Raw genomic sequence first — 62,948 nt, forward strand, 5'->3', positions numbered from 1 at the left:
TCCATCATTTTTTTAAAATCTTTTAAAATCAATGACTTTTTGAATACCATTAGATTTCAAAAGAATTTTACGAAATCCTATTTGAATACATCTGAATTTTAATGGATTTTTATGAAATCCATTAAAATCTGAATTGAATATAATTGGATTTATATAGACTCCTTTAAAATCTAAATTGAATACTTTTAAATTTTTAAATATTTTTAAAATCTTTACCTTAAAACTCTAGATTGAATACACCCTCTTATAGTTTAAGTAGTTTTATTTAAGGGAATTTTATCATTACATATCCTTAAACTATATCATTTTTTTATCAAATTGGTCCCCTTTTTTTTTTTTTTTTTGGTTGCAAAATTTATTCTCAAACTTGCCAAAATGTTATGCTGTTACTGCTCAATTTCATTTTTGTCAGAAACATACCATTAACCTCACTTGTGATGCATGCAATATGCAATTTCAAAGGTAAAACATGTGTTTTTATGTTTCCCACTGTTAGCCCCTTAAGCATTCCGGTAGGGACCAAGCATGGCGGCCATGAGACATGCTTGGGTCCTTGGTGTGCCTAGGTGGTTGGCACACGGCGTCGTTGTGGGAAAACAGAGCTGTGTGGGTTGCACGGCATGACGTAGCAAGGAAGACATTGGGTGGAGGCCTTGGGCATGGCACGGTGGTCCATGATGGACTTTGCATCGTGGGCAAACAAGACCTAGACCATATGTACACAAGGATGGCAAGGGCTGGATGAGCAGTCAATAACATATACAAGAAGGTGCATGTGACCGAGGGCCAAAGAAGGTGTGCATGTGCGAGCATGCATACGAGTTGCACCAAAGTGAGCATGACAAGCCAAAGAGGGTTGTGTCATGGTTCGTGGGCAGCAAATGAGGTTGCAACATGCAACAGCAAGCCTGAATGGATCCAAGGCAAGCGTGCGGAGACATGAAGCTGCTGGGTGCGAAGAGCCACTAAGTTGCACACATGCGATGGACAGCATGGCTGCTTGGTTATGCACGGGTTGGGCTACTAGAGACTGCCACGCACAAAGGGACAAGAGGGCCATGATTTTCGGGGTCGCCAAGCACTAGATGCGGATAAGGTTGGTTGATTGTTGGATAAGCTTCATTTCAAAAATTGGACTAAGATAATGGATAGGCCGGATTTTGAAATGTGGCTAAGTATGGATTGGCCAAAATTCAAAAGGTGGTTGCAAGCCTTGATAAGAGGAGATGCAGGAGGGTTGAAAGTAAGTTTGAATTCAAAAGAGATGAATTTAAATTCAGATGGACTTGAGTTGAATTCAAAAGGATGAGGATATGGCTAAAGAGGACACGTGGAATGGATGGACACATGACATGTGGCAGGTGGTTATGAGGTAGATAACTACCAAAGCTAGGTGTCGCGAGGACACTGGTTCGAAGTCCTGCACAAATAGGAGAGTAAGTTGTGATCCTAACAACTAGGGATGAGGATTAGTTGTAATCCTATGCAACTAGAGATGCTAGTCGCACTCTACTTGTATATATAAGAGTAGAAATAGGAGCATGAGACATCAACCTCATAATTCAACCTAGTAGAGAAAGAGACTATGGTGATCCATGTGTGATAGGGCTTTGTAATATTTGTTTTCTTGAGTTAATGAAAAAAAAGTTGAGGCAGGGGAGTAACCTCGTAAATGCTGTGAGTCCTTTATGATTGCTTATACACTGTGTGTGTGTGAGAGTGTGTGGTGAAGCATATTTGACCCTCGGATTGTGTAGTTGTGTGAGTGTGCTTGGTGGTGGTGCACGAAACCTCGAGACGGACTTCAAATATTCAAAGGTAGGCCAAGGTTGGAGCCTCGGGCCAAGAGAGAGTGCATAGGTGGTGCATTCATTCCACTGTGACATTCTATTATTCCGTTGTGCAATGGCGTGCAAGTTGTGCACGTGGGGTTGGCTGACTAGAGTTGGTGGTGCTTTAGGTAGCACGGAGGCTAAAAAATTTTGGAAGAATTCCTCACCCCCGTGACACCCACCCACTAACATATCTCTTCTCTCTCTTTATTCTTGTATAATATTTTGTCATCATTGATAATAGATAATGTATAAAACTTACAGAGAAGAAAATTTTAAACAATATTTTTTTTTTGTGAAAAATATTTAAACAATATTCTGTTAATTATTTTGCAATAAAAGAATTATATAAAGTAAAAGTAATAATGATAAAAATAAAAAAAGAGTAAAAGTCATGAAAAATAAAATATATTTTTTTAAAATGTGTATCTAAAAAAATATTCAACAAAAAATAGAAATCCATATACAACAAAATAATAATAATAATAATAATAATAATAATAATAATAATAATATATTTGTCAAATTGAAGACATACCCGTAACCCCCACATCACAGAAACGTCAATTTTTATCCCCAAAAAAAAAAAACAAATCCAAAACGTTAAATCGTCTAATTGAAGATATACCCAGAATCTCCACCAACAACAAAACGTCAATTTTTGTGTGTATATATATATATATATATACAGTCCGTCTATGGTGCGGACAATCCTCATGCGGACCACAGTATTGGTGACGGTTTTTCATAGTATTAGTGACGATTTTTTAAAAAACCGTGGTTAATACTATGAAAAACCGTCACTAATACTGCAGTCCTCATACGGACCGTCCTCACCATAGAATTTCGATATATATATATATATATAACAAACAAATGTTAAGTTGAACATATACCTAGAACAACAAAGCACGCATCAACACCATTATCAGAACCACTCGCCTCCAAAAGGTAATCTCTATCTCTCTCTGTCTCTCTTTCCTTTTTTTTTTTTTTTGTGATTTTATTACTGATCCATTGCTATTTGATTTCTTTTAAGTGTGAATTTATTCAAAAAGAGGATTAGTTAATATTAAATAGAAGTTTGATGGATCCTTATCTAGCTCACAACTTTTTGACAAACAGAACCATCTTCTTTTGGGTGGGAGACATGGTTGTAGGCATTTCATTACAATAATCAAAATCCACTTCACAAATCATTTTCAAGAAGTCCTCCAAACCCAAATTGCGAACCATGGTCGAAACCTAACCTGTTTGGATATTGCGATCTGTTGAGATTTGGCAAAATTAGCATGTGGGATTTATTTCTCACATTGAGATGAAACAAACGCCATAAGAATCGCTGGAATCTATTGCTGGAATAAGTAGATACTGATGGATCAAAAGATGGATTGCTTGACCCGTTAGATCAAATCAGATCGACCTTTGGGGTAATTTTTCTCTTCCAAATTGTCCAAGAAAGTGATAAAACAATGTAAAAAAATGTATTTACCCTTGGAACTGTTCATCATTTGCGTGACACCTGAGCTTCAAACGAAAATATGACTTAGAGACTAACATTGTTTAATAACTCGCAATGATAATATTGTTTAGCAAGTTCTGGGATGAATTTTCCAAAAAAAAAAATATTAGGACTAGTTTGTAAATTTTGATATTGTTTAATAACTCGCAATGATAATAATTCATAATTAATTTACTCAATTTGTTTTTACAAATATATGATTGTATCAACTATTTTCAACTTATTTATTATTTATTTATTCATTTATTTTGATATTAAGGGCGGTGGAATTTGAATCATGAATAGAGGGTTATTCTTAAGCAAACCAAAATAGAATATATATATATATATGTGTGTGTGTGTGAAAAATGGTATTTGTTACCAGTGGTGATATTCACTAGTGGAAACCATGTATATATATATAAGTTATACGTAGGAATTTAATTTTTTAAAAGTTAAAATTAATTTAAATATAACCAATAACTATTTAACATGTAAGCAAAGGTTCCACTGCTGATGTTCACCGGTGGTGACAAATAGCAATGGTGACAAATAGTACTGCTCTATATATATATATATATGTGTGTGTGTGTGTGTGTGTATAAAGTTTTAATCTAGTAAACTATTTAGCTCACTTTATGATGTATGATATTAATGTGGTGCAATATTAAATAAGGATAGAAAAGAAAATACAAAAACTTTTTAATTTTCTTAAACAAACATTATTGTTAGTGATACAACATATGACAATTTAATGTACCACTATTAAGAGTTCATTTTTCCTCACTAAATTTTTAGTCTTAAAATATAAAAATAAAAATAAATGTTATAAATTAATATTGTAATATACTATTTATTGATTTTACCTCTAGTTAGTCAAAAATAAGATCACTTAGGTAACCTATTAAATTATTACTGTATATATTACTATGTATGTATACACCTATATATTAAAGGTACAATTAAATTGCATTTAAACACCAGATATATCCTTAATTTTTTTTTTCGGTAACTAAGTGAACCCTTTGTTTTTTTTTTTTATTATTATTTAATTATACATTATTAACACATTAAAATATACAGTTTTGATATTATAAAATGTTCTATGAACAACTTATAAACATTACCTTGTCGTGTTAGCTTTCATACAAGATAAAATGTTTCATTCAAATTAATCAAAGTAAAAGTCTTTGTGGGAAATGTTAGTGATAATATCCATACTCATTGGTATATTAAAAAAAAAAAAAAAAATCCATACTCCTTCATATATGGGATCTTTATTTAAAATATCCAATGATAAAAAAAAATAAAAAATAAAAACATTCAATCAACCACTAATAGCAGTTATAATATACAATATGATTTTATGTTTTCACAAATGAAGTATTTATCTTTAAAAAAAAAAAAAAATTCTCATCTGTGTAGCAGATAGGTCAATAATAAAAGCCATTGTTTTCTTAAAAAAATTATCCAAGTTTTAATTTCCATCCCAATATCAACAAATAAATAAATTTTCACATTTTTGTTTTTTTTCCATTTATATGAGAAAAAGAAAGAGAAAGAGAAAGAAATAACTTATCCATTTATATGAGAAAGAGAAACAGAACAACAAAATCAAATTGAAATGTTTTTGCCAATGGATTAATAGAAGTGGATCCTATCTTATAGGAGAGATGGGAACTGTACTTCTGAAAAGTCCACCTCTTTGTGAGAGGCGTAGTACCCTAGATTTTTTGGAATTTGTGGTCTATGACATTAGTGGTTGGCTTCCTTTTTAAAAGGAAGGATGTGAGCCCGATGAGGTGGGGTTGCCTTCTTTGACTACATTCATTGGAAATGTCCACCTTTACACATTCCATGCACATCTTGTTCCTATAGGAAGATTACAAGTGGTTTAATTTGGCCGGAATCTTTTACTTTTTCCATTAAAATCAATTTCTTTCTGTTTTTTTGGTTTGCCTGCAGTTATGGATAAAAAGCACAAAATTTACGGCAACTACATGGCCACCTCTAACAAAAATAAAGCTCCGTCGCCAGCATCCTGCAAAACTCAGATTTGAGCGATCCATTTCAAGACACCATCTTCTGTCACCATAAAATAAAAAAATTAAAAAAAAAAACAAGAAATAGGAGGAGAGAGAGAGAGAGAGAGAGAGAGAGAGAGAGAGAGAGATAGATAGAGAGAGAGAGAGAGAGAGAATGAAAACAAGATCCCATCATAGTCAAGAATCTAAAGATATGATATGAAGGTCTAATTTTTTAAATTATGCTCAAGATAGAGAATATGCAATGGTGTCGAGAATGTGCAATGGTGTCATCGTTTTATTAATTTACATTTAGTTTTGTAGGGTTTATTGATATAAATTATATTAATATTTGACTAATGAATAATAGTATATACCATTTTAACGTATCATTTTAATTAATATTTTAATAGATTTTTAGTGTTTATAATAGTACTCTAATTTTTATATTATTTGCAAACTTATTAATTGCTCAATCACCTGTCAAATCTTTGCTGCCTCTTAATTTACAATCCAACCCTAAGAACATGAAGCATCAACTCTCAATACACATAAAAATTGTTCAGGTACCACAACAAAATATATTCGAACGTAAAACCAGTAAAAATATAGCTTCAAATTTTAGGATTCAAATCTTGATATAATTATGAACTTTTCAAGACACACACAAAAATAATACTAATAATTATGAACCTTTTTTTTTCCAGTTATTAATTATGAACTTCCTTTATTAGTAAGCAAAATATGATTAGGTGACAACCACCATAACTCTCACATCAATTAATATTAAAACTAAAAATCTATTAAAGAAAGTATCAACATTTAAAATTTGCTATATTATTATTATTATTATTTTTGCTTCAGGTGCTATATTACTTTATACATTAAGGAGATAGTTCCCCAAAAATCAAATTTATATATATTTTATATATATAGTATTTTTTTTTTATTGGAGATTCTCTTATATACTATATTAATTACATTATTAAAATGAATAATATAGCATAGGTCGGTCTTAATCATAGGTCAAAGAAAAAAAAAAAGAAAAAAAAAAAGAGGGTGATGGGTCGGTCTTATTATTATTATTATTATTTTTTATTTTGACAAATTAGGTGGATTTTATTGAATATATGTAATTTCTTTTTCTTAATGTTACCATCATTATATTCATGGATTGAATTGTAAACTTTTCACAGGCTTTACCCTCAATCTGTCCACTACATTTCCAACTTTTTATGACATTTCACAAAATCAAATATTTTTTTATTTTAGCGTGGGGATAGAAACTCAAATCAAACTTTTTTTCTTTTGGGGTGAATAAAAACTCAAAATCAAACAAAGTTGAACGATGAGATTGGTGTTAAAGTCATTCTATCCAACATATGGAAACCCTTCAATTGGCATTTAAAGTCATACCCTACACCCTTTATTTAATCCTCTTGTCTTCTACAAGAACCTGCACTCTTACCATTTATAACCAAGATTTTCAAATTGTTCAACTTGTTTGATATTGTCATGCAAGGACAACCAAGTTGTAAAACCATTGTTTCCAGTAACACCCAAATTTAACACTTCCAATATAATAATAATAATAGCCAAAAATTGTTCTTTTTTTGGTGAATTAGCCAAAAAATCATTCTTTTTTTGTAAATAAATTAGCCAAAAAAAAGAGGACCTAATATTATTTTTTTTTTTTTGCATAACTAAAAAATTAGAAAAAAAAAATATTCATCTTTGGTTAATGAATTAGCCAAAAAATTATTCAAATACATTGTTTTGCTACTTTTTTATTTTATTTTTATTTATGGGACCTATTATTATTATTATTTTTATTATTATTGTTTTCTTTCAATGAGGACCTAGTTATGCAAAAAAACAGAATGAGTTCTGCTACACGTACATTGAACCACGTGTAAAGCACTATCTAGGTCAGGTATGTAGCCCAATCCTCTAGTCATGTACTTTTATATTCATAGCAAGCTCCGTACAATGACCCACAAAAGTATTCTATCAAAACGACGTCGTATCTCTCTCTGTTTACCCGCCCCAAAGGATAGGAATAGAGACAGCAAACCCAACGACTGCCATGCCAGCAGCCAGATCCAAATTTCTTTGTTCTACGGGCCTCCCTCAGAATCTCTTTTCCCAGAAGCAATCAATCAAGAGAAAAATAAAAAAAAGAGAATAATATTTTTACACAGATTTTCACTTCCTTTCTATAAAACCGATTACGAATTTTCATATTAGAAAAATCTCCGTCTGATTTTTCTTTCTAATTCAGAATCTCTGTTTCTGAGTTTTCATATATCTTTTGGCTGAGATGAACATGGCGGCCAAGTACGGTTCTTTCAGGTACAATTTCGCCGAGAAAAGAGAGAGACTGCTTTCCATAAACAAAGGGTATTCTGAGCTTGCCGGTTTCAACCCCATTGAAGGACTTGAAGAGCCCAAAAAGTCAGCTCGGTGTTGCTCTTTCCGAGCGATTTCTGATAGTATTGTTAACCGGTTCAAAACCGTTCGAGAAGTTGTTGACAAAGCTGTGCAGATGGGTAAATCCGACCCACGAAAGATAATCTTCTCTGCGAAAATGGCTCTTGCTCTGACTCTCATTTCGTTGCTTATTTTTCTGAAAGAACCGCTCGAAGAGTTGAGCCGGTACTCTGTTTGGGCTATCCTTACTGTCGTGGTGGTCTTTGAGTTCAGTATTGGTACTGTGAATTGAAATTTTCTTACTTTTTTTTTTTGGGGGTATTTTCTTGTCCTTGATTTCTGATTCAATCTTGTGGCTCATTTTTTTTTTTTTTTTTTAACTCATTCAATTATAGCTATTCTTTTAAAAATAAATTGTTACGGAAATTCCTAACCACCATCATCATTGAATTGGGAATTAAAAGAAAAACCTCTTTTTCAAAGTATCCGTATTTAATAAAAAAAGAAAAAAGTGTTCACGGGAAATTCTTGTTTAATATCAAAGATTTTATTTATTTTCTTTTAAAAACTGAAATTACTTATTGTCTTTTTATTTTATGGCTATTATTTTGATCTGCAGGAGCGACTCTTAGTAAGGGATTGAACCGTGGGATAGGGACACTTTCAGCTGGAGGGCTTGCTCTGGGTATGGCAGAGTTGTCACAGTTGGCTGGAAAGTGGGAAGAAGTTTTTCTTATTATCAGTATATTTATCATAGGTAAGGATTTGCAGTCTGGGTTGTCCTTTTTAGCTCGGAAGTTTTTTTTTTTTTTTTTTTTTTTTGATTGGCTTGTCAATGTATATGGCTAAAAGCTTGTCTTCTTTTATATTTTGTGTTGTCGATAGGATTTATTGCGACTTATGCAAAACTATACCCAACAATGAAGCCTTATGAATATGGATTTCGAGTGTTCCTGTTGACATATTGTTACATTATGGTATCTGGGAATAGAACGGGAGAGTTCATACATACAGCTGTGACACGGTTCTTACTCATTGCTCTTGGTGCTGCTGTCGGTCTGGGAGTGAATATATGCATTTTTCCTATCTGGGCTGGTGAGGATCTTCACAATTTGGTAGCAAAAAATTTCATGGGTCTTGCAACGTCTTTGGAAGGTGATTTAGGCCACGTTTTTAACTTCATCTTTCTCATTATGAAAATCATTATATTGATTTATATATATATACACACATATATATTAGCAGTTCAGCAATACTACTTTTCTCATCCTTATTTTTGTTCCTTGGCTAATTTTTTTGTGGTTTTCTGTAGGCTGTGTGAACAATTACCTTAACTGTGTCGAATATGAGAGGATCCCTTCAAAAATTCTTACATACCAAGCTTCTGATGACCCTGTCTACAGCGGCTACAGATCAGCTTTACAATCTACAAGCCAAGAAGATACTCTGGTATGTTTAGTTGCAATTTTGATGCATCTACTATTTATTGCATTACTAAAAGTATATTTATTGAACTCCTTTTTGTGTCTGAAGATGGGTTTTGCCATCTGGGAGCCACCTCATGGGCGTTATAAAATGCTTAAATATCCATGGAAGAACTATGTAACAGTAAGTGGAGCACTGAGGCATTGTGCTTTTATGGTCATGGCATTGCACGGATGCTTACTTTCAGAAATACAGGTAATCGCACTTTCTGTATTCTCATAATATAGCTGTTGCCAATATGAAAAACATCTATTCTTTTGTCCACGTGGTTTTAGGGATGGTTTTGCTGGTTTCAGAACAATGTCGTTTTGAGCCCTTAAAGAAACTGAATTAACGCTCATTTCAGAAGTAGCTCCTTTTGATTGTCATTATTATTCCTTGTGTTTTGAATATAATGATGCACATGAGCAGTAGATTATTCAGTTTTGGTTTCATAATAATAGGTAGTCATGCATTTCTATTGGTACTTAGTAAGATCTGCTATAACCATTCTGTATAAACTTTTAGTATAATGTCCTAGCTGCATATTCTGTGTGTTTGCTTTTTCATTGGTGGCAAAATTTGTATTTTGGGCCATTGAGATCTTCGTTTGATACATTTGTTGTCTGAATATGTCTCTGACATATGCCTGTTACTTTAAATAAACAGTGGCACTCTTATTGTATCCATTATTTTAGTCCTAGAAGCTATTTCAGTAAATAACTTGATGTAGCAACAGTAAAGGGATCCATGAGAAATTCATCTGTCAAATAGAAGTTGGCATCAGTGTCGTGTGCTATTTTAAAGAAAATATTTTACCTTATTTCATGACACATTTTAGTTAAATTTCCATTTTGGAAGGGAGATAAATTCCGTATGCGGAAGATATGAAAATTACATAACCAAATGTGGGTCTTATAAAAGAAAGCCCCTGAAAGTGAAGATCTACAGGCTTAAGCCTTGGCTCTAGCATTTTGCACAAGGTGGCTGCTCTCAAGGATGAAACTGGCACAAGCACGCCTCGTTCTAAACTTCCAAAATGATAAGGATACAGGATAAAAAGAGACTAGGAATTGAATTTGCTTGTAGTTGCATTTATATTTAGCATTTAATATTTACGGCGACCTGTATTTGGTGAATTGTCTCCAGAGTTGCTAGGAAGATAGGCAACAGAATTTGGATTGTTTCTAACTTCTTCTTTCTTTTCTTTTTCTTTTTTTAAGAAGAGAAGAGATGGGGGATGGGATTTAATAATGCCAATCTTTTAGAAACAAATTTTCCTTCCTGATGCATATAGCAATAGCAGTTGATAGGGCATTCAATCAGAGAGGTAGTCCACATTTTGGGGATCTGAGATCTAATACCCGAAGAGCAGCATGGGTTACTTTACTGAGATTAAAAATATTTTCTGCTGCCAAGCCATGTGAGATGATTGTTGCATAACATAGAATGATTAGCTTCCATTGCATATGATAAAATGTAGTTCCATGTATTAAAGGTGATCTTTTTTTGTTTAGGTGTTCATATTTGTCTGCGATGATATATTTATGAATGTAGTTTCTCTTGTTATATGTAGATGAACTTATGAATACATAAATACTGAATGTGTTTCAAGAGCTTGAGCTGTCTCTATTAACTTTGATTTAAAAATGATGATTTACCTCATTTGAGATAATTTTCGTGCATATGCAGGCCCCAGCTGAACGAAGACAGGTTTTCCATAGTGAGCTACAGAGAGTAGGATATGCAGGTGCCAGTGTATTACGTGAACTTGGAAACAAAGTGAAGAAGATGGAGAAAATAGGATCAGTTGACATACTCTATGAAGTGCATGAGGCTGCAGAAGAGTTGCAAAAGAAAATCGATCGGAAGTCCTACCTTCTTGTCAATTCGGAAAGCTGGGAAATTGGCAATCGGCCAATAAAGGAGCTGAGTGATCCCCAAGATTTCTTGCACTTGGATGATGAAGAAAACAAATACCATGACTACCGGTCACTTAGTGATGCTAAACTTGATCTCAGATATGTTCCGGTGCCACGAAGTTGGGATAGTAAGAACCCTGCAGGCCTGGACTCTACACCTGATGGTGTGAGGGACATGCCAAGTGTCGTAAATTCCAACCCCAGTGGCTTGAACTCCGTTCCACCATCAACTCGAAAATTGTTCAAGAAGCAGGTATCATGGTCTGCAGGTCTTAAGTTTCCTGAAGATAGAGTCCTTAAAGAAGAAGAAGAAGAAGAAGAAGAAGAATCAAAGACTTATGAAAATGCAACCCAATTGTCATTAGCAACATTTACATCACTTTTAATTGAATTTGTTGCCAGGCTTCACAATCTTGTTCATGCATTTGAAGAGTTAAGTCAGAAAGCAAATTTTAAGGATCCTGTTGAGGCACCACTAGAAGTAGTAGAGCATGATGGGTTTTGGACCAGATTGCTTAACTGTGTGAAGTTCTAGACTGGGCTGGCTAAAGAACAAGGCCACAGGGCCCTTGGCTGGGGCACACAAAAAGAATGGCTCAAAATGAAAATCTTATATCAAATATATAATATTCTATTTCTTTGTACATTTAATTGTATTCGAATTTTCTTCCTTTTTTTTTTTAACTTTACATATGAAACTTTTTTTTTTTCTTGGGTTAAAACCATCAAAAACGTTTTCTAAAGATTTTTCTTCAATATTTTACAATTGAAGATAAAACATTTGGTACTTTTTTAAGAATAATTTTGAGAAAATGTTTGCTACAATTTAGTTATTTTTATTTTTAGTGTCCTTTGAAAAGGCGTTGGAGACATTTAGTGTATTTAGTAAAAAAAAAAAAATGGATAAAAAATTTTGAAAACACATTGACATTAAAATTGTAAATCCTCTCTAATAAATCAACGAAGTGTAAATTTTTCTATGCAAGTTTCTTTTTCAAATTCTTGTTATCAACACTTTAACGTATAATTATATAGTTTATAGGATTTTAAATTTCTATTTTCAACCGGAATATAAAAATTTACTATAAAAATTGAATATTTAATTAAGAGCGTCAGAAAATTATTAAAATAATTTTAAAGTAACATATAATTATAGCTCAAACATCGCTGATGATGAATCATTAGTCTCCTTTATAAAATAGAAGTATAATGTAGTGAGAAGAAAAATAACAAAAACAACAATTTTTTTATACTATGATTTGCCTTATTTCTCCTTAAAATATGAGTATGACGAAGTTATAATGGTGTTTTCTTTTTTTCCGAATTCAAATGTTAAACCAATGAAATATTGTTAGTTATTGTTTAATTTCTCTTCTTTTTTCTTTGTTCCACCACTTGGTACCATTACTTTTATGCCTCAGAATTTCCTTTTTGAAATAACTTTTATACTTTTGACACACAAAAATAATAATAATAACAACTTTTAGACTTCAGAATTATTTTAATAATTTATACTTTTGACGGGCATATGAATTGTATACATATTTTTACAGATTATATATGTTTTTATATTAAGTTTTTAGTTTATTCCAATTGGAATTTAGAATTTTGAAAGTCTATACCTATAAGGTTATATTTCAAGAGTTGAAAAAAAGTCTCCGAGGAAAAAAAAAAAAAAAAAAAAGAAGGTTAAAATGATTTTGATACCTAAATCAATTTAAACAAATTGTCTTTTAAAATGAATTTATTATGAGTTTTGGACCAATGCATTAGGAAATTTTTTTTTTTTTTTTTTTGGGTTAATAGTTGTTGAATAGAAGATACTTTCTTGGATGATTCCTCACTAGCTGAGGCTTTATCACTGTAGATGCTGTTAGAGAAAACCAATGGAGCTGATGGTGAGGGTGCCCATGGAGGTTTCTATGAAGGAAAGGAGTTCGGAGGTGATGGGGTTAGGCTCGCTTGAAAGTCAGTGGTTCAAATCGTCGGCGAATAGGGTACTACTTTTCAAGAGTATATGGTGTATCCAAAATTCTAATTCTTTTTTAGCATTCAAGATTTCGTTTATAGATGTTGTTAAAAATATCAAAAAAATTAAATTGTAATGGTATGTAATAATTTTTATAGTCAGGATAGTTGTTGTATATTTTATGATTATTAAAATGGATACAACATATATAAGTTATTTTTTACCAAATAATACAATAATTTATAACTTAATTTATATATAGGTGTGTTATGATTTTTTTTATATTAAAATTAAATAATATATAATTAATGATTAATAGTTATATTAAATTCATTATAAAATTATATACAGAAATGTTTAAGAAACTATATAAGTAATACAAAATTGTAAATAAAAAAAAAGTCATTTATATATATATATATATATGTTAAAAGTCATTGTTATATCAATATATATATATATATATATTACATTTATTCATACATTAAAGTTGTTGATCCATATTATAATTTTTATGTGTTTTTTATTTTAAAAGTTTTAATTTGAGTATGATTATTTGATAGAATAAAAGATAAATATGATGTGGTATTATATTAATTAATTAAGGATATTTTAGCAATTTAAAATTATTTATTCTAATTATAAAAGAATAAAATTTTTAAAATTATCCTAAATTTGATTTTAAATGTCTGTTTGATATACTAGATGAAAATAAACTTTTAATCTGTAAAGTTTTGTTAAAAAATTAATAAGTTCTTGTTTGTAAATAAAAGAACTACATTAAATGCTTTTTAGCTTTCAAATAAAAATTTTTAACCAAAAAAAAAAAAAAAAACCTCTATCAAACAAATACTAAAGCTTTGCTTTTAGGAAGTCAAAAACTACTTTTGAAGTTGAAAAGTTGCTTTTTGAAAATATTTGGGTAATTTTAGAAAGTGTTTCTGATGTCTAAAAATACTTTTAATCAAAACAAATAAGAAATGACTTATTCAAATGATACTTTTGAAGAAATAGAAAACAAAAAGCAAAAGCAAAAATAGAAACTATATTAAGAGATCTTTTTGGTATAGCTGATAAGAGTAGAATTTTAACATGAAGAATTATATATAATAGATTTTTTTTGAATTTTTTTTTTCTTAAAAAGTTAATAAGTGTTTGGTTGTAAATAGTAATGTTACATTAAATGGTCATTGAGTTTTTACATAAATTAACAAAAAGAACTTTTTTAGAGAAGCATAAAATTTTAACTTTTCTAAAACAACTTAAAAAAGCTATTTTTTGATCAACAAATACTTGTTAACTTTTGGCAAACATATTTATTTTTTAACAAAAAAGCTTTTGATCTTTAAGTAGCACTTTTGGCTTAAAAAAAGCTCTACAAAACAAATACTAAACAAATGGTCCATTTGGTATAGCTGATGAAAGTAGAGTTTTATTATGTAGAATTTTGTATAATAGATCCTTTTGAGAAATAACTTTTATTACAAATCTAATAAGTATTTGGTTGTAAATAAAAAAATTACATTAAAGCTTATTAAGCTGTATTAAATGCTTATTAAATTTCTATATAATATAAAAAAAAATATAACTTTTTTAGAGAAGCTCGAAAAAAGCTCATTTTTTAATTAATAAGTATTTATTAATTTTTACTAAATATTTGTATTTTTTTATAAAAAAAATTTTGAGTTTCAAGTAGAGTTTGTAAATTAAAAAAAAAAATCCTACCAAACAGAAACAAAGTCTAAAAGCTATTTTATAATCATCAAACTTCTTAAACAATAAGCTCATTATGCTTTTATTAAACAGCTAAATCTTTGCCCAGGAAATATCAAAATTAAAAAAAAAAAAATTAATTCCAAGCGAATAATTAGTTTCATAAAAATTATTTTTCAAATATTTGAATTATATTAGAGAATATATAAGACTTACAAATATTTAATTATCTTGTATATTAAAAGTAAAGGATAATATTATTAATTAACAAAATACACAAAACTAGTTTTTAAGATGATTTTATAATAACATTTGTTTTGAAAAGTTTATTTTCTACAATATTTTTCAATAATGTAAAAATTTAGTCACCACGATCCATAATTTTTCCCCTCTCAAAATCATCCAAACATTTATTAAAAAAAAAAAAAGGAAAAAAAAATTTCCTATACAATTTCAAATTCTCACTAAAACATGGTCCAATTTTTATAAAAGATTCCCACATCCTTGCCAAACAAAAGCCTAAAATTCTCGGGGCGGCTGTAGGATTTGAAATTCCGGTTTCCATAGCGATTGGTCTAAAAAACTCAAAAGAAAAAAGAAATTAAAAAAAGAAAAAGGAAAAGATCCCAGATTCTGAGGGAAACTTAGCAGATCTCTCTGTTCCTCACGCTCTCACTTAGAAAAATCTCTTTCATTTCCGTCGCTGCCACCGTCCAGATCGACGTCTACAAACTAGACCCAAGGTGCCACAATTTTTTTTTTTTTTTCTCCTTTCTCTGTCTCTTTCTCTGCGACAAATTTTAGTTTTATTTTTATTTTTAAAATTTTTATTTCTGGGGGGTTTTTCAGCTTAATCCAATCTCTGGGTTTTCCACAAATTTCCAATTATTATTTTTTTAATGTTTAAATTTCTGCTGTGAAACCGATTTGGTTGGTTTGAATTAGCTGCGGATCTCGTAGCAAAAATCTTCTGGAAAAAAAATATTTTCTTTTCCTTTTTTCCGAAAATTTATTTTTGTTTCATTTTTTCATGAATTGATTATTTTGTGCTTTAGCGAAAAAAAGAAAAAAAGAAAAAAAGAAGAGAAATGGCTATGGTGGATGAGCCTCTATACCCAATTGCGATTTTAATTGATGAGCTCAAGAATGAAGATATTCAGCTTAGATTGAACTCGATCCGTCGACTATCAACAATTGCTCGTGCTCTTGGGGAGGAGAGGACCAGGAAGGAATTGATTCCTTTTCTTAGTGAGAATAATGATGATGATGATGAAGTTCTTCTTGCAATGGCCGAAGAATTGGGAGTTTTTATCCCCTATGTTGGAGGTGTAGAGCATGCCAATGTTCTGCTTCCACCTTTGGAAACTCTATGCACTGTGGAGGAAACTTGCGTGAGGGACAAAGCAGTGGAGTCTTTGTGTAGAATTGGGGCCCAGATGAGGGAGCAGGACTTGGTTGAGTCCTTTATTCCTTTGGTTAAGGTCAGGATCATCGAATGATTGAATTCTTTTTTGATGTTTGCTTTTGGGTTTTGCTGGGAATTTTCATGTTCTTCCGTAACATACTTGAATGAACTATAAAGAAAAAAAAAAAAAATGAAATTTTTGGTGAAACATTAGATATAAACCTTAATATGTTCAAGATTTTGTGTAGCTGGAAAAATTTTAAGCAATGTGCAAAGTGTGTGGTTTTCTGTCTCTTAGATTAACATGATTATCTTAACCGAGAAAAGAGCTAGTGATGTAGAACTTATTGCTCTTGTTTATCTATGCCAACTAGCAAATATAAGATAATTGTTCAAAAACAATAATTGAGAATCAGATTTCTATGATTGTTTTATAATTTTATATTTCCTTTTTGCATATGATTATTTTATATCTCAATGTGGTTAGAAGGATAGTATCTAATTCTTCTGTAAATTAAAATCTCCAACGTTTAGAGACTGGCTGCTGGTGAGTGGTTTACGGCTCGAGTGTCTTCATGTGGTTTGTTTCATATTGCTTACCCAAGCGCTCCGGAGACATTAAAAGCTGAACTACGAACAATATACAGTCAGCTGTGCCAAGATGACATGCCGATGGTTAGAAGGTCTGCTGCAACTAACCTGGGGAAATTTGCTGCTACTGTTGAACCCACCCATTTGAAAACTGACATCATGTCAATATTTGAGGATCTGACGCAGGATGGTGTGTAGTTTTCTGTTGAGTTTTATTCTTCTACGAGTTATATTACTGATAGATTTATATCGATTAATATCTTTAAACAGTTTCCATGTGGTTAATTATTGAGTGATTACTTCGAATGGCAACATAGCATGTTGTTTAATCCGTTTACCTAGAACAGACTTATTGAATCCTTATCTGCTATATACCCAAGCCTCCTTGGCATGGAGCAACATGTCTTTGATTCCACTAAATAGGTTGATTTTTACATATGCTTGCAACAATTTGAGCCAGAATTTTTTTTTTTTTTCACATATTGAACTGGGGTGTTTGAGTGAAAAGGTATTCATCAGAGCTGCTGAAACCAAGAAAGAATGTTTTTCTTCTCCAGTGAACAAACAAGTTTTTATCCCCAATAATATAATGGTTAGATGATGTCAAACTGTGCCAGGGCCTCATCCGGCTCATAGTCACAAGTAAAACCAAAATCAAATATTGTTATTTTGTTTCTTATTTCCTCTTAGCTACCTGTTAATTAGTTAATGCTTTCTGGTATGGAGATATATGTGAAGTTTAAAAAGATTTTGTGCGTCCTTTATTGAGTTAAGGCTTTCTACAACATTTGGATAATAATTCTATTTTATAGATACAGATCAGTCCTATTAAGTTGATGATATTTAAATTTTATTCATCTCATTATATTCAGTTATCATCTCAAATATGGTCATTTTAGAAGTAATTTTCTTTAGAATACCCTTCATTTCAGATCAGGATTCTGTCCGCTTATTAGCTGTTGAGGGTTGTGCGGCTCTTGGGAAGTTGTTGGAACCCCATGATTGTGTGGCTCACATTCTCCCTGTCATAGTTAATTTTTCACAGGTATAACATGTATTTAATATGCTGAAGTCATGCCTGTCTTTTACCGTTAAAGATGTCAATTGGCAAATATAAATGCATCTTTGCTTGGCCGATGTGCATTGTTATTTGTTAAATTGATGTGATGCAATTTAAGCTTCTGGATAGGATCATTGTGCAGTATAAAAGGTAGTTCCTTGAGGCTATAATTTTGACAAGCTGATGAGATAATGTTACTCACTTCAAAATTCTAGGGCATGTTTAATTCTCTTTTCAAAATTAACAAGAGTTTTAGAAGATGTGGATCTTAGTCTTGCCTATTTTGTTAAGAAATTACAACATTAATGCGTAAACCATTTTGACATTTTTTGGAGAAGACAGTTCCTTTTTAAAAATGATCTCGGGATCTTTCTTTCACCTTTTTCTTTGTAATTATAGTCATGGATACTTCTGGGGCATAGACTTAGAAGTTAATTCTTTTCCTTCCCCCTCAAATGTCTTCGTTGTTTTGTTTTGGTTTAGATTCTTTGACTAGTGCTTAGGGTTTCATTCATCAAGAGGGATTGGGAAATTGAGATGAATCTGCATCTATGGTTGTGCATCCCATGGAATTGAAATGGATGTTAAAATTGAGATGCTTAGAGTTGTCATTGTCCTTAGGACCTCACCTAAGTCGAGTGGTGTAAAAAGTGGTATGGTTTGTTTTCCTTTTCTTGGTTAAAAAATTTTAATTGTGTATTTCATGCACAATTTCTGTTAATGTTTGTCAATTTTTCTCATGAGTTCCTAAATATTGTGTTTCTCAATATTGAACAGCTATAACACTTGAAATATAATTTCTTCTGTGACCAGGACAAGTCATGGCGTGTTCGTTACATGGCTGCAAATCAAATATACGAGCTTTGTGAAGCTGTTGGTCCAGAGCCTACTAGGTAATCACCTTTATAGTTTGGCTTGGTCTTTTTAAATGTTGTTTTATTTGGTTGATTTTTCAACTTCTTATATATGTAGAGATTTGCTTACTTGTATATATCCTCTTGCCTAATCTTGAAAATCCTGTTGAGGAATACTGATATTGATATCTCTTACATTATTTTTATCATAGGTCAGAACTGGTGCCTGCATATGTTCGGCTGCTTCGTGATAATGAGGCTGAGGTCCGAATAGCTGCTGCTGGGAAAGTGACGAAGTTCTGCCGAATTTTGAGTCCAGAACTTTCAATTCAGCATATCCTTCCATGTGTGAAGGTATTAGTTCTTATAAAGTGCTTTGTGTAACTTTTCTTGAAAATAGTTCCTGTTTCATTCTATAGTAGACTCATTTTGGTTCTTTATAATCCTTGCCTGTATAAATTTTACTGATTTAAGTTTGGCTGCTGTAGGAATTATCAACAGATTCATCCCAATATTGTCGTTCTGCTTTGGCTTCAGTTATAATGGGCATGGCACCTGTTTTAGGAAAGGTAAGAAACTTTTCTAGGCATATGTTTTGTTTCCAAAGCCATAGAGTTCCATGGATGTTGTGAGCATAGAATTCTTTGACTTTGGCAATACGATTGTTTTAGTATTAACTCTATTATAATTTAACAGATTCAATATGATGGCATGGTGGATTATCTTTATGAGTCGTTGAACTAAAGTTGCATTGTCCTCTATTTTTCACATCAGTTATAGTGATGATTTGGTGTACATTTTCTTGTTCTTTCTCGTTGCTTGAACCCTAAATATCTATGTAATTCAATGAAGTTCTTAGCTTGTATATTGTCTTTATATGTTGATTTCATATGTTCTTATATGCATCATTGCCATCAATGCTAGTGGTGATTTTGGTTGAGTTTGTTGTAGCCATCTAATACAATGTCAACATTAAGTCTTCTCTCCATCTCTTTCTTTGGATGCGTGTAATGTGCCCTCCTTTTGGGATTGCAGGATGCAACCATAGAGCAACTACTGCCTATTTTTCTTTCTCTGCTGAAGGATGAGTTTCCTGATGTGCGGTTGAATATTATCAGCAAGCTCGATCAAGTCAACCAGGTTTTAAGAAGTTTTTAAATTTGTATTCATTTGTTTTTCCAATAGATTAATGCTTGCGATATCATCATGTCTCTCTATACTCGTCTACACTTTCCCAACATTGTGATTGGGCTACATGATTTTTGATACGTGATTCTTATTCTTGATTGGTTAACTCTAAATAAGGAAAACAAGCCCTTAATAAATTACTTAATATGGTTAGAATCATTGATTCTGTTTATTTTTATAGAATTTATGCATCACGTGCTTGTTAGGTATTTCATTTAATAACTTGATATGAGGTTGATTTTGCATTCAAGATGGTAAAAAAATTATAAATTTATGCTCATTGGAATCCCTTTAAAAAAGATTTATCTTCCATATGGACAACCTTTGATATTGCTTTGAATAAGTTTTGTTCTGCATGGTAGTCACATTGGAAGGATAAATGGGATCAAAATGTGTACCATGAGAGTTAATCCTTGACTTAGTCACTTGCGGAAGCTTTATTGGTGTTTGATCAACAGTCTATAAAATTACTCTAATCTTCTTGATTGACTGATTGCTGTTTCTACTGTAGCTGTTGTTGAAAGATTTTTTAAACTTTCGCATCACTGATATTAACTTGTGTTTGGTGTTGAACTTATTGTTCCTGTTGATGTTGCTTGATGCAGGTGATCGGAATTGACCTGCTGTCCCAGTCTCTATTACCAGCGATTGTCGAACTTGCAGAGGATAGGCACTGGAGGGTTCGGCTTGCAATTATAGAGTATATACCTCTATTGGCAAGTCAGTTGGGTGTGCGGTTTTTTGATGATAAGCTTGGTGCCCTTTGCATGCAGTGGTTAAAAGATAAGGTTTGTGAAACTGAAGATTATTAAGTTATGATATGTCAAATTGGCCACACTAGTGCTTGTTTTTATACTTTTACCATTGTTGATTAGTGGCCTCTTCTATGTTATTTCACCATCATGCTTTTGATTGGTGGAGAATAAATATATAATTGTAATGAATAACAATATTATAAAAGTCATGTTTAGCAAAATACTATGACCTACCTGATACGTAATCACTGAGATCAAGGTGAGAGAGGACTGTAATTTTGTGACGAAACAAAAGTATTTAGGTCTAATTGGTGTCCTGGGGAGTAATAAATTATCTTGACAATTGATTAGATAGGAAAAAGGGCGATGCTTCTCGGAGACTTTCTTTAATGGAACCTCTAAATTTTGATGGATGTCCAAATGTGTTTTTTTAGTATTGAGCTGGATACTCCTGATACTTTTTGTATCCATGTAATATTATGTTTAGAGCTATAAGGAAAAAAAGAAAAAAACAACTAATTCAAAGTGCATCTACTCCTTCATGGTTTAATGGGTTCCCTTTAATATCTTTTGTTTCACATAGCATTTAAACTTCACTTTTTCAGAGGCTTTAATGAAGAAGAGAGGGAAATAAAAACAGAAGAAAAGAAAGGAATCTAAAGGAGTATTGCTTGTTATCATATGCTTTCGAGAAGAGACTTTATTCATTAGTTTGTTGCTTCATGCTTGTGGTTTAGGCATGTTTTCGTGGCTTGTATTTCTTGTTTACCTCTTTGAAGTTAAATTAATTATATTGCTTGTTGGCTGTTAAAATGTTATTGGTGTTTGATTTATTTTTGACTAGTGGAACCTAGCAATAATAAGCATAATCATGCAGTAGTGAGTGTTTAACCTCTTAAATTGAATCCATATTGCTAATAACATTGGTTACAATTGTAGGTTTACTCAATACGTGATGCAGCTGCTAATAATGTGAAGCGCCTTGCAGAAGAATTTGGCCCTGAGTGGGCAATGCAGCACATAATCCCACAGGTTTGTCTGCCTAAATATTGTTAAAAATTGATTCCTTGTTACGACATGGTAACTTATGGTCTAGCGAAGAATTCTGAAACTGTTTTGGTTTTTAACATGGTTTTTGATGTGGTACCTTTAGCTAGAGTTGGTAATAGCTGGCAATTAGTGTTGTATTTGTGCCAAGTATCCCTGTTGCATAAGCATATCCATAAGGAATGTCTGATGCAGAAGCCCATAATGTACATAGAACTCAGTTAAAATGCTTAATATATTTCATATATATTGAAAGCAAGTTATTTGGTGTTTTCCTTTTAGGTTACATCGGACTTATTTATTGCCATTTTTCTTTTTGGTTGGAGTAATTGGCCATTGAAATTGCATGGTTGTATACATTTTGTTTTGTAGCTAATAGAGCAGGGAAAACTAGATTCAATTTCCCTTTACATTCTTACTGTTTTTAACCAGCATGCTTGTACTTGAAGATATGACCTTGGTTAGCTTTCACATTCCAGCATAGATTTATCTCTACTTCATACGGATATTTTGTTGTCCAAGAATTGAATTTTCCTGTCTTTAAACAATTTAATGATTTTGTTATAATAAATGCAGTAATTGAAGCCACAAGTTTTAGGAATAATTCTTCTGATAAACAATTCTGCTATGTTATACCTCGTATGAAATTCTTTGGCCATGCCTTCTTGAAGCAATCTTTTAATGTATGGAGTTCTTTGACAGGTTTTGGACATGATTAACAACCCACACTATCTGTACCGGATGACCGTTCTACATGCAGTTTCTTTACTTGCCCCTGTTATGGGGTCAGAAATAACTTGTTCCAAACTTTTGCCTGTAGTCGTTACCGCATCAAAAGATAGGTAAGAAAAATATATTTGTCAATCTTGTTTGTGCCTTTGGACTTTGGTGGAGTTTAACTTGCATGGGGCTGAATGTTGCTTTTATCAGGGTACCCAACATCAAGTTCAATGTGGCTAAAGTTTTGCAGTCACTTATTCCTATTGTTGATCAGTCCGTAAGTAACATAATTCCTTGTTTATTTAACATAAGCATATCTATTACTGCAATAATGAAGCTTGAATGGGACTATAATATTGAATTTGATACTTTGCTGTCATCTAGTCTGAAAATAAATATTTTCATTCATGATATGTGAATATGGGGTAAATGCAGAAGACAAAAATTTTAATTGCTTCATAAAATAAAATGATTTTGAAAGAATACCCTTTTGGCTGAAGTTTCTTTTTTAAAATCTTTCCCATTAAATGAAAAACCGATCATTGTTATGAAGATTATCTCTGCAACATCATGTTTGATGCATGTTAGTCACTCGAAATGACAAACATTTAACAGTTGTACCTTATGAAAAAAGAATCTTAGAGAAACTGTTGAAATTTGTGTTTTAATATGGAATTTGATTATTTTATTGAACTAGGTGGTGGAAAAGACGATCAAGCCCTGTTTGGCGGAACTTAGTGAGGATCCGGACGTCGATGTGAGGTTTTTTGCGAGCCAAGCACTGCAATCTAGTGATCAGGTTATGATGTCTAGCTAGGTAGATGCTGGTAGAATATTCAAATTTAACATCTTTTTGTTTCTTTCCAATTGGTGAAGTTTGTTGGCAATCTGATGTATGTAATATCTTACTTGAGGTGCAGATTTCTTGGCCAGTCTGTAACTGTATTTTGATGTTTTGTGAGTCTATTTCCATGTATCAGTAATTTTTTTTTGCTTCAATCTCAATCTAGATTTTATCTTTTAAAATTTTTTTCACTCCCTTTCTTTTCGCATTGAAAGACCTGTCAAGTACATAATTAGTTGAGACACGAAGATGGTCGAAGTCACACATTAAGAGCAATACGATCAAGGTTCACCTGTGATAATCAAATATTATTCCTCTACCTATATACAACAGATGTATTCAAAATAAAGAAAATTGAAGAACAGAAATATGCAAATATTAGAAAGGAGTTTTTATATAGAACAATTTAGATTCTGCTTGGTATGGTTTCTTCTTATTGCTTTTTGAGGAAGTCACTTCCAATTGGCTTTGGCGTGAATTTGTGCTTATGCAGGTTTGGAACAATCTGAAAATTAATCAAGCACTCCTAAAACTAGCTAAGTTTTTAAAATTTGCTACTGACTTTTCAGAAGCTATGCCAAATAGGATTTTAATACATTTTAGTATCTCAGAGAAAGTGTTTCTTTTCAAATCCTGGAGTGTTTATAATATTGTAGCACCCTTTATTGCATAGGTTTTTGCTTACCATTTATAATTAGATTTTGCTATTCTCATCAATAATGATCATTACTAGAGGAATTCATGACTTGTTATGACAATGACTAATTAACTCCATTTAAAATTACTACGTGGGTTTCATTTGTGATTTTATCAAGAAAAAAAAAAAAAAAGGGATTTCATTTGTGACTAAATGGTCAGAAATGTTGATAAATAACAATAATATATTTATATATTTTAATTATTACGAATGGAATGACAAACTCATATGATTATTAATTGATTTAGTTTAAAGTTTTCACTATTCTCATTTTCTTATTTTGAGGTGAGCAGTGAGGCTCATGGTAGAATATACAAAACTAATTTTCATTTATTCTTTTACTGATGCAATTATATATTTATATATAATAATATTTACACACTACAAAATAGCATGGAGTTTCAGAGACCCAGAGAAGCTCAAAAGTAAGAGTGGTTATACACAGAGAAGTAACATTTACGTCTATATGGGATTTGATGTCAAACCGAAATACCCATCCATCACTGAAAGGATGGAGGGCTTTTAAATCTTATTGGGTTCACACAATCTGACTTGGCCCATCCAATCTTCTGGTTCACATTATCATATACCACCATATGCCCACGCAGTGAAATGTCTGCAAAAATCATCATACTCATTACTGAACCACACAAGAAGAATGGAAGAAGATTGGGAAAAAACCAAATTAACCTCATGATAGAAATTTTAGAGAAGAAATATAAAGATTCTTATTGGGTGGGAACTACAAAAAACATGCAAGCTTTTAATATATTCTGCTCAGAAATGAAATGTTCCTTTAAATTCTTGCTCCCATTGGAGATTGGACCACTTCTATCTATTATGCATCAGGATCCCAATTTACGGACCTCTTGGTTAGAGAAATTAAAAAAGAGGATCAAATCATTTCTTCCAACTCTTTTTGGTTTGATAAAAATGTTGGTTGATGGTATATTTCATTATGGTTCAATATAGCATAGAAAATTTGGTCTTGGCATGTCAAGAACTCATCACGATTAGATAACCTAATGTTTCAAAAAGAAATTAAGTTTTTCTTTATTGTACTTTTGGATGCAAACATACCTCCTAGTATGATTGTGGATCCATCATGAACTTTGCTTCCATCTAGGATACCCAAGCACACATTGCCTTTGCTCTGCAGAAGATTATTCTTTATGAGATAATGACTTAGTTATATTTAAAAGAGAACCCAGATTATGGCAAGAAGAAATTCTTACACTGATGATCAAGTAGCCCTCTGGCGGAATTCTAATCTTTGGGGAAACAGTCCACCATTTGCTCGCAAACTGAAGAGTAAGAGTCTTGAACAATTGTTTAACCTCAGTAACAGATCTGCGTGCATATGCAGCTTTTTAGAATGGAGATACCCTCATGACTGAGGAAGTGAAAAACCAATGTCAAGGCGAAAAATTACTGAAGCTACTGTTTGGTTTATGTCATACATGCTTATCTTTGTTGCAAAGCAACTTTATATCATCAGCAATTGGTAAGATAATCTTGTTGCTAAATGTCTTAAGAGACGGCATCAAGAAACAGCTTTTGGACTCTTTGACCACTCAAAACACTTAAAATCGAATCCACCATGATACTTTCAATATTTAGCCATTTCTCAAAAGTATCTATGCCATTTTTTCTATTTTAGTATAATGTTTCCTGCCGAAAACAAAATATTCTAAGTATGTTTGGTTAAACAAGGCACTTATGGTAACCAATGGTCCAGTAAAAATGACTTCTGAAGATGAGAGATCACTATAAACATGTATATTTAATAACCAGACCAGCTTATGTCAATCGAGAACAAAAAATGATGAAATCATAATTGTGAAAGATAAGAGAAGACATTAAACACCATAGGTTTACTACGGAATTAATCAATTGATGCTTTATGACATCTGAGAGAGAAACAGATAGTGTTAAATATATATTCGCTGCTGTTGTGGTCAATAAATAGGGGTTTAGTATCCAATTTCCACAATATTAATTAGATACAATTTAGAACTTAGTCCAGTTTCAACAAAAACATATATATATATATATATATATTTTTTTTTTCTCTGTTTAACAAGGGTGTAATTGGCGTAAGTTATAGATTATTTTTCTCTTGGTGTTTCTTCTAAAAGGAAAAATAAATCAAAACTATGATTAAGTTATGCACATCCCTTTTAATGGGCATGTGCTACCAACAGCACAAATGAAGTTATGATTAACTGGCATGTTCCACCAACTATATGGAAAAAATTTTGAATTATAACGATGAAAGCTGATGGTATTTGGTTACAATCATATTGGTGGAATAAGCTAGGAGGGGAAAAAAAAAAAAAAAAAAAAAAGGAGGAAAAAAAGAATATAAGTTCCTTTCATTTTTCATAATCATTGCAGAGAGCGAGACTAGAACACTATCATAATAATAATAATAATAATAATAATAATAATAACAACAACAATACTCACTGCAGCTAAGACAATAGAGTTTGCATATAGTTGTCATACCTGAGTGGCACTCTAGCTCGCCAACAAATGGGCAATGTTGGATCTGATACATCTTGGACTAACACAGGCCCAGAAACTTCTTTAAGCTGCATCGATAATATAACATGATCACCGGATCAGGGATTGTATCACAAGAGATTCATAATCATTTAATATGGACATGTGTCAAGATACTTACAGATTCAACCAGGTCGGAGTATGCTTCCTTTGTGAAGTATGTATAAGAACTACCACTGTCAAATACAATCCGCCTCACTCCACTGCCCCATGCTCCTAGATTGAGTGGACTGCTTCCATAACTAATCCTTACTATCTCAGTATGATAAAAATCTCTGAACAGAAACAAGGAGGAAATCAACTGCAAAGCTAAATTAGACAGCAGAATAAGACAGACATTTTAGATAATAAAATTTGAATGAATAATTTTTTTTAAGAAAGAACAAGAGAGGGGGCTCCAAGCTGACAAAGAATCACAATTTTTCCCTTAACCCTTCCAACTCCAAAGAAGTTTGGTATGTGCAGTACCAAACTACAAAAAGAATAACTGTTGGCCGCAAATTCACAGTGGAACCAGCATCTAACTCACCAATTTGCTATCTTTCTTCTATTTCATAGAACATGAGAATTAAGCATTTCTTAACTCAGAGAAAATGATTGCTACAAGCACAGTAAAAATTATTGGGGGCTATGATTTTATTGGATTTGGAGAGAAATGTAAAATATGATTTCTGCAGCTGGTTTATGGAAAATTTTTTATTGGAGAATTAGAATTTATATTCTCTATGGATTGTGTCCTCTACAACAAACCATTAAAAAAGTGATTTCTTATCACACAAATTCCTTATGTGTATATGGTATAAGAAAAAAACTCAAGAAATATTATTACTTTGTAATAATATATATAAAAAAAGTTAAAATAAAATGCATACTCACTTGGAAGGGATATTAAGCATTGGAGCCCATGACATGCCTTTTTGAGGTACATAATCATCACCTAAGAACATATATCCACCACCATCTGCATCGGCAGTAAGGCAATGACCTATAACGTTGTTAATGATCCCCTTGCTTGCCAACTGTGAAGGTAAGCTAACTTTAGCTCTGCTTAAACCAAGGATTCCATCTGTCTTTGAGAGAGTATTCAAAAGTATGCCTTGCTGATCATATGCACACCTAATGAGAAAAAAAGTTCACAAATTAAGTACACCCATAAAAACAAAATTCTAACAGTCCAGAAATTGGGGTATGGAGAAAAATGATACCCAAAAACGATATCCATATTGGTTAACGATCCATTTGCATTCTTTAAATGAAGTTCATCTTTAGCAAGAACCCCGATGGAGGAGCTATGGTCTGCATATTGAATCTCATAGTCACACTGACATGTCTCACAATTTCCAGCCTTCTGATTTCTCTGGATCTCCGTGCATAATGAGTCTTTAGAAGGCAATATATTTCCTCTTGTTGGCTTGTATAAAGGATTCGCTCCCTAAATGAATTAAATCTATTAGAGAAAATATATTTTCTATCTTGAAGTGATAAAAGGTCCAGATTTTATCAGATTAGCGGATGGCTTATTTATATTATGGCATACTCCCTATGAGAAAGTCTATTTTACCTTTTCTAACTTCTATGTTTCTCTAGCTCTTTTACCCTGTCATTTAGGCTCCAAATATGCTAGTAAATAACTAGAGGATTACACCCATAGAGAATGGTGACTGAGCTTGCAAGGCATCTTTTTCAATTGGTAAAAATGATGAGCAATAACCAGTGCACGGTGGGGTTGGGTTTTCACTTATATATACGTTTTCTATGAACTAACATAAATCTTAATAAGTACAAGACATCTAAAGGCTCATACCTGAGTAGTTAAAAACCAACGAACACTTGTACTTTACCACATGTAATGACTGACTGAAATATGGCACACACTACTTAGAATGGTGCATCAAAAAGGGGATAGCCAAAACAACAGAGTAAGAAGCATTATCGTAAACTCATTTATTCAGATGACATAAAATAGGAGACTAGATAGGCGGAACAGCAACTCTTTTAACATGTCCAGCAATCAATTAGGCACAGAGCACGAGAAAATTTAAGGAATATGCATAAAACCATAACACAAGAGTAGTTAGTTCTAAATTCCATATCAGAGCAACAACCTTATTACAAACAAAAGAATTAAATTTGCATTACCTTGGCACAACTGGTACATGGAGCATCACACTGGATCCATGCTAAGTCACTCCCAGTATCCATGTCTAGATAATATGGTCTTCGAGGATTCCCGACAAGAATGTAAGTATAATACAAACTATAAGAAAGGAACAAATTAGTAAGCAGACGCATGGCTTGGAGCAAAAGAAACAAAAACATTTTCCGTCTATAGGTATTTTGCAGTACACTATTAACTTGGACCCTTAAATAAACAATAAATTAGCTAATATGCAGAGACATAAAGCCCTAGCTTTATGAAGGAAAGTACATAGTCTTATATAGAGGATGAGAAATACTCTAGAAGAATAGAAAACATAAAAACTTAGGCCAAACAACATCGTTTCATCCTAATTGAAGCGTAACAAGAGGTATATATATTTAAATTCCTCAGAAGTTGACGCAGAGAAGTCGAAATTTAATCCTATCCCACATAAACATTTCATTGCAACATGCACATACAAGAGAGGAAGAGGCTTTGACTTAAAAGCAGTAACACAGAAAGATGCTTCCTACAAACATATACAGACACAAAGAAAAACAAAAGGACTACTAAAAGAGGCTTTTAGATGAAAAGCAGTAAGACATTGGTATTATAAATCTAGCTTTAACTGCCATCAAAGAAAAAAACACAGCTAGCTATAACGCTGCACCAAAAGCAAAAGCCTAGTGAATTCTCATTAAATCAACCTTGAAACTGTGTTTTATCGAATCAAGCAAAAACCATATCTAGCAACTAACCATATCTGGAAAAGATCAATATTTTGATTTCTGAAGGATTACCATATTTAGATGTTGAAACATTGACAACTACCATGATGATAGTAGTTCAAAATGGAAAAAAATAATAATAAATAAATAAATAAATAAAGAAAACAGAAAGAAGAAGAAGAAAATTTGAACAGAGAAATTGCAGAATGCTTTCTTACCCATCTGGATAAACATTTCCCCTCACAGGCAAAATGGTTGACGAGTCAACGCTGTTCATTGAAGAGACCAATTTGTTGATCTTCTGGTTTCTGATCACATCACCAATCGGAGCCGCAAGATTTTCCTTATCAAAATCCACAAACCTACCAAGTTTAAGCTCCGCATCGTTTTGACCACGAATACCCAATTTGGGAAACAAAGGCAACACAAAGGATTTGATTCCTTCATCATCATTGGACCTCTCAAACTCTTCCACAGCCTTTGGAAACACAAAAGTACAAAAAGCAAGAGCAAAAAGTGAAATACCCAGAAAGAGAAAAAGCTTTCTTTGGTTACCCAGAAAAAGTTTGAACCTTGTGAATGGAAATTGAAGCTGTGGGTTAGGTGGGGATTGCAATGGAACATGATTCTGATGGTTATGGTGGGTTTGTTCTTGAGGAGGGCTTTGGTGGGGTTCTGGAGGAGAGTCAGAGATGGTGAAAGCAGTGATGGTTTTGCCCAAAGAGGGGTTGTCTGGTGGTGGAAGAGTAATTATGACAAATCCTTTAAGCTGTGGTGAGTCATCAGACTCCATTAATCTCTCCCAGAAAGCTCAAGATCCACAAAAAGTGAAAAAAAAAAAGAAGCCAATCTGGGAGAGAAACAGAGAGTTTCAGAGGAAGGAGAGATGAAACTGGGAGTTACTAATATTTTTCTCATCTAGACATGGTGGACTCCGTACCTCTGGGTCGCTGTACGCTGTTTTAGTCAAAACAAACCAACATTGTTTATCATCTTTTGCATGGAATTGAAAAAAAAAAAAAAAAAAAAAAGTGAAAATTGAAGAAGCCTCCGAGAAGTTACACCTGGACAGAGGAAGAGCCAAGTGGGCCCAGTTATGAATACCGACGGAATTTGGTCCTCCACCTCAGTATCTGATGTGGTGCTCCCAATCGATGCGGAGATACCAAGTTTTAGTATAACAACTTTTTTTAAAGTCAAATTTAACATAATAATATTGACAAATAAAAAGCATTCCATATTTTAATGCTCTGCAGATGTTGTTACTAAAAAGCTGTTCCACTGGTCCCCAAAATGGAAAATTTGTGGGTTAGATAATTTTTGTTTTGGTTTATTATTTTCTCCTTTTGCAAAATATAATTTGTTACTGAGGGTATTTACTAGGTGTGTAATTTGATTTATTTTATCTGTTGATTGTATAAATAATGTGATAATTTTATTAAGAATTTCAAAATTAATATCAACTGCAAAAATAATGCTTCTAATATGTGATTTTGTATTACTTCAGTCAAAATTGATAGAAATGACAGGGATTAAAAAAAATAAATTAAAAATCAGGATGAAAGGTACATTTTTAGATGTGAGATTTCATTTGTGTTTATGCATCATTATTGGATTTGTTTTGTTTTTTGGCCCTCTTTCTTTGTTGGTAATATCTGCTTTATTGTTGGTTTGGTAATGGATGTAAGAATATTGGAAATGTAAAATCTAAGTAGTACTTGTATGAATCATTTTAAATATGATATATAGATATGTGTTTTCATGAGTGTTCAAGCCGGTACAAAATTATTAAAAATTATTAATAATTTTTTAAAAATAATTTTGAATTTGAATTTTATTTTTTAAATATCGAGCTGTAACGTTTGATTGTCAGATTATGGAGTCCAATTCAACAAACCTAATAATACCGTGGAAAAGTAGATGACAAACATAGCTGTAATAACTCTTTTTGTCAAACAGCGGTTATATTTTTATAGATATTTTAATTATCAATTTCAATATCTATACACATCTTTTAAAATTTACCGGAAAATATATAACTATATTAAATTGACCATGTGTCAGATTTTTTTAATAGTTAATTGATAGTTGAGCATACCATTTTTTATTAGCTGGTTTATTTAATTGTTTCGTTAAATAAAGGTATTACCTATTTATAGTTTTCAAGAACCTACTAAATGATTTTTATATCTAAAAATGAAAACTATTCATTAATCTTTCCCAGAAAGCTCAAGATCACAAAAAAGCCAATCTGGGAGTTTTGGGAAAAAAATGTTTATTAGTTTCTATGTGCAATTGGAAAAAAAAAAAGAAAAAAAAAAAGAGACTTTTAGTTGAAGAAGCCTCTAGGAAATTGCGCCTGGACAGTGGAAGAGCCAGTGGGCCCAATTATGAATAGCCACAGTTTTGGTCCTCCACCTCGGTATCTGTTTTAGTGCTTCCAACCAATAAGGAGATGCCAAGTTTTAAGAGAATAATCTTTTTTTTTTAGTCAAATTTAACAAAACAATATTGACAAATAGAAAGCACTCTATATTTTAATGCAGGTCCACTGGTCTCCGAAATGGAAAATTTGTGGTTAGTTAATTTTTGTTTTGGTTTTATTGATTTGTCCTATTGCATAGTATAATTTGTTGCTAAGAGTATTATTGGATGTGTAATTTAATTTATTTATCCATTGATGGTATAAATAATGTGATAATATTATTAACAATTTCAAAATTAATATAAACTGCAAAATTAGTGCTCCTAATGTGTGATTTTGTATTATATCATCTAATAAAAGACTTGATAGAAATGTCAAAGATTAAAAAGAAAGACAAATTAAAAATCAGCAAGGCGAAATGCACATCATTAAATTGAATTTGTGTTTTATGCATTATTGTTGGTTTGGTAATGGATATTTAATTTCAACATCATCATTAGATATAAGTTCTTTTTTTTTTTTATTTTTTATTTTTTTTATTTATTTATTTTTAAATATAGGGTCTTTTTTACATGAATGTACAAGCCGTTACAAAATTTACCCAAAAAAAAAAAATGCCATTACAAAATTATTAATAATATTATTTTAAAACACATTTTCAATTTTTAAATTGAGAGTTGTTACGATTCAAAATTTACCATTTAGAATATTCACCGTGTGTAGAACTATTCATTATTCCTCTCTCTCTCTCTCTCTCTATATATATATATATATATATTTTTTTTTTTTGGGTGAAATATATATATATATATATATATATATATATATATATATATATTTTGGCTTTGATCAGATGGTGTTTTCATATTTAATTGGATATGAATTTTATCCTATTTGAAAATTAAAATATCAATAGGTATCTTCTTTTCTGACAAAAGTCCTTAATCTCTAATCAGGTAAAAATCCTTAAAATTGTAGTCTATTTATTATTCCTATTTTGATCATTATACACTGCTAACATGAGGAAATAGAGTAATCAGAATTTCAAGTAACTGGCTGGGCCACTAAAGTACATAACCATATTAAATTGATTATGTGTGTGTAAGCCCTTTTTTTTTTTTTTTTTTTTTTTTTTTTTTTGGGAATAAATTGACCATGTATTAGCTTCTCTGTTAATTTTTAATTTTTTAATTTTTATTCTTGGCAATTTCAGCTTTTTTATTTGGTAATTAGCTTCTCTTTTAGTTACTTGATAGTTACCATAATATTTTTATGTACTAGTTATTTACTGGTTTGGTTAAATAAAGATATTTACCTATTTATAGGTTTACTAGAATATGTTATGGTATGTACAAATGAAAACTATCCACTGCTGAAGAATATCTACAAGCTTACTGTCTCACCTCTCAACTGGTTATGCTAAGAACATTATATAGAATATTACTGTTTGTCCCAACATGTTCAGCTTCGAATAATAAGAAGCATGAAGATGAGAAGCTTTCACAAAGGAAAATAGCTGATGGGAGATGTCACTAGCCTTAATCGCACATGGTTGGTGAGAAACAATAGGTTTTTATTGGTGTTTATCCTTTATTAATTATGCTCTCACTTTCAATTTGAATAGACCTCCAATAAAACCTACAATTCTGCTTTTATCTTCTATCTTCGACATTAAGGTTCTTTGATCTTGAATGATGTTTAAATTTTTGCTCACATAATTACTATACATTTCTCTAATTTCTTTCAATCTAATTGGTGTGTGCCCACATAACGTCAGAGACGGTGTTGGAAAAATTCTCAACACTATTATACCATTTTCTACACCAGTGTCAACTCTAAAATAGTTTACACAAATTTGAACTGTATCTCAAAGAAGTAAGCAATTAATAAAGCTTATAATTTAGTTGGTGCATTTTGTTACCCTTCTAGTTTGAGAATAATGTAATTTAGATTCTCAATTTGAAACTTACTACATTGCGTTTTTAATTTTTATTGGAAATTAGACTACAGTTGGCTTTGACTAATGGAAATTTAATAGTCATACCATGTGAGATGCATATGGAGTATCAAATGCATTTTTTTTTACAAAATAAATTATATCTTCGAAATAACTAATCTAAAAAAAAAAAAAATTTTTTTTCAATTATTAGTTTTCAGTTTTCATATTTTAAAATGTCAAAACTTAACACATGAAGGAACTAATGTGAATTGATTTACTAATCTTAACTTTTCTATATGGTGTTTGAACAATTTTACTTTCTGCTAGTTCCATCGAGATAGGATGATGAATAACTTCCATGTTCTATTACACAATTCTCGATTATTTCACCCTGAAAGTGAAAGAAATAAATGGGAATGAACTTAAAAATTCAACATAAACATACACATGTACAACAAGACTTTTATATGTCAAACTCATGATATTATACTAAGGTTTTTAATTATAACTGTTGAATTTTTTAAGTTTGTTTAATTGAAGGAAACCTGTTTTATAAAATTAAATTTAAAAAGTCTAATTTTATAACTTTGTAAAATAAAATTATTATATTGATTTGATAAAAGACCTAATAAAAGACTCACTAATTATATACATATATAGAGTAATATGTTGTTGGATATCATCGTTAGTCAATGATTTAAAACTAAAGCTCTAAGTAGATAAGCAGCAGCTTTTAACTATTATAATGTTAATAAATGCTCAACATAAGGTGTAAATTATATTCATTATAGATTCGTGATATATGTAGTGTTTTATATTACATGTATATAATAAGATAAAGGAAAAGAAAAGTATGAATGGTGGTTTAATATCCTTCTTGAAGAAGTATTCATTGAAGGCAATGGGAAACATAGAACGGGATGTCTCTGGCGGCTTGTGATTTTTTTAAAAGATAACATCAAACTTTGTAGCATCGGATTTCTCGGCAGCCATGCATCAATCCTAATTCATTGTCCATTTCAATCTTACTTGCAATAATTAACAAACTGTGAAGTCGGATTTTCTTCTTCATTATTAAGTTTTTTTTTTTTTTTTCGTAAACAAAATAAAAAGAATACTTAACCAAGGACCCAAAAAAAAAAAAAAAAAAAACAATGGGTGAATTATTGAAACCCAAGAGTGTCATATATATAACATGATAAAAAAGGGATTAATTGCACTTTAATATCTTGTGTTTTTGACTAGATTGCACATTGAACCCTTAAATTTAAAATATTTCATATGGACTCTCAATTTATAATTTATATAATATTAATTCAATTCTCAATTTGATTTTCAAATCGACTAACATAAAATTTAAAAATTGAGAAAAAAATGACTAGTTTTCTCCATTTACAAATAAAATGAGAAAAAATGATTAAATGATTAGTAAGAAAACTAATCAATTTTCTTAATTTTAAAATTTTTTTCTTATAAATTTGAGATTAGACTAATGTGGAACAAATTGTAAATTAAGAGCCCAATATGGAATATTTTAAGTTCGAAAATCTATTGTACAATTTGGAAAAAATACATATGCTAAAATAAAATTAACAAAAAAAAAAAAAAGGTTCATTTTAGAAAGCACATAATTAACAAGTCCTTATAGTTTGGGTTATCCAATCTTGCACAGTGATTATAAAATTCAAGGGTCTGAAGTGGTATATCAGAATATTTAATAAGTTTTTTTTAAAAGCGCTTTTGCATGATCTCCAGCTCGAGGCAACATCTCTAGATGAGGTAGTCCCGTGAAAGGCTAGTCTTAGTATAATAACAAGATAAATGCTAGTTATTTGTCACCATTGTTAAAAAAAAAAAAAAAAAAATAACTTCAAAGTTTTCTTATGGTCGTGATGGAAAACTATGAAGCTCTTCCTTACCATTCTCTGATTATTGTTTCAATCACTGAAATTTAAAAATGCATTTGCAGCTTATATTAATCCGTATAAGATTCATTTTGTTCATTAAAAATTTTAGTATTTTACTAAATTTATATATATATATTTTTGAAAGCAAAACTTGATACTTCTCATTAAGAATAACAATGTTACAAGCATCTTTCTTAAGAGAAATAATCAAAACCTCAAGTTCATCCTCCATCCATGCTATATAAGAAGAAGACAGAGATAAAGAATGACATGCTTAGATATGAGCTGCCTTATTTGCTTCTCTTGGTGCAAGCGAACATATAAACTGACTATTAGAAGCTAAGACATATTTCATATCTTCTAATAGAAAACAATTAGAACCTAAAAAAGATCTTGGATCGTGAATGATATGACAACCAGTGTGGATGGATGAGGGGTATTGATAGGCTACTTGATGTCCAATTCTACATCGCCCATATGTGAAATAAATGATGGTTCAAATATAATAATAGTCACTTTTATAATGATGAAACCTTTTAAGATAAATTAATTTTAGAGTTTGAAAGAATTTCGAAGTTAAGCGCTTTCAGGTGAGGTAATCCAATAATGGATGACCTATTGGAAAACTTTAAACAAAAAAGTCCTATACCAAATGTGGTGACTCTAAATAAAAAAAACCCATACTGAGTGCCATGACCAAATTAAGGATAATATTGACGGAGAGTGATAGGTCTGCCAGTGGAGGCAAGATGTTACAAATGGTATTAGAGTCTATACCTGGCTAGAAGTGTGCTAGAAAGGATGTTGGGCTAAAGGGGGGGGGGGGGATTGTGATGACAAGTATGTGTGGATACGGGGCACTAGCAAGTTGCTTGATGTCTCATTCTACATTTTTCAAATGTGGAATAAAGGATGGTTCAAATGTAATGATAGTCACTCTCATAACACCGAGGTCTTTAATGAGCAGTTAGCTTCAGGGTTCGAAAAGACTCCAAAGTTAAGTGTCCTCATGTAAGGGTAATCCAATTATGGGTGTCATCTTGGGAAGGTCTGAACAAAAAAAACCCTATAACCAAGTATGGTGGCTAAATTGAGAACAATATCGATAAAGAGTGATAGGTTTACCAATAGAGATGAGTTGTTACAAATAAGATGCACTGCTTTCTTACAATCACTAACTATTTCTCTTTCAAAAAATCATGCTTCATTGTAAAATATTAGAGCCTTCTTAATGGCCAACAACAACTTTATAGGTAAATGAGTATACAATTGCAGAAAAGGCTTAGCAAGCACACCTAGAACTATTGCTATCACAAACCACAAAACCTATATTGCCACCCCCACCATCAACACTTATCATCAGTTGCCTCGTAATGGTCGCTTCCAATGAACATTTTCATGCTTTATCTTAACATCATCACTTAGTTGCTAAAAAATCCATATGTAGATTAGTAACATATAATTTGCAAATTATTTTATCTAATTTGACCACATTATTATGAGCAAAGGCATTTCTTTGATTCCAAAGAGCCGAAGAAAGTAACGCAAACCTTTATTGATGAAAATTTGAAAATTTTGAAACACATCACAACATAACTCAATGAAAGATGGAAACTGCAAATCAGAGTATTATGACATAAAATCAATTTCATCTCACACTTCTCTTACATTAAAGAAACTCCATAAAGCAAGTTCAACAGTTTCCTCTTCATGCTTACATAGGTCACGCACTTCAATAAATTAAACACTTCTTAGTCAATAATTTTCCATTAAGGCAAAGCCTTTGCATAAGCTCTCCAAAGATAAATCCAAACTTTATTAGGAATTTTCAATATCCAAATAGCCTTTCACTAAATTGTAAGTGTGAATCACTTGGACCACAAATATCAACTCCAACCCCCATCGATCCTGCCATTCAATAATCAGATCGAACTAAATAAATTCCTGAAGCTTAATAATGCCATCATAGATTGTCCATTTGACCATGACCATCGATTGGTATTCTTAATATAGCATCAACCTCATCTATTGTAAAACTATTATGCATTATATTCTTCGCCCAACCACTAGTAGCAAAAACTCGAATATTATCATCTAAAGCCCAAGGAGATGGTACACATGTTGAGTGTGAAATACTAATACAACGATCCCTATAAACTCAGATAGAATTTCCATTACTCCCTTAGACACACCCTCTTCGTAACCTCACATCCTCAAACGAAGCTTTGCCATAGATGAGAATTGTGAGTACCACAAATAGCTTCCATTAAAGAGCAATGATAATAATATTATCCATTTAGAACCTAAGAAGCCAAAAAAGGATTCTATATAAGTCTCCTTAAGAGAACAGAAACCTATGCCCCCCATTCTTTTTGGTGGACATAGCTTATCCTAACTTTTCCTAAAAACTCCCCTTTTATCTCCCAAATTACCCCACTAAAATTTTGCCATTAAACAATGTAAACCTTTAATTAAACAGTTTGGTAACTGAAAACAATTCATGGATTATGTTAGTACAGACTACATTTAATCAAAATTTCCTTTCCATCTCTTGAAAGCAATTTCTCTTTCCATCCCATTATTTTCACCCAAATTTTATCTTTGAAGACATGAAAATGCTTGGATTTATTTCTACTAATTAAAGTAGGCAATATAAGATATTTGTCTTGTACACACCCGATGGAATATCAAATAAATCATGAACCATACTTTTAATTGTTGAAGTAGTTTGACAAAAATCGCACATTGGCTAGATAAGAGCCATGCACATGATATATATGTGGAAGCCAATTAGAGGCTTTTGAAGAGTTAAAAAGGCCCAAGGTGGAGTGGACTTAGATCTATTTGACATAGGTTTTGGGAAGCCAGAATATAAACTGTACACAAAATATTCATTCAAAACATTGTTGCTTATAAGTATCTTAAAGCCATGTTATTGCTAGAATGTTTAATCATAGATTTGTATATTTTTGTCTTAGGGTGTGATACGTACATATTTGTTCTTTAGATGTTTAGTTTGAATACATATACGCTGTACATATATATATAAGGATTGTTTTTTTCCCTTTTCAATTTAGTATGTATATCTTTTTAAGCAGTGTGATCAAGTTTGATGGAGTGGGACCTCTAAAAGGGATAAAATATTGAATTTTTGTTAGGTTTATAATGTTCTTTTGACTTTGATACTATTGCATAGAGCTCATCAATACAAGTTTGGGGATGCGTGGCACGTTGTAAAAAAGCTACAGTTTAAAAGTTATGGCTAAAACACTATAGTGACATTTTCATTAATACAGAACTTGGGGACATGCACTTCTAACAAAAGCAAATGGAAAGTGACTTCCTTAGAAAGCACTTTTGGAGAAGTAGAAGTAGAATGTATGCTAAGTTGAAGCAGAATCTATGCTAAATAGTGTAATGACCTTTCTGAAGCAGACACCTAAATTTTGAGTTTTTGAGCGGTTTGACTGAGTGGGACCCATAAGATGGGCATGAAGTTGACATTTTGTTAGATTTAGAATTTTATTTTGACCTTGGGACCATTGCGTAGAGCTTAGTGAAGTTCATGGATATGTCGTGCATAAAAAATGAAGCTATGGTTTGAAAGTAATGGCCAAAACAATGTAGTGGTATTTTTGTAAATATGGAACTTGGACACCTCGAGGATAACTGTGGATATTTCTTTGAAACTTGAACCAACTCGAACTATTTTGGAATTTTTCAATCAATTTTGAGATTTATGTGGGAGGCCTTTGAATTTAAATAATTTTGGCTTGAAATTTAGTCACTTTTCATATGTCTTTGCATTCTCTTTCCTTTTCTACCTCCACAGTTTCACTTTCTAACTTACTATATTTAAACTTTCATATCTTAAGGTATAAACCTCCATATGCTTCACTGTTGGTATTATTGGAAGGCTTGTAAAGTGAAGAACACATTGATACCAAGATCTTACCAAATAGGGCTAGAGTTAGTTGAGATCTAGTCGAAAAGTTGCATTGGGACCCTTTTTTCGATCGCTAGAATCGGTAAGTTTTGACAAAAAAAGAAGAAGGTATTTTCCACTAGTTATCGACTTTTTAAATCCATTTTTGATATTATTTAAGCCGAAAAACCTCTCTATTGTATCAAATCTTAAGCCGAAAAGCCAAAAACTTTCTTTGATTTTTTTGGCAATCGATCGATATCTTTGGTATGAATAGAAGGTAAATTTGTGTCCTACATCTCTTGAGCTTTCTTTTGATAGATAATTTGTAGATTTTAGTTGAGTTTTAAAAGAAAACCCAATTATGGGTTAGGGTGTTTTAGTTTTGGATAATTAGTTAGCTATGGAGTGTTTTTGATAAAAATTGTTAGTTAATTTAAGCTCCTAGTGATGTATGGAAGAAAATACCATAGCTCAATTTCAAAGAATTGTTGAGATATGAAAAATGCCGAATTTGGACCCATAAGAAAAAGGTGCTTGTGTTAAATTTTGGAGGAATTAGTATTTAATGTGATGGATAATGGTTGAATGATGATGTTGGTTTTGGCTAGGTTGTGTACCATATGATACTAGTGAATATGTTGGATATTGATTGTGGCCATGATACATGTATGCAACGAATGATGTGAGGATCCTGCCACCATTCCTTTTGGATGCTAAAGGGTCATGATGATATTTTCCCCTTCTACCTCTATCCTATGAGACTAGCATTAGGTATATAGTATGCCAAACGGGTTTTATGAGATTGATGAATTATATGTTTATATGTAAAATGGATTTATCATATGTATATATATATATATATATATATATATGAGATTGATAGATTATGTGTATGTACATGAGATTCATGATTATATGTCCATATATGAGCTTGATATGATTATAGATTAGATTCTCTATGGATTTAAAGATGTTCTATGTGTTTTAAGATGTCTCCAAAAATTTTAACAATGTACCATGACATTCAAAATTTTTTATGAAATTTGATGGCTTTTGGTGAGTTTCAAAATTTTTTATATTTGGAGACATACTCAATGGGATTTGTGAAAGTATTTTCCAAAATAGGAGAATCTTTAAAAGAGAGTAAGTAAGGCTCTGAGAGAAATGGATTTTTGGATACATACATGTATATATGTATATATATATGCTTTCCTTTTTATTGATATTTACTTACTAAGCTTGTTTCACATTTTATATGTTTTCAACTGTTCTCTTAGGCTACTGCTATTGGGTACTACATCACATGTCCAAGCATTGTTATCATATCCATCTTGTATTGTCGATATATGTATTCATATTATTTTTGCAACTATGATGTACTTGTAGTTAAATATATATATTTTCCTGCCTTATATTAAATACTTGTACTTCTAGAACTTCTCTGATGGACTAACCTTGATGTGTCTAATCCCATATTACTTATCTTTTCTTTCTTCGAGGTAATCAGGTTTGAGACCCATTGCTTTTGACGTTTGGAAATACATATATATTTGGAGTTGTAATGGCCAATGAGGCTGTTGTTATCGTTGAATAGTATTAGATGTGTTTTTATCCATAAGTACAATTAGAATTATGTCTAAATTATAGAGAGGCTCTATTGGATTTTCAGTAGAAAGCCTAGTAGGATTGTCCTAAGGCAAGACCTCTAGGGATATTCAGAAAGGACCCGGAGGTCTTTTTGTCAAACAACACCTTACTCCATAAATTTGTATATATATATATATATATTTAATTAATTGTCAAAAGATAGGCCACGACAGCCTAAGGCATTGAGCTTGGGCTATTAATAGGGTACTATTATTTTATACAACTTTAAACCTTAAACGCCTTAAAAAAAGGAGGTCATAATTCAAAATTTTGGAAAAACATAGCCATTCATGGAAGGGTGCAACTTTGTGGAAGCCAATAAAATTTAAAACCATATGAAACAATGGTACCAAATTAAAAAACTTTTAAAATAAATAAGTTATTTATTTATTCCTAAATATACAAATTTTCAATTATCAAATAAAATATTAAATATAAAAATTCCATAAAAATAAAAATAAAAAAATTAGAAAATATACTTATTATTTTTTTTCAACTAGCCTAAATCCAATGCTATAGGCTAGGTGCAAGAGTCGCACACTCCTCCGCATTTTGACTGTAATTACCAAGCCAAGTTTATCTAGGGTCATTAGTTAAGCCCATGGTCACTTGCTTGGATTTCTAGTTTCTATTGTAAGAAATAATGCCATTATAATTCCTCACATATTTTGATGTATATTTCTGTTAGGATGAAAATGACTCAATAAGCTCTTTAGAGGGAGGTGACTAGTCGGCAAGTTGTTGGGCTAGACTACTAGCATAGGTGAGAACTTTTAATAGCATGCTTGTAAACCTCTCTGTTGTTCTCTCCACTAAGACCGAATAAAACAAACGCATTTTCTTCAATTGTGTTGTTGCCTTGTTTGCTTGTCCCTTTTTCTAACGATTGTTGTTATATGATTTAGTGCTTGCTTTGTGCTTGCATAATATTAATATCGTGTGGGTTATTTGCTTGAGAGGAATACTAACGGTTGGCTTACTATCCATGAGGGGCTAGTAAGCACCGCACGGCCAGTGTTGCACACTCGAAAGAGTGGGATCGTGATAGTTGGTATCAGAGCGCTATTATGAGTTGATTCACAAGGATGCTGAAATTGACGAATGAAATGCAGTTCGACACCATCGACTAGCAGCTCAGGGAGCTTATAGGGGTCATGGATACCCATATCAAAGGCCATAACTAGCAAGAGATCTTTGAAAATATGGAGGCGATTGATGATACAGCAAGTCGAGTGAGCGCACTCGAGAAGAGACAGACCTCATGGTGGGGGGTGTCGACTCTTCCAGCTTAGGTGCAGATGAGCGAGATGGAGCCATGGAAGAGGCAATATCTAGCCTGGCAGCTACTGTGAGTGACTTGGTCGATGACTTCCGAGCCACTGTGGAAGCACTGAAAATCAAGATGGGGCAAATAAATACCAAGCTCGCCCTCACCATGAGGGTAGTGGAAAATCAACTGGTTACCCCAGTGGGAATGTAATATGGGCAGATCAAAATGTCCGAGTTCCGAGCTTATGGAAGGGCACGAGATGTGAAAGAGCTCAAAAACTTTCTATTTAACATGGAACAATATTTTCGAGCGGTGAGGCCTGCCTTGGGGGAAATGAAGGTGGCAATGGCCACAATGTACCTAACCAATGATGCGAAACTATGGTGGCGGTCCAAATATGAGGATATTAAGAATAACAGACGTGTCATTGACACATGGGACTAACTACAGAAGGAACTCAAGAACCAATTCCTCCTTGAGAATGTGGACTACATTGCCCATCGACACTTAAGAGAGCTGAAATAGACAGGTAATGTAAGGGATTATGTGAGGGCATTCTCGGTACTCATGCTAGATATTCGCAATATGTCATAAAAGGACAAGCTCTTTTACTTCTTGGAATGATTGAAACCCTTAGCCAAGACAGAGCTCTAATGTCAAGATCTAGCTTCGGCACTAGGGGCAGCAAAGCACCTAATGGATTACTCAACAGAAAGCCCCAGCAATAGAAGATCCCAACTGCCTCCTTCAAATGCCAGTAGTTTTAGGTTCTTTAGGCCTACCAATTTCACAAGACCTCATGGAGGCAACAATAAGAAACCTTCGAACATGAGAGATCCTCCATTGTGGACCCCCAAAGCATTTAGGTTCAAACCCTAGCCTATGACATGTTTCATATGTAATGGTCACCATAGAGTTGCCGAATGCCCTCACAGGACCACCCTCTATTCACTACAAGCTTCCATTCATTCTCAAGCGCATGAGAAAGGGCGAGAGGAGACAGCAGAAGAAGGAGAAGACTATGCCCAAGTGGGGGCACTAAGATTCTTGAATGCTCTCAATGGATAGGTCGTTCAAGCCAAGAAGACCGATGAGAAAGGTCTTATGTTCGTGGATATGGTGATCAATGGGAAGGCCGCGAAAAGCTTGATGGTAGATATGGGTACCAACCTATAACTTTTGCTCAGAGAATGAAGTCAGAAGGTTAGGTCTTTGCTTGCATGAGGATGCGGGGCAAATGAAGGCCGTGAATTCCAAAGTCTTGCCCACGATGGGTTTGGCAAAACAAGTACCTCTCAAGTTGGGAACTTGGGAGGACCGGGTAGATTTGATCGTGGTACCAATGGATAACTTCAATGTCATCTTGGGAATGGACTTCCTAGTGAAGAAAAAGGCAATCCCTATTTCCACTACTAATGGTCTGTTGATGATGGGAGAACAAACAGGAGTAGTCCTAGTACAAAAGAAGCAACTAGGCGATTCCAAATTCCTATCGGCTCTCCAATTTAAGAAAGGGTTGAGATGTAAAGAACCTTCTTACGTAGCATTGGTGGTGGCAAAAGAGGGTGAAGATGATGAAACAACCCCTCTTATGGTATTAGATGCCCTGAAATCCTTTGACGATGTGATGCCAAATAGCCTACCAAGGAACCTACCTCCTCGACGAGACATTGACCACAAAATCAAACTAATACCTGGAGCAAAACTTCCAACAAAAGCACCTTATCGAATGGCCCTGCCCAAGTCGACAGAACTACATAAGCAATCAATGGAGCTTTTGGAGGTAGGGTTCCTAATACCATCGAAGGCACCTTATGACGCTCCAGTTCTACTCTAAAAGAAGAAAGATGTAAATTTGCATCTATGCGTAGACTATTGAGCGCTAAACAAAGTCACGATGCAGAACAAATACCCGATCCTTTTAATAACTGACTTATTCAACCAGCTAAGTAGAGCCAAATTCTTCACCAAATTGGATTTGAGATAAGGATACTACCAGGTGAGAATTGCCGAAGTGGACGAAGAGAAAACCACCTGCTCACATGATATAGGGCCTTCGAATTCCTGGTGATGCTTTTTGGGTTGACAAATGTACCCGCAACATTTTGTTCTTTCATGAACCAGGTATTTCGAGACTTCCTTGACAAGTTTGTGGGGGTGTACCTGGACGACATTGTAATCTTCAGTTCTACCTTGGAAGAACATGTTGAACATATTCGAATGGTATTCTAAATGCTTCAAGAAAATTAATTATTCGTGAAGAAGGAAAAATGTGCATTTGCTAAGAGACGAATTAAGTTTCTAGACCATATCATTGAGGAGGTGAAGATCTGTATAGACATGGAGTAGGTAAAAGCCATCCAAATGTGGAAAACTCCCACCAATATGAAAGAACTTAGATCATTTCTGGGATTGGCAAATTACTATCATCGCTTCATCAAAGAATACTTGAAGAAAGCAACTCCTTTAATGGAATTACTGAAGAAGGATGTGCCTTGGGAGTGGAGCAAGGAATGTGAGGGCGCGTTTGAGTATCTAAAGAAAGCTATGATGAGTGATCCGGTGCTAGCTCTTCTAGACGTCACAAAACCCTTTTAAACCTAAACTGATGCATCTGACTACGCTTTAGGCAGAGTTCTACTCCAACACGGTCATCCTGTTGCCTATGGAGCAGAAAGTTAATAGGGGCAGAAAGGAACTATACAGCTCAAGAGAAAGAGATGATTGCTGTAATTCATTGTTTGAGAACATGGAGGCACTACTTATTGAGGTCAAGTTTTGTAGTAAAGATTGATAACTCAGCTGTCAGTCACTTCCTCACACAACCAAAACTAACCCCAAAGCAAGCTCATTAGTAGGAATTCATTGTGGAGTTTGACCTTCATTTTAAGCACAAAGTGTGGGCCAAGGACCAAGCTGCGGATGCCTTGAGTCATAAGACGGAGCTTGCAGAATTAAAGGCCTTAGATAACATGGTTATGAGCACTATTGCCACTTCAATGTGAGAATTGATAAAGAAGCATCTAGGGGGAGACTAGTGTGCACAAAATATCCTTAAACTGTACAAGGAGGGAAAAACTTGCCAATTTTGGGAGGAGGATGGCCTACTGTGGACAAAAGGAAATAGGTTGTTTGTCTGAAGGGCTTGAGATCTAAGAAAGATGTTAATGTGGGAATTCCATAATGCTCTATGGGCTAGACATCTTGGGTGGCAAAGGACATATGCTGATGCGAATCCGTCTGTACCTGCACAACCTACAACCCGCTGGCTTTTTGACCCGATACAGATGAAGACCAGGCCGATCAATAGGGCTCAAGCTAAGACGTTTAGGGACAAATTTACTGCCTTTATCCAGGGGTAATTCATTTTCAAGAGCACTTTTCCATACCCAACGATCCAAGACCTATTTTGGGCACACAAGTGGTGGAAGCTGATATGAACTCGGGTAGCGGTTTTGGTGCATTTATGGAGTTCGAGTAGTAAGAAATGGTTCCAACTCTTTATGGATTCAATAATTATCACTAAGAGGTCATGAAAAAAATTAAAGTCAGAAGTAAAGCCAACGTTTATGGACTTGTAGGGACAACTTCAAAATTTGGTCGAAAATTGCTGTATTGCTTGCTAATTTTACTGTATTTTGCTGAGTTGGATTTTTCTCTTTCTTCCAAGCAAGGGCAATGTGTGGGACTCCATAATAAGCTTATTTAGCATCCTAAAAGGCATATTGAAGCTGATTTGGAGCTCAAATTGGTCAAAGTTGGTCAAAGTCAAGCTAGTATTCTAGTTTCCTAATTTGATTTTTACTTTTTGTTTTAGGAAATTACCTTTACTTTTGGTTTTTATTTATTTATTTGCTGGAAAAGCAAGTTTAGGAAAGTTATTATTTTATTATTTTCATTGTAAATTAATTAATTCCTAATTCAAAATAAAAGAATTAATTAATCCAATTTAGATTAGGAAAGGGTGTGAAATTAGGCAATTTCCTAATTGGATTCTATTTGGCCGAAATTTCTTAATCCTTTTAGGGTTTTATTTTGTTCATTCAAAGCCTATTTAAAGGCTTATTTTCAATGAGAAATCAAACTTGGATTTTATACAGAAAATTATATGTGAGATTGAATTCTTTTTGTTCTTTTGAACACCTAAAACACCATTAGTGAATGAGTGTTTTAGTTTGACTTATCAATAGGCTATCCATCACCTATTATGGCGTCTTCATTATATACCAAGGTTTCTAATCACAGGTTGGTTAGGAGTTAAGGTAACCATTAGAACTTGAACATAATTAGATCCGGGCTAATATAATACGGGTTTAGGCGCAGGTCGTCCTAAGTTCATATCATTTGGTATCAAAGCCAAATTTTGTTCAGGTTTAATCTATCTTTATTTGCTTTATTTATTTTTGTGTTAATCTACAATTTTGGAATTAGGTTAAGGTTGATTCTATCATCATACACATTCTACATCTTTAATAAAAAAAAAAAAATTCAAATTCATTCCTAGTTGAATTACAATTTCCTAGTTTTATTGTATTTTTGTTTCCTAGTTGTTGGTTGTTTTTCATCATTGTTCTTGTTAATTTTGGTTTTTGTTGATTTTTCTTTGCTATTTTAGTCTTAAATATTTGCATTCATATATTCCAAAAAAAAAAAAAAATTGCACTATTGTTTTTGTTGGAGGCCACGGGTTTGATGGATTTTTGGTGTGGAATTGCAATTTTTGGTGTTGATCTTTGCTACTGCAGTCATCTTATGTTCTATGAGTGAAAAAAAAAAGAAAAAAAAAAGGACGAAGAAAAGCCGAATTAAATTTTTTTTTTTTCGGTTTGTTGGAGTTTGATTTGTTTGCTGGAAATTATTGGAGCTGCTGCTTTGTTGATTATTTATTCAATATTTTGAGTTTTTGAAGAATTATTTTTGTTGCTGGATATTTGAATTTTTGGTGCTTAAATTATTTGGATTAAAATTAAATAAATGAATTGATACAAAACTTGAATTACAAAAACAACAACCAACACTATTCTATATTTTTGTTCGATTTGATTCTTGTTCGTGTTTGAAATTCTTTTTCCCAAATTTTTATTCTTGAATCCTTAATCTCTTACCATCTGGTCCAATTCTTGCTAATTCCAAAATTGTCCTTATTATTTTGCTTTACTTGCCTAGAAAGCCGAAAACTAGGATTTGTTAAATTCATCGGTATTGCTTGCTTTTTGCTACTATTTTGTTTATAAGTTTAATTAAATTTCTTGTGATCTAATTGCTGTTTTTTGGGTGTTTTAATTAGAATTTTAAGATAATTCATTGAGTGGAAAAAGGCAAGAGTGTGTGAGCTTAAAAGAGGGTAAAAGCTTAAATAAGTGTGAAAACACAAATGTCAAGACCTTATTTGAGTGAAACACGTGAGGGAGTGAATTTGGTGAGGTCTTATTTTATTTTTGCATTATTTATACCAACATGGTAGATTCAAGGTTGAGAAGAGGAGATCCACCTTTAAGAATTAATGAAGAAGAGTCCGTAGGATTCCATGGTGGTTCCTGAGCTATGGGGAATGGTGAGCAAACAGACATGAGAGCTATATTGGAGCAAGTGCAGCAGATGAATGCCCGATTTGATAACATAGATCAAAGGATGGATATGATAGAAACATCACTAGGAGGTCCAAATATAAGGTTAGATGCTCATGGAGGTCGACATCGAGGTTAAGGAGGTTGAGGGCGACCAAGAGAGGAATTTAGGGGAAGTAACTTTGGAGATGACTTGGATGAGGGATTTGATGAAATTTTTGAACCTCAAGAAAGGCCAATCCATGGGAGACTAGCAAGGAATGAAGATGATGATCTAAGGAATATCAAGGTAAACATTCCACCTTTTATGGGAAAAAGTGATCCAGAGGCATATTTGGAATGGGAGGAAAGAATGGAGATGATTTTTGATTGTCATAATTATTCGGAGGCTAAGAAGGTGAAGTTGGCAGCAATGGAATTTTGTCATTATGCACTCCAATGGTGGACCAATGAGCAAACTTGTCTTGTTTCCTAATTTGATTTCTACTTTTTGTTTTAGGAAATTACCTTTACTTTTAGTTTTTATTTATTTATTTGCTGGAAAAATAAGTTTAGGAAAGTTATTATTTTATTATTTTCATTGTAAATTAATTAATTCCTAATTCAAAATAAGGGAACTAATGAATCCAAATTAGATTAGGAAAGGGTGTGAAATTAGGCAATTTCCTAATTGGATTCTATGTTCGCCGAAATTTCTTAATCCTTTTAGGGTTTTATTTTGTTCATTTAAAGCATATTTAAAGGCTTATTTTCAATGAGAAATCAAACTTGAATTTTATACAGAAAATTATTTGTGAGATTGAATTCTCTTTGTTCTTTTGAACACCTAAAACACCATTAGTGAATGAGTGTTTTAGTTTGACTTATTAATAGGCCATCTATAACCTATTGTGGGTCTTCATTATATACCAAAGTTTCTAATTACAGGTTAGTTAGGAGTCAAGGTGACCATTAGAACTTGAACATAATTAGATTCGGGCTAATATAATATGGGTTTAGGCTTAGGTTGTCCTAGGTTCGTATCATATGCTTTGATCAAACAGGGATACTATTGGCTACAGATGCACGATGATATCATGGACTACGTTCGAACCTATCTTGTATGCCAACAGGACAAAGTGGTAAGGTAGAAACCATCGGGGTTGTTGGAACCACTATTTATCCCGGCTCGCCTATGTGAGAGCGTGTCGATTGATTTCATGACCAACCTTTCTAAGATCGGGGATCTTTCAAGCATTTTGGTGGTTATGGATAGATCCTCGAAATATGCAGTTTATCCCAGCCTCAAAATATTGTATGATCGACGAGACCGCCCGTTTATTTTTCAAGTTTGTGGTGAAGTATTGGGGTATGCCCTGACACGTTGTCAGTGATATAGATGCAAAGTTCACGAATCCCAACTTAACATCTCCTCCAGCTATCACCCGCAAACAGATGGACAGACGGAGAGATTCAATGGCACGTTGGAGAAGTATCTATGACACTTTGTTAGTGCTAACTAGAAGAATTGGGCACAACTCCTTGATGTAGCCCAATTCTGCTTCAATGCACAAAAGGGATCCCCAACGAGTAAGTGCCTATTTGAAATACTTAATGGCCAGAAGGACTTCCACATACAGTCAACGAGTATCAAAGTAAGAACCCAAGGGCCTTCAACTTCACTAAAGAGTGGAAGAACAACATGGAGATAGCCAGGCTCTACTTGGATAAGGAGGCAAATCGAATGAAGAAATGGGCGAACAAAGAACAGAGACCCTTGGAGTTCAATATGGGGGATATGGTAATGGTTAAGCTAACTTGAGAGTAATTTCACTGGCTACGAGATAGGGGCCCCATATTGATGAGAAAGTATGAGGGACCAATGCCGATTATCGTCAAAGTCGGGAGAGCCTTATATAAGATGGTAACCCCAGAATGGATGAGAGTGTACTTGGCATTCCATGTCAGCAACCTTAAGCCATATTACCCAGACAAGGAGGACCTAGTGCGCAATGATCAAACAAGAGTCGAAGTCAACATCAAGCTACTGAAGACGATGGAGGAAGTGGAGGCGATACTAGCAGAAAGAATTAGACACGTGCACCGATAGCCAATACAAGAGTACCTCATCAAGTGGAAGGGGCTAGGAGAAGAGGAAACCAGCTGGAAGAAAGAAGTTAACTTGGCACTGTACAAGCAGAAGATTGAGGAGTTCATAGCAGCTGAGTTGTTAAGGGCATTGACAGGATGGGTGGGGGAGGATGTAAGAGTCACACACACCTCCACATTTTGACTGTAATTACCAAGCCAAATTCATCCAGGGTCATTAGTCAAGCGTATGGTCACTTGCTTGGATTTCTAGTTTCTATGGTAAAAAATAGTGCCACTATAATTCCTCGTATATTTTGATGTATATTCCTCTCAGAATGAAAATGGTTTAATAAGCTCTTTAGAGGGGGTGGCTAGTCAGTAAGTTGTTGGGCTAGACCACTAGCATATGTGAGAACTTTTAATAGTGTGCTTGTAAACCTCTCTACTGTTCTCTCCATCGAGACTGAATAAAATGAACGTGTTTTCTTCAATTATGTTATTGCCTTATTTAGTTTTCCCTTTTTCCAATGATTGTTGTTATATGCTTTATTTCTTGCTTTGTGCTTGCATAATACTAATATCGTGTGGGTTATTTGCTTGCGAGGAACACTAATAGTTGGCTTATTACTCGCAAGGGGCTAGTAAGCACTGTACGGCCCATGTTACACACTTGACAGAGTGGGATCGTGACACTATGCCTATCTTTAAAACTATCTTATTAGTTTTTGAGCTAAGTTTTTCTATTTAAAAGTATCAAAATCATAAAGTATAACTTATACATCATCTGACAACACACTAACATTTTAGGATTGGATTAACTGCGTACTTTATTTGAGTCTCACTAAACTAATTTGCCTATTGAACCTGTAACCAACTACATTAGGTATTCGTCCACTTCAACTTATGCTATTGGCTTTAATCTCATTCCTTTTGAAGCATATTTTTATTTGCTTTTTAGGTAGGCCTTTTGTGATATGAACCTAAGTCGATTTGTGCTTAAACCCCGTATTATATTAGCCCGGATTGAAAAATTAAGTTCAAGTTCTTATGGTCACCCAACCCCTAATCAATCTGTGACTAGAAACCTTGGTATATCGAAGACGTCACAATAGGTGATGGATGTTCTATTGATAAGTCAAACTAAAACACTCATTCTCTAATGGTGTTTTAGGTGTTCAAAGAGAATAAAGAGAATTCTTTCTCATAAATTATTTTCTGTATGAATAATCTACTTTATGTTATTGAGAAAATAATCATTTAAATAGGTTTGAAAACATAAAATAAAATACTAAATAATTAGGTCAAAACCGACCACCATAGTGGATTCTTTAATGTGGTCGAATTTCACCTCCTTTCTTAATCTAATTTGCATTAATTTATTCCTTTATTTGAATTAGGAATTAATTAATCTACAATTAAAATAATAAAATTTTAACTTTCCTAAGTTAATTTGTCCACCAAATAAACAAATAAAAATCAAAATAAAAGATAGTTCCCCAAAACAAAAAGTCAAACTCAAATTAGGAAACTAGTTGACTAGTTGATAACTATGCTGTCTTTGTCCAATGACCAGCTAGTTTAGGCTCTAAATTAGCTCTCATATGCCATGTAGGATTTCAAATAGGATTAATAATGATTCCCATATGTTGCCTCTTGATTGGAATAAGTCAAACTTGCTTGAACAACAAAAGAAGTCAAAGTCAACACCTAAATTGATGATTTTTGGTCCTTATGAAGCTTCATGCTCACATGCCTCATTTGAATGGCTTAGATTCAGTATTGATATGATTCCATGGCCTCTTGGTGATATCAATTGAGTTCATGAAGTTTTGGATCCATTCCTTGCTGCCTGGAATTCAAAAATGTACCAAAATAGCTTACCAGGTCCATTTCTGCCTTCATAACTTGGATACACAAAATGAGCTTTGGATTTTTGGATAAAGTCATGCCCTCTTGAGAAGCACTCCTTGGACGAAGCCTACTAGATTGTCTTTGAATTCCCTAGCTTGTGCCTAGTGATTGGTCCTGACTTTATTTGTAAAGGATCAGCACCCCAGCGAGTAGCCAATTGTATGGGTATGGGCAGATTCTCATCATTTCCCTCATCTTGAAAAGGATTTTCCCTCAAATCAAAGTCATCACCTGCAGAAAATGAAGATAAATTAGCAACATTAAATGTGGCATTCACATTATACTCACAAGGTAAGTCACAATTGTAAGCATTCTCGTTGACCCTCTCCAATACTTGAAAAGGTTCATCCCCTCGAGACATAAGCTTTGACTTTCTTTGTTCGAGAAATCTCTCCTTTCACAAATGCAGCCAAACCCCATCTCCAGGTTCAAGAACAACTTTAATTCAGCTTTGGTTAGCATTCCTTACATACTGTTCCGTCCTCCTCTCAATATTTGTCTTTGTCTTCTAATGAATCTGTTTCACAAAATCAGCTTTTTACTTTCCATCTAGATTAGCACTTCATTTAAAGGTAAATGTGTTAAATATAATGGAATCAAAAGATTAAAACCATAAAAAATCTCAAATGGAGCATATTTAGTAGCTGAATGTAAAGATCTATTATAAACAAAGTCCACATGTGGCAAACATTCCTCCCATGTTCTTAAATTTCTACTTATTAACACTTTCAACAATGCAAACAAAGTCCTATTTACTTGATACGAACCTAGGACGACCTGCTCCTAAACCCGTATTATATTAGCCCGGATCTTAATTAAGTTCAAGTTCTAATGGATGGACCTCAACCCCTAACCAACCTGTGGTTAGAAACCTTGGTATAATGTAGACGCCACAATAGGGGATGGAAAACCTATTGATAAGTCAAGCTAAAACAACCAATTCTCTAATGGTGTTTTAGATGTTCTCAAAGAACAAAGAGATAATTAATCTCACAAGTATTTTCTTTATCAAATCAAAGTTGTATTATTATTGAAAAATAAGCCTTTAAATAGGCTTGAAAGAAACAAAACAAACCCTAAAAAATTAATTCAAAACCGGACTCCTATAGGAATTAGGAAACTTGACCGAATTCTAATATGTCTTAAACTAAGTTTCCTAAACTAAAATTGATTAATTAATTCCTTTATTTTGAATTAGGAATTAATTAATTTACAATGAAAATAATAAAATAATAACTTTCCTAAACTTATTTTTCCAGAAAATAAATAAATAAAAACTAAAAAGTAATGGTAGTTTCCTAAAACAAAAAGTAGAATAAAATTAGGAAACTATAATACTAGCTTTTTGACTAATTTGACTTTGACCAATCTTTGACCTCTTTGAGCTTCAAATCAGCTTCTAGATGCTTTTTAGGATGCCAAATAAGCTGAATATGAAGTCCCACACGTTGCCCATGCTTGGAAAAATAAGAAAAGGCTAATACAGTAAAATACAGTAAAGCTAGCAAGCAATACAGCAAATTCGGCCAAATTCTTGATGCTGTCCATACAAGCCCTTTTTGATTGCATTTGAGGCTGATTTAACTTGATTCCATGACATCTTAGGCATATGTATTGAACCCATAAAGCATTGGAACCATTTCATACTTCCCGGACTCCAAAAATGTACCAAAACTGTCACCCGGGTTCGTATCAGCTTCCACCACTTGGATGCTTAGAATAGGCTTTGTATCTTCAAGTATGGACAAGCTCTGTTGAGATTGATTACCCTCTGTATAAATACTCCCAGGTTGCCCTTAAATCTCTTAATTTGAGCTCTTGTGATTGGCCTAGTCTTCATCCGTGTCGAGTCAGCACCCCAACGGGTTATCGGTAGAGCGGGCTCGGGCGGAATCACATCATTACTACTTCAATTTGTCCATCAGTTTGTGGATGACAAGTAGTTGAAAATAAAAGCTTAGTCCCTAACTTAGCCCCCAAATTTTTCCAAAAATAACTTAAGAACTTAGCATCTCTATCCGAAATAATGGTTTTAGGCATACCATGCAGTCTCACTACTTCCTTAAAGAATAAATTAGCTACATTAGTTATATCATTAGTTTTATTACATGCAATAAAATGTACCATCTTAGAAAACCTGTCTACAATAACAAAAATTGAATCCTTACCTATTCTATACCTAGGTAAACGAAGAAAAAAATCCATAGACAAATCTAACAAAGGAAAGGATGGATTCGGCAAAGGCATGTAAAGGCCATGCGGTTTCAACTTTGACTTGGATTTTCAGCATTTTTGGCATCTTTCACATATTCTTTCCACATCTTTCCTCATTTAGGCTAATAAAAATGTTCTGTAGTAAGGATAAAGTCTTTAACACACAAAATGACCCATTAAACCCCCACCATGACCTTTCCAAACTAGTAACTCCCTAATGCTATAGTTAGGTACACAATTGATTTTCCCTAAAAAAATATCCCTCAAAGATGTAAAATTTATTATAACCATGTTTAGAACAATTTTTAAAGATTTCACCAAAATTATTATCATGCTCATAAAGTTCTTTCAATTATCCAAATCCAAGCAATCTATTATCTAAGGTAGAAAACAATACATACCTTCTGGATAATGCATCGGCAACCACATTTTCTGTACCTTTCTTGTAGCGAATAACATAAGGAAAAGTCTCAATGAAACACTTAGCATGCTTTTGGTTAAGCTTCTCTTGGCCTTTGATGTGCTTCAATGATTCATGATTTGTGTGAATCACAAATTCTTTCGGCATAAAGTAATGTTGCCATGCCTCCAAAGCCCTCACCAACGCATACATCTCTTTGTCATAGGTCAAGTAATTCAATGCCACTCCATTCAACTTCCATTTTGCATTAAAATAGCTCCAATACCTACACCCGAAGCATGACATTCAATTTCAAAAACTTTGTCAAAATTCGCCGATACTAATAAAGGAGCATTAGATAATTTTTCTTTCAACAAATTGAAAGACTTCTCTTGTGCTTTGCCCCATTTGAACCTAACATTCTTCTTCACAACCTCAGTTAAAGGTGCTGTGATGGTACTAAAATCCTTGACAAACCTTCTATAGAAGCCAACCAAACCATGAAAACTCCTCACTTAGGTAATAGAGGTAGGTTTCGACCACCCTTGAATTGCTTGGACTTTAGATTGGTCAACTTTAATTCCTATAGCACTTACAAAAAATCTTAGGAAAACAAGTTCGTCCTTACAAAAATCATACTTTTTCATGTTAGCAAATAACCTTTCCTTACGAAGAATATTTAAAACTTGCCTAAGATGTCCTACATGCTCATCGAGATTTCGGCTATATACTAAAATATCATCAAAATATACAACAATAAATTTTCCAATAAATGGATGCATGACATGATTCATTAACCTCATAAAAGTACTAGGTGCATTAGTTAAACCAAAAGGCATGGCTAACCACTCATACAATCCATATTTAGTTTTAAATGCGATTTTCCATTCATTACCCTCTTTCATCCTAATTTGATGATACTCACTCCTAAGGTCAATTTTAGTAAACATTGATGCACCATGTAATTTAACAAGTATATCATCTAACCTAGGAATTGGATGCTTATATTTAATGGTTATATTATTAATAGCCCTACAATCTACACACATGCGCCATGAACCATCTTTCTTAGGTGCTAATAAAATAGGGACAGCACATGGATTCATGCTCTCACGAATATAACCATTGTCTAACAACTCACTTATCTGCCTTTGTAGCTCCTTTGTCTATTTGGGATTACTCCTATATGCTGGCTCCTTTGTATCAATGGATCTCATCATCCATGCATAACGAATTGATGTGGTATATTCATATCATAACATATGAACATCTAGCATTCCTAAAATAATATGATATCTCACATCGGGTAAATCCTTAACCCTTCCACTTCTTACTACGACTACAAAATGTTCTTGTAAATTATGGCCAATACTAGGGATATAAGTAGTGATTTTAAATCCAGAGGTTAAGCGAACTCTGGCAACTTTAAGTACGGTAGAGTTTAGTTTTTTATGGGGTGATTGTAGATAAGTTACCCTTACTACCACTCTACAGAACTGTACATGAGATTTTCATCTCATGTACATACAGCTATACATTATTTTACAGAGTAATTAATAAACAAAATTGTCTTTGAAAACTGTTAATGTTAAATGACAAATATTTTTTTATAATAAAAAATGCAAATAAAATATGCCATATTATGCTTAAAAAAATGGACAAAGAAAAAAAGAAGTACATCTTTCAGCCCCAAATTTATACTAGAATCATGGTGATTCAATAAAACCCTTTCTTTATAAACTAATTCCAAAAATTCCTTGAATAAGAATTGTTAGATTATCACTTATTCAATGAATAACTAGAATGAATAAAAATCCAATGACACCTTTATCCTTTGATCAAAATAAGCGTAAATAGGAGTTTGAAAAAATAAAAATATTTCGATTTATAACTTCTAATAAGTCTCTGGCTCATTCTTCAATAGGCACGCAGTTGGAGCCTTGGTCTCCTCCCATTGCTTAGGAGTTTAAGGTTTCATATTCTATTTCACTCCTTGATCCATCAGGAGTATTTAGCCTTGCAAAATGGTCTTTACTGATTCACACGGGATTCCATGTGTCCATTGCTACTCGAGTAAGAGTGTAAGCTAGTGACTTTTCTCAATCTTTTTTACCTTGGTTCTGTAGGCGTAAGTCAGAAAGATTGAGAAATAGAACCATCTAATTTGATTCGTTCTTAATAGCCATGAGATGATCATTTTAGGATGATCCTTTTGTCGATGGCTGTTCTTATTACACTTATAATCTCCGAAGGATGAAAACCAACTATGAGGCATCTACATAAAAATTTCAAGTATTGTATACGTCATTAGTCTGATCCTTTGTAGGAACTACCCATAAAAACAAACTTGCAAAATGGCATCTACTTATTATTTACAGCTTCCTTCCATAAAGCTGCCTTAGGTGAAGACATAATTTCGTTATATGTTTGTGGTTCTCCAATTGTCATGAAAGTAAAAAAAAATCTTTCCTAAAACTTTTTGGTGCTTTAAGTATTTTCATTTTTCTAGGGTCTAAGTCTTGATCCTAGACACCTGAATTGGATGGTTACTCAAGAACTTTCTTGCGAGAATCATTTGCCTGACTTATAATAGTTTGACCTTTGTTATATGGAAATATATTTTTTTAAAAATTAGATTTTGTAGATTCAATCATGGTATTAACATGAAAATTTCAGATTTATAAACTAAAAAAGTCTATAAGTTGCACTAGTATTAGCAAATCTAGTGAACATACGAGCTATGGTTTTAGGATGAAATCTTTTCCTTTTAGGTAAAGGAATAAGTACTTTTGCTAGGTGACCCCACACTTTCAATAATTTTATATGATAGTACTTTTCCTTTCCATATTTCATATGGTGATTTATTAGAATTCTTCAATAGAATTCTATTTAACATAAAATTTGCAATAAGTTAAGCTTCGCCTCTCAAACAGTGTGGAAGCCTTGAATTAAATTAACAAGCAATTTATTTTATTTTTTCTCCTTTACCACACCATTTTGTCCTAGAGTATATAGGGCTATTGTTGATGTAAAAGTACATGTAAAGCATAAAAATCAGTGAAGGCAGTGGATTCATATTCTGCACCTTTAGCAGATAAAAATCAAGAAGCTTAGATCAGTTGCCATAAATTGATATTAGTTTTGAACATACATAGCCTAACTTCCTCGGTAAGATTCAACAGATTGTGAAATCCTATTACAAGATATGCCACCGGAAATGGTACGTATTGGAAGCTGATTACTAATATTCAAATACAATACTGGATTGGCACATGTACTTTCCTAGTTTAGGTGAAAAACGGTATCGACTCATTCAAGAGGTTATATAAAAACATCTTAAAAGTTGCTAATAATTCATATTTCTTGTTTTCCAAGTTTTTATGGCTCAACATCGTAATATAACACAAAAAGTTAGTATTATCATCAATGAGGGCTTAATGTGGTGCACTTATCCCATCTAAAGGTCAAGGACCCCAAAGGAAGGGTAGAAAATCTGAAATATTGAAAGCTTCTGGATGTGAAGCAAGACAAGCTCTACCTCTATTATCACACTAGATAATTGGATAATTCAACATAGCTTGACTTTAAGCTTTCTCAAGAAAGATTAAAACCAGCAAATTTCCATTGCTACATGAGCCAAAGATTTGTATTCAGATTCAGTGCTAGACCGAGCCACTACCTGCTATCTCTTTGAGTTCCAAGACATAAAAGTTTGGTCCAAAGTACACAAAATAGGCCCTATGAGACTGGTTAAGCATAGATAAGAAAAGGATTGCAAGCAAAGAGCAAAATCAACATTTCCTTGAAGATTTCTTAATAAGGCTTATAGGCATCATGAAACAGACTTTAGGTTGTTAACAAAAAAAAGCAATGTTAAGTCTTCTCATTGTTAACATATTGAAACTGCTAATGGTTCAATTTCTATGATGCTGTGTGATTTTAGATGATGGTATTACCCATAGAGAGAGAACTAAGAGAGATCTAGTTGGAGTCCGAAAATTATGACAAATAGTCACAAGGGAGACATTATTAGCTTAGTGCTTCTACTAGCTTGCAAGAATGAGGGGCTAGTTTTACTAGTAGTCTACCTAGAAATCTACAAATTTGGCACTAGCGTAGTAACATTTCAAAGAAGTTATGCAATATTAGGACATGATCCTTCAGGCACATCTGAAATGCTGTTAAATAATATATATGAAGTTAGCGGATGTAAAAGTTTGTTCTCCCATTTTCAATATGCTTTTCTTTAAAAAAAAAAAAGAAAAAAAAAGAAACGAAAACAAAAATTCAATCTGCTTTCTTAAAATGCTTAATAGTTTTACATCAATGTAGAATTTGCATTTCTTGTTTTTTTATTATTTATTTATTATTTTTTTTTTGACATGATTCATTTAATAACTTTTTACAAAATAACAATAACTTTAGTAAAGGCAATGAACCTACATGGTGGTCCCTAACTTTGCCAGCCTGATTTGGATGCTTTTGGTGGCAAATCGGCTGAAGATTTGGAAGGTTTGGTCACCAGTCAATAGACTACTAACTTGACCGACACGTGTCATTAATGATGGCAAGAATCTTGTCAGAACCTTCCAAGAGTTACCTATTGGAACCATAGGATCGCCCAAGTAGGGGAAACCCCACCTGAAATTCTATAGTAAATTCGGCAACATCTCCTTTGTAAACTGGACTTTCCTAAATATTCCCTGTACAGAAACTCACTTTGAAAATATATATTCATCTTATTCCTTCCACCTTACTCCAGTTTCCACAAATTTGCAAGAATTCGATAACAATAGCATATAGATATAGATACAAGAAATAATTAATAAACCATAAATATTTTTATAGGTTTTGGGACCCCCTTTGGAGACTTGAGGATAGGCTAAGATACCTACCCAGAAGCTACAATACCTGTTTGATTCATTAAGTTATCCATTTGGACAAATATGACAATTGTGCAGTTGACAACGACAACAACGACAACAATAACAACAATAATATTTATCACAATCATAAATAGGTAAAATAAAACTAAAACTGATAAATACATTACATAACCTGCACACTCGTAGTGGAGGTACACCGAATGCACCATATAGTATACTAATGTATAGCTTCACGATATCAGCTGTCTACACATATACTGCTACCAATATGGTCATGGGTGGTTGCTTATAATGGCTGTCTAACTTACTGGCTTGTAGATAGCATAAATACGATACTAAATCGTTCATGAGTCAAGCAGGATTGTTGCCATAGTACGGTGCGACGCACTATAGCATAACATAATCTATATATTTATTTATATGTATACATAAAAAAGATACATGATGAATCATATGATATGCTAGTACTGCCAAGAAATGCTTAGCGTCCCAAATACCATTTGACAGATTTGGGGGGGGGGGGGGGGTGGGGGGAGGGAGAGAAAAAGAGAACCTAAAGGCAACCCTGTTAGCATCCTAATGGTGTGGGTGCTAAATAACTTGCTATCCTACACTAAGGGGCGGCTAATGTCGTCACAGTAGAAATACCTACCTACCCATAGTAATGGCTAAACTACCATCCTTCAACCATGGGGAAGGTGGCTAATGCCATCACTACAAAATACGTATCTAGCCTTGCTCACCACAGCTTGCAAAGGACGACTAAATATAGCCTGTGCTGATTCATAAACATAACAGTACATAACACCAGTACTTATGGTGCATTTACAGACTAATTAGACACAAAAATATATACTTATGAAAATGTCAACTCGTAATTATAGCTTTTGTTTTAAAACCGCAAAATTAATGTTTTAAACAAATAAATAAATAAATGAATATTTATGAAATCCAAAATATAATTTTAAGGAAATACGTTACGGTAACATCATTTTAATATTAAATATTTTTTCAACTTTTAATTCTCTTAGATCAACATAAATAAATTAATAAATAATTAATAACGATTAGCCTTATGAAAGTCATATGCATGTATTCATTTATACATATATATAAATATATAAATGGATGCGAATATATTTTTATAATATATTCGCTTTATCAAAACTAGAATTTATGATAAACCATTTTGCAATTAAGACAATAAATCGACTAATGAAACCACTTTTAAATAAACATAAGCACCTAAAACCTTTTTGAAATTTTTATAAAATACTCAATTAATAATATTTTGTTAAATAACCACTTTAAATCCAGCTTTTAATAATAACAAAACAACTGGACAAGAATATATACATATTTAATTATACACACACACATACACACATATATATAAATATATGCATATAGATGAATATAAAAAAAAAAAAAACCTTGCATATCATAAATATATGTGTATATACATATGACTAAATATAACCCGACAGTCTATATATCTATATATATATAGAGAAGCCGTCTATGATGAGGACGCCCACATTTTGTTATGGTGCGGAATTTCTTAAACACAATAGTTTTTGAAGAAACCGTTGTTAATACTATACATAAAGATGATAGTTTCTTCAAAACCATCATCAATACTATATATAAAGATGACGGTTTCCTAAAAAACCATCATCTTTAAGAAGGTCTACCATAACAAGATTTGGACATCTACATCATAGAATTTCATTACAAACACACACACACACACACACACAGATACATATTTTATAAACCTTAACCATTTGTCACTTTGATTACTTCATCCATCAACCCTTTTTTATTATTTCAATAGTGGTAAACTCCAAAACAAAGTCAACAACTGGTTTATACTATTTGTACAACTTGACAAAAGGAAATTCATGACTTGTCACATTTGGCAAACCATTTTTAGTATATATATACATATAAATGCGATACCCTCTAACAACAAATATACATGTGTACACACACACACACACACGCACACACACACACATACACACACACACACACACACACACACACACACATGTGTATATATATATATATATATATCCAAGCACAAGCAAACGTGTATATATATGTATATAACCACAAGCACATACACACATATCTATACATATATATAATTATGATATTAAGCACCATATGAATTCTAAAATTCCATAATAATAAAGATTTGACCAAGCCCCAAAATTATTTTATGTAATTATTATAAACCGAATAAAAATCATGGAAACTCATATTGGAAAGGAAAGCCAAGCAATTGTTTTGATCCAAACACATTTAATATATATATATATATATATATATATATATGTAAAATCTATATATATATATATATATATATTTATACACAATTTAAGGATAGATATAAGACATGAGAACTCAGTCCACAAAATAAAATAGTTAAATTAAATTCTTCTACCTATAAAAATGGCAATTTCCTAAATACACCAGCATAATTCACAAACAAGATACCATTGGAAAGCAAAAGGGATGAAGAACATTAAACTAACATTCATTGCGCTCCACATCATCAATGATTGTTGAATTTTCCATCGAAATATGCTACCAAACTCATCTTCTTAGTATGCCATAAATGAGCCTTAAATTGAGTCAAATGAAGACCATCATCAGCTTTAAGAGGCTCAAATTATGGGGAAGGAATCGATATTAGCTTGAGATGGCTAGAATCCAACGGTCGGATTGTGTGTTCACTGTTGGCGGTCAAAATACACCACAGCATAGCTGACTTGGTCAATTGTCAGATGGCAGGGGCAATAAGGATTGGGTAACCTGGAAAATGGGGGAATTGCTAAAGAGAGAGGGACCACCACCATCAACTTCAAATTCCCGATCTGGGTGTGTCGTCGGATACCCGATCGTGAAATTCGGCGTTTGAGCTTGCCGATGGCCAACAATGAAATTATGGCAATCGACTCGTCAACAGTTGGAGCATGCTGCCATGGGGTGGTCAAAGATTGATTAACTTTGAACAACCTGAGGGGTAGAAAGAGAGAGAAATGTTTGTGTGTGTGTGTTTCATATGGAGGGGAGAGCAACAGAGAGAAAGAAAATGAAAAAGAAAATAGAAAAATAGGGGTTCCATGTGGCACTCATTAGAGTTATTTTGATGGGAACTACCCGATAGAGTCAATCCCAGAAAAATAAGTACGATTTTACAGATATAACTATTCAATAGTAGGTCCAAATTAAGCGTGCTGCTAGTTTATAAATTTGTATCGACTAGCAAAATCATATGGTATACAAGTCAAAATCAGAATCCCTATAAATAAAATGTAAACCTT

General features: G+C 32.9%; 3 protein-coding genes across 3 annotated transcripts; 2 read left to right on the top strand and 1 right to left on the bottom strand.

Moving 5' to 3' along the window:
* Window positions 1–7,414: 7,414 nt before the first annotated feature.
* On the top strand, window positions 7,415–11,819 carry LOC107418842 (aluminum-activated malate transporter 9). The gene is made up of 6 exons (XM_016027526.4): window positions 7,415–8,065; window positions 8,407–8,544; window positions 8,673–8,942; window positions 9,100–9,236; window positions 9,321–9,467; window positions 10,944–11,819. The coding sequence occupies exons 1-6, from the start codon at window positions 7,678–7,680 to the stop codon at window positions 11,706–11,708; spliced, it is 1,845 nt and encodes a 614-aa protein (XP_015883012.2). The 5' UTR covers window positions 7,415–7,677; the 3' UTR covers window positions 11,709–11,819.
* A 3,527-nt stretch (window positions 11,820–15,346) lies between these two features.
* LOC107418839 (serine/threonine-protein phosphatase 2A 65 kDa regulatory subunit A beta isoform) lies at window positions 15,347–23,501 on the top strand. Its single transcript, XM_016027523.4, has 13 exons — window positions 15,347–15,598; window positions 15,911–16,336; window positions 16,795–17,041; window positions 17,784–17,896; window positions 18,725–18,804; window positions 18,978–19,119; window positions 19,254–19,334; window positions 19,801–19,905; window positions 20,559–20,741; window positions 21,648–21,740; window positions 22,458–22,597; window positions 22,686–22,752; window positions 23,173–23,501. Exons 2-13 carry the CDS (start codon window positions 15,944–15,946, stop codon window positions 23,290–23,292), a joined length of 1,764 nt encoding a protein of 587 aa, XP_015883009.2. The 5' UTR covers window positions 15,347–15,598; window positions 15,911–15,943; the 3' UTR covers window positions 23,293–23,501.
* Window positions 23,502–24,326: 825 nt separating this feature from the next.
* Window positions 24,327–30,439, bottom strand: LOC107418841 (aspartyl protease APCB1). Its single transcript, XM_016027525.3, has 9 exons — window positions 29,668–30,439; window positions 28,721–28,838; window positions 27,787–28,013; window positions 27,458–27,697; window positions 26,703–26,856; window positions 26,525–26,610; window positions 25,252–25,366; window positions 25,097–25,169; window positions 24,327–24,632 (listed from the first exon to the last, which is right to left on the bottom strand). The coding sequence occupies exons 1-9, from the start codon at window positions 30,240–30,242 to the stop codon at window positions 24,517–24,519; spliced, it is 1,704 nt and encodes a 567-aa protein (XP_015883011.3). The 5' UTR covers window positions 30,243–30,439; the 3' UTR covers window positions 24,327–24,516.
* Window positions 30,440–62,948: the final 32,509 nt, after the last annotated feature.

Source organism: Ziziphus jujuba, chromosome 2 (assembly GCF_031755915.1).
Source record: "Ziziphus jujuba cultivar Dongzao chromosome 2, ASM3175591v1".
NCBI classification, from domain to species: Eukaryota; Viridiplantae; Streptophyta; class Magnoliopsida; order Rosales; family Rhamnaceae; genus Ziziphus; species Ziziphus jujuba.

Bases quoted from the DNA above. Each gene is read 5' to 3' on its own strand.
- LOC107418842 (XM_016027526.4), top strand. From the start codon at position 7,678: ATGAACATGGCGGCCAAGTACGGTTCTTTCAGGTACAATTTCGCCGAG. The intron at 8,066-8,406 runs GTACTGTGAATT...TTTGATCTGCAG, and splicing joins GGTCTTTGAGTTCAGTATTG to GAGCGACTCTTAGTAAGGGA. The intron at 8,545-8,672 runs GTAAGGATTTGC...TGTTGTCGATAG, and splicing joins TATCAGTATATTTATCATAG to GATTTATTGCGACTTATGCA.
- LOC107418839 (XM_016027523.4), top strand. From the start codon at position 15,944: ATGGCTATGGTGGATGAGCCTCTATACCCAATTGCGATTTTAATTGAT. The intron at 16,337-16,794 runs GTCAGGATCATC...TCCAACGTTTAG, and splicing joins CCTTTATTCCTTTGGTTAAG to AGACTGGCTGCTGGTGAGTG. The intron at 18,805-18,977 runs GTAATCACCTTT...TTTTTATCATAG, and splicing joins GTTGGTCCAGAGCCTACTAG to GTCAGAACTGGTGCCTGCAT.
- LOC107418841 (XM_016027525.3), bottom strand. From the start codon at position 30,242: ATGGAGTCTGATGACTCACCACAGCTTAAAGGATTTGTCATAATTACT. The intron at 28,014-28,720 runs GTAATGCAAATT...TAATTCATTTAG, and splicing joins CATGTACCAGTTGTGCCAAG to GGAGCGAATCCTTTATACAA. The intron at 24,633-25,096 runs GTATGTTTGCAT...TGATTTTTGCAG, and splicing joins ATCCACAATCATACTAGGAG to ACATTTCACTGCGTGGGCAT.